Raw genomic sequence first — 71,846 nt, forward strand, 5'->3', positions numbered from 1 at the left:
GTCATTCCATGCCAAGTGTCCCAGACGTGGCTCGCACATCGCAGATTTTGCTGAATCAGGGCTGGGCAAAGATACTTTGAAATTGTATCGCGATACGATACAAGATACTCAGGCAAAAGGTATTGGAGATACAGATACAAGATACTGCCGCACTAATTGTATCCGATACGATACTTGGCAATTGTATCTTAAGATACTTCGATACATTCTCAAATTTGTTATTATAGATCCATACAATGTAGCAGCAAACGCCTATACACAAAGACAGGGCCGTACCCAGGAATTTTTTTCGGGGGGGGTTTGCGTGTAGAACGGCTGCCATTTTTTAAGATTTATACTGGCTTATTTTTGTGAATAAATCAAGTACATCGCTTACTTGTAATAATTCGATGGTACTTTTCAATTATTTGTACCCAAATAAAGAAATTGGTATGTCAACCTCAAATTCTGGTTAAAGCAAGAAATAAGTTTGGACAATAGCACCACCAAAGCCGGGGACACCGCGACCAACGGCTCCTGATGAAGTAACACAATGTAACCACGGTACAAAAACGGTATGTATGTGTTACAAGCTGCCACTCTAGCGTCGCCAGCGCGAAGTCGGCGACGGGAATGGCAGCAGGTTAGGTCGTTCCGTACGTAAGCAGAGACAGTGAAGAGATCAGAGACGTGTGTGGGGAAAAACAAAACTCTAGTGATATTGCAGCACGAGGAATCTAGTACAACACTTAATACCAACTAACAAAATACATATAAAATCAATAAATCAGCTTACAAGAGAGAAGTATTACAAACTACACAAAACTAACCAACAATAAAACTACAGATGAGAAAGTCCGAAGGTATAAGCAGGTGAAGGGATACCTGTGATGACCGGCAGCTTCGAGTCCACGACGATCGGATGCAAGAAGTCAGAGAGAGTTCTGGCACAACTGCGATGTCGGCGGTGTTGCAGCGCTGGTGTTTCCGGTAGGCTAGTGCTTGAAGCCGATCTCGGGCAGGTTGAACTTACTCGAGATTCAAGTACCGATGCCTACGTTACAGACGTTAATTTCGCGTCACAACTAGACGAATGGCTAAGTTTAGGTGGCCAGCCGATACGGAGCCACAACCACTTAAGGGATACTTCTTGATCTCCTTCTACACCATGTTGGTCAGCAACTAGACTGCTTAGCAAGGCGAAATCCTGCGCTTAAATCGACCTCCGTGTCCCCTCATTCTCGTCCTGGGGGAAAAGAGACCTCTACATGGGTCCAATCATGCACGTTTCATTGTTAGAAACTCCACCCTAAAAATATATTGACCGCGTCCCTTTTTAATTAGGAGAGGGTCCTCAACTGAGCGAGAGTGACAACCTGTTGGGGTTCTCTCATACGGCTTGTCCACAAGCAGTTTTGCCCGTGGGAATGGTCAGTTTCCTTGGTTTCAGCCGGTGCGTCTTGCAGTCTACAGCTGGTTCGGGGTGCATCGCGGCCTTTGAAGACCCTGCCGACGCCGCCGTAGGTACAAAGGATCAAACATCGGCGACTAACGTTTCAAGAAGAACACCCCATTCAGTACTTCCCTGCACTAAAGACCAGTCTTTTCATGAGCGAACGGTTCCACCGGTCAGCGGGGGAGTGCGGCGCCCGTTAATTTGCCGTTACGCCGGGTCGCAAAAATGGCAGTCCGTGACAGTATGTATGCAAGCAAACAAACAAGTCGCCCGACATTCCGATCTTCTTGTTACCGTTCGCACATTCTGCTTGCTGGATAGTTTCCTCGTAATTGCGAAAGAATAGAAGGGTTGAAGCTTGGGCTAGCTGGGTTTAGCTTTTAATCGACTCTTGAAACATAGAGGGAAGTTTAAACGAGGAAGTTTTCCTTCTCGGCAACTTGCAAAATTCTGTGAGGACTTGTTCTGGGGTCACTTGAAGTTCTCGATGGATGCTGAGCAGTGCTAGTCCGGTCAATCTGTCGTTGTTCATATGATTTCGAAGGTAGCTCTTCAGCCTTCTCAGTGTGGAAAAAGTCCGTTCCGGGGTCGACGTCGACACGGGTAAAGTCGCCAGGATAGAAAGTAGGCTGTGGATGTTCGGAAAAAAGTCGCGGTTGCACATCTCTAAGGCCTGTAAAGCACAAGCTGGGCGATTCTTTTCTTCGATCTGGCAGCATTTGTTCACCCACAGTGTGAACTCTGCTTCGATGACATTAGCGGAAGGAATGTCGCCAAGGTAAAAACTGCACTGCATCATCAATATCAGAAAGGCTAGCCGATGCGCAGAATTTCGGCAGCAGCATGTTAAGGCCAACCACGACCTTCTTATGGGCATCGAACCGGTCTCTTAATTGATTTTCGAAGTCAGCCAGCAAAGGCAAATACACATTCCTCCGGTAGTACTCTTCGGGAGTAGCAGAAGGTACGTTGCTTCTTTGCATCTGCCTTCCAGTGATGCGTGGTAGGGCCATCTCAACATTTGTGATCTTCAGCAAAGAGAGCGACTTCAGAAAAATCTTATTAAATTCCGTTTCCGCACTAGCCCTTTTTGTGGAAAGAACGTCTATAACATTCTTTACGTGATCGCACGCTTGAGCCAAGTCACAGTCAATTTTTTGAAGAAACTTGCAAAGTGGCAGTGTCAAAGAGAAGAGGTCGCTACAGATCTGAAGCGAAACGACAAACTCGGGCTTCGTAATGGCATTGAGCAGTTGAGAAGCTTTTGATGAAGTATCAGATGACGCGGCCTCTTCTTCCAAATATTCGAGGAATTGTACAATAGGCACGTACAGTTCAAGGAAACGCTGAAGTGCATCGTGACTCTCTACCCACCTTGTTTGGCAAAAGGAGAGAACTGATTTTCTTTTTTCTTGTGTTAAATCTTCTACTTTGTCTCGCAGTTGGTTCGTCCTCTGTGGCGAAGCTCTCACAAACGTACAGGTTGAGGATACAGTTCACAAACAGTTGCGGATGCTGGGGAGTTTGCATGCGTGAAGCAGAGCAAGGTTCAACGAGTGGGCGCTACAATGCACGTACAACGCTTTGGGCGCTGTTTGACGAATGAAGGCTTGAACACCGTTAAGGTGGCCGCTCATTGATGCCGCGCCGTCGTATCCTTGCCCGCAAAGTAGGTTCAGGTCAAAGCCATGACCAGCTAGCCAGCTAGAACTGAAAAACACGAACCTGAGTTGACGTTTTCAACTATCTTTCTTTGTATGATTTTACCACAGAGGGTGATCAACTCATTTTGAATTTTTGGGCTCGTGTACAGCGCATTCGCCGGAGATGTTTCCATGTGAGCTCTCAAGGCGGCATCTCCACATTTTGCTCTCATCCTAAGCAGTGCGCGGAAATTTCCATCATTTTTCAATGGCAGCACTTCAGACATATCTATCGGACCAGAGTCGTCTGTGCCGCGAAGCGGTACTTCTTGCCTGCCACAGAAAAGGATTGTTTCTATTATTGGCAGCAAGTTCTTGCGGTTTTCTTCCGCCTGCTTTTTAAGACCGTGGTCAAGTTGTGTTAAGATGTCATGCTGTGAGCGGGACCGGACTGCTAAAAAGTTCTCCGATAGCGTTGTTGACATGGCGTGATAACTGCTGGATGCGTGGCTCTTAAAGGCGTCCATGGCTTTCTTGTAATTGGTGAACTCCTTAGTTACAAAACAGCCCAAGCGCTGGTGCTCCCCTTTTCCTGCACACTCGCTTGCGAAGACTACGCAATATTTGCATAATGCTCCTTGAAGCTTCTCTGAATAAACAAGCCATGGGTAACGATCTACCCAGTGAGGTTGGAACTTCAGATTCCTTTTCCCTGTGGCTGGATAATCATAGTTAGCCGGAGGGGTCCACGGATTGAGCAGCAGCTTCTCCGTCGTCTCTGGATCATTTACATTATTGCTTTTCGAGACAAACAGTCCCAAGTCCAAAATATTCGCACTCGTCGCACAGAGGGGAGGCGAACCAGAATGTGTAGGTGCCATGCCACTCACCTTCCTTGGGCATTGCCCAGTGGTAAAGGCGTCACTTTGCCCAGCGTTGACTGTAGAACAAAGGTCACTTGGAGTTGCACTGCGGCCACCATCATTTTCCGGCGGCGCATGGGTGTCCTGCTTGTGTTCGTTCTCAGGTGATTCACATAAACCGGTGCATTCTCCTGAGTCGCTACAGAAGTTCCGACGCGCTTGGCTTTCCACCAGTGCTGAGGAGGGCGAAGTTTTATCCTTCGAAGGAGGCGGTTCTTCTCCGTCCGCTTCATCGGTTCGAACTTTCTTGAAGTAAGACGCAAGACTCCTTTGCTTCGTTGTTGCAGAGTGTCTTTTCATTTTGCTGCCGCAATCCTGTGCACGCACACAGAAGTGGCCAGTGGCTCCAAAAAGACGTTTGCGACTGCTTCGACTGCCTGGCGTGAACGGCGGGCGATGTTTTCTTCCTCTCTTATCCACTTTACAGTGGCTAGAATGTAGAAGTGTGATGAACGCGCCGGCTCCCGCGTGGCGCATGTGTTTTCTGAACGCCGCTACAGCTGGTGTGCATGCAGGACCATTATTGTACTCCCGCTGCAGCAAACTGGATTAACGCTACTTAAAGACCTTTTCACAGAAGACTCCATGGGCACTCCATACTCCCCTTAATATACGTGAACCCCCCAAGAATGCACTGCCGAGACATTTGCACTCCCGTGGTACAGTCCAGAAAGCAGGTGTTGCTCCGTTCCTGTGAAAAAGTCACCTTTACACAGACGGCTCCCTGGGCGCCTGCATAATTCTCTCTGGGCTGCGCTAATTAAATAGCCGTGACCCCCCAAAAATGCACTTTGTAGGCTGTGACGTCAGCCTCTGTACTCCCGCGCGCAGCCCAGCTTGGCGGCGTTTTTTCTCTCCTGTGAAAGTTGACCGCTGGTGCCGGATTGTGTGCCGGCTGTATCCTCGCTTTGTGTGCTTTGTAGGGAGGCGCATATACCTTGTGTGTACAGAAGAGGTAGATTTCCTTGCGTGTGGTTAAGGTTGTTCGAAGTTGCTCGGATATGCCAGTCTTTCAGTAGATGTCATCTTCGATGATTCGTTTCGGTGGCGAAGACTACAGTTTGAGAAAAGTTTACCCTGCAGCCTGCGTCCTCGGAATGCGCCGCTGAGTTTTTCCGCTTAGGGGTTTCGTTCCCTGGCAAATTTGCGCACGTCGTGTTGGTGTTGCCGTTGCTGTCGAACTGTTTACCTTCACAGAAGGAGACGCGCTTTTCGTAGGAACCCAAAGCCGACACGTGCGGTCCGCACAGACGGATAACTTCTCCAGCGGCAATGCACAAGGAAAGCATCTGGAATCAATAAAGGAGCTGCTACGGGGTGAAAGACGAAAAAGAAAAGACTCGAAGGAACGCGAGGGCGAAGTGCAAAGCTGTACAAATAGGGCAGGTGCGCGTGCGGGGGAGGGAGCGCTGAGGTGTTCTGGTAGGTTTGAAGAAAGGAAGAAGAGGGAAGCAATGCCAGGAAAGTTGCAGTGTAACTTTGGCAGCTGGGGGTCGCTGTGAAGGCGTGTAAATATTTTAGTATCACCCGAAAAGTTAAAGCATCAAAAAAATTTCGGGGGGGGGGGGGGGGTCAGAACCCCCTCAACCCCCCCCCTAGTTACGGGCCTGCACAAAGATGTCTCCTTGAAAATTTCTGAACTGGGACCTATTTAGTTTCACTTGCATGAAATGTCTGTTAGTATCTCAAAAGTTTTGCCCTTCTTGCTCAAAGTACATTAGTTTCCTTCCAAAAAAACTTATTGGGGCTTGTTTTAGCTTGTTCACAGGACAACTCTTTATACACTTCGCTGAAAGCGGTTCATGCTTGTCATTTTTGTAATTGATGGGAGTCGCTGCTCAGCTTGCCGACCAGCTAGTGGGTTGCCATGTAATCACAATAACGTCAATAAGAAGCCTTCGCACGACGGCGCAAATACCGGTGTGGACTTTTACCTTTTCCGTAAAAGACAGTTTGCACAATACCGTATATCCTGACAGGTGTACAGCAGCAACGACTCTAATAGCGACTTTTTTTCTTCCTGGGGAAGAGGGGGGGAAGGGGGGGAAAGGGGGGAGTGGCGCGGGGAACGCATGGTGTATACGGGGCTTGCGACCGTTCGCTAGCGGCCCGGCCGGCACACATGACCGTCTCCGTTCCATTTGTTTTTGTTTTCTAAATAAGTATGTTAGTGAGCTACACAGACATGACTGGTCTCAAGCATTTCTTTCGTGAGGAACACGTGGTCACCATGTGCTGAAACATAACCGTGGAACAAAAACTCTATATTTCAATCCGCGTCCAGATTTCACTCGTTATGTACATCCGTATCGTTGTTTCTGGAATCCGGACTCAAAATCCCCTTCAGAAATGGCCTATATATGAGATATGTCAAAGGCCTCCTTTCAAATGGCAACGTCATTTTGTTCAAACTCTCTCCGACCCCACCATCTTCACTGTCCCCGGGCCTTTGGAGCTAAATTTCGCGACTGCGGCCCGCCAGCTATAAGCTGAGTTTGAGACCCCTGTTGTATATGTAGATGATGTAAACCTGCAATGAATTTCCATGTTCTACTTAGCTGCTGGCGTAAGGGATTCTTTTTTGGTATACTCACTAACGTGCAATTTTTTATCAATTTTTCTTGAACGAGGGAACATGTGCAACACAGAAATGTCTGAGACGTATGCGTAGCTGCACGAAGCATCGCAGGACACCGCCGCTATTCGCGCTATTGCCGCTTATAGCTCCCTTTACTAAGCGATTAGTAATAAGAAAAATATTTAAGAAGGCCTAAAACCGGAAAACAAATATAAGTAAAATAGAGAGGTGGTTGTTTATCAAACATTCACATTGAATGAGTACAGAAACACGATACAGACGGCGCCCTTAACAGCTATGATCACGAAGTATCGTCAACTTACCTGTTGAGACCAGGCCCGTAGCCAAAAATTTTTTCGGGGGGGGGGGGGGGGGCACATGCTGAAAACCTTGACTATTTGAGAAAAACACCTATTTTCATTATTTATTTTTGGTATAACCACCTACTTCACCAAAATTTCGGGGGGGGGGGAGTGGCCCGGGCCAATCCCCCCCCCTCCCAAGCCCTTAGCCACCCCGCCCCCCCGGCTAAGGGCTTGGTTGAGACAATGTGAAATTCAGTGCCTATGAAAAATTGCCTGAAACAGCTCGTTGGGACGCTCATGAGTAAAACGGAGCATTCAGTAAAACAACGTTTCTCGAATCCCCTTCCTAACATCTTTAAGTTGGCTCTTCCATTTTTATAATGCAAACTCAATTTCGCTATTTTCTTAAGCGGTAAGTACAATATTTTGTACTGTATACTCAAGGCAAGCCCACATAATAATATATTTGTTTTCAAAATTGCCTTGGCAACGTGTAAATGTGTAAACAGTAGTAGAAATAAAGCAGACAGAAGAATAAAGCAGCAATCTTTCTTTGGGAGCGCGTTACAAAAGACATACTGCAGTGACCAGACCGGAAAAACAGTGCAGAGACCTAGGTAATGTATGTGAGGCAAAATTACAGCTAAGAAAGCACTTGTGCCTTGTGTTAATAATCAAATTATTATTTCATAAACTCTTTGAATAAATGCAGATGGAAGTGAAAAATACCGTACGCCAAGATATTTTCTGTTAGGTAAACGCTTGCTCTATTAGATCTAGCATCAGTACCTGTGGTGCTAAAGTTGGTAGAATCTTATTTGCATATAAGTTAATTCATTGCATGCAAGTCAAACTTATATCCTCGAGATCTTTTAAATCGCTAATACGTAAAATCCACGCGACGCAAAGCAACCCCATTCTTGCACGCATCACATTTCGTTACGGATCAAGACGCAAAAGAATCTGCAATAAAGACACTGTAACAACATCAGAATTTGCGCGATAGACGCCGCACGCAGTGGAGTACGCGGCGCAGGACAGTGGCTATGAGCAAGTGTAGCGGCATTGGAGCAACTAAAAGAAAATAAATCGAGAAAACAAAAGGTACGTGGGCTGGGCGTAGACGTCCGCGTGCTTGTCTTCCTGATCTACCCTCACTGGACGACTCTGGCGTAAAAATAACGTCACTGCCCTTAGACTTATTCAGATCGCTTAGTGGCACCAGTACCAGTTTGAGAAGCGGAGTTTGGCCAGCGATTATTGTTTCGCACGGCTGTGTTGCGATAGAAGTATCTTGTATCTTAAAATACACGGTACATTATCGAATGTATCGGAAATACAGATACAGATACTCGTCTTTCGAGACGTATCGCGATACAGATACAAGATACCCAAAGTGTATCTAAGATAGTATCTAAGATACATGTATCTTCGATACTGCCCAGCACTGTTGCTGATAAAATTTGTACCTCTTTCCTGTGCCACATAGAGTATTGTGGCAAAACATTTTTGCTCGAAAAAATTTTTGACGATCATGGCGCCCCCTCGAAGTTCGCTTGTATTTGTTAAACTGTGCCTAATAGAAAAATTAGTATAAAATTTATTTTTGTGTGTTGAGCTTCGAAACCACGGTTGTGCTGTCGCAGAGCTTTTGTTTAGTTGTCCTATTCAGTAATTCCGAAATTTTTGTGTTTCACTACCAGCTACGTAGCTTTACGAAAATACTAAGAAAATATTCAAAGGACTACGAAAATATTCAAAGGACTAGGAAAATATTCAAAGTTCGTGATTTTTTTCTTGAGCTATCTGGAACTCTCCCTAACCAATCTTAATAATAGTATAATTTTCAGGAAAGTGTATATTAGTACAAAAATGTTTAGCAGTAAAATAGACCTCAAATCTTCCCGAAAAAAATTATGAAATTATAGAAAATATGCGATTTGTCGCATGTTTTGCCGTATTTTTCATACTGATTCGGTCCAAGTAAAAATCTCTGTCATGCGGCATTTGATAGTAGACTATATCGTTAAGTAATGAAGAAAGTCTAATCAAATCAATTTTTGTTTTAAGGAAGAAAATAATTTTCGAACTTGGCCTTCCAACGCGCCCTGCATTTCATTTTGTTGCCACTTCGCCGCAAAGCACGTGGTAGCCCTTGCAGACGACACTCGTCACAGGCAGCGGCAAGATAGCGAGATGTATTTCAGTGGCTCGTGAGTGGTCGAAAGTCTTGTCGCGTTGATGTCAGGGCGACGAGTTATGAATTCGCGTTACAATGTGAGCCTGCTTGGCGGGCCCAATGGAAAGTATGGACGCCCGAGAGCAGCCTATGGCGTAGTTGGCACAATGTGCTAGAGGGCTGTCTGCACAACATGTATACCCAGACAAACAAAATGTATACAACGTGCATTACGTATATGGCGACGCTGGCAATGAGCCGCCAACTATTTCCTACTCCCATTTATTATCGATAAAGTGTATTCCTCCTCCACTTGACACATGGGCTGCTATGGAAGTTTCGCTACCAGTTTACATATACCTTGTTTTATGGCGGGGACATGTCACGCGACTAGCTATTACGCGATGTTGAGTGATTTTTTGTCGCGTCACAAAATGTTACGTAATTATTAATCACGTGACAAGGTGTTGCATGGTGTTACGAGATTTTTAGTCATGCGAGTAGTTACATGATGTTACGATTCTAGTTACGTCATGTTACGTAGTTTTTAGTCGCGTGACTGCATGTTACGTGATTTTTGTCATGCGACTAGTTACTACGTGACGCTTCGCACTATAGCGGTGCCAAGCCTGAAGGGAGTGCGGAGTCGGGCGGGCTTCTTTGTTTCTTTTTTATTTTTATAGTTCTTCACATTTCTTTCATCTCTCTGTTTATTCTATGCCTTTTTTGTCTCTATTTATTTACATTTTTTCTCTCTCTCTATGAATTTCTTCGTCTATCTTTCTCCTTTATCTCTACATATCGCTTCCTTTTTCTTCCGATGTCTTTATATATCCCTCTTACTTTCTCTTTGTTTTTTCCCTTTCTCCCTATGCTATGTTTTATTCTCCCCCCCCCCCCCCTCCGTTCCCTTTCCCGCAATCTTGCTATACTATACTACACAAGTCTATGCTATTCTATGCTAGCGTGCATTTAATGTGCATTCGAATATTCATTTTAATAAATACCGTGAAAAAAAAAAAATTGCCGGGTGGTTAGGACGCTCGCCTTCGGAGCGCGGGTACGCGGTTTCGAATACCGCCGCCTCATCCAGATTTTTTTTTCGCCATGATTTTCTTTATATCTCTGTACTCGTTCTCTCCTCTCACAAATCAGGGTTATTAACAGGCCACGCCAGATAAATCAGCGCACGTGTTTTGGGAGCGAAGCAAAACATGGAGAGGACAAATCGGCGCACGTTGTGGGAGCGAAGCAGAACACGAAGAGGACGAAGTGAGCGCGTACTGGTTCGTGATGGTGATAATTATTGTTCGCACTACCCGGTGCAACGAAAAGCTTATAGAGCTCCGCCCTAAAAAGGGACATATTTGGTGCACCTTTCTATCGCATAATAATCGTCATCTCGCTTACTTCAGTCTCCTTTCTTGGAAAGTGTGCACTGTATTTTCTGTTAGGAGTGTCGGGACACGTTGATAGTGAACATGCAAATCGGGACTTTTAGTACTGGGCGCGCGGCAATAACGCAATAAATCAAGGGAAGGCATGTGAAACGGGTTATGATTATTGTTGCGTTACAAGACATGCCAAATATGTTTTTAAGGAGAACAGCAGAACACACAATGCACATCATCTACACCTTGTTGAAGTAGAATCGGTTACCTGTTTCACCAATCCCAACAGGTCACAATCTGCCAAGCTGCAGTATTTTCTTCCAAATCAAAAAGCATTGGGACCTCTCTGGGGTGGGTAAGGCATTGTCAAAATTTTTGCTGTGCAGGATCTCTGTAGTTGTAATCCATAGCTGTGTAGCAGCTGTGCAGTGCATGATGCTTCTGTTAGAAGACCGTAGACTAGGTACTGTTGAAAATTTTGTATTGTGAGGCGACATACTGCGTACCAACCAGGCAGTCCTTACCATTACATGCCGCCTCGAGAGTTCTTCACTCTCTGGCAAGCATATGCAGGTGCTCAACGACTATATTTAACGTGAAGACTGTAATGGGCTTTTAACTGGGCAACCGTACAATATAAGGGTCTCAGTTTATTAGTTATTTACAATCAGATGAAGCAGACAGGCAATAAATTCACAGACATTGTAGGGGGAATCAACCATTCTCGAAATGCGGAAATAGTAAGGAAAAGATTAATTCGGGCAGATGAAAAGACAACTAGCTACAGATGGGAGCCAAGCCCACATCAAGTACATCAAAAAGTAAGTGGTACCTTATCACACGTTTGATGCTGTATTATAAGTATTTCGCTGTACTACACTGTACTTTTATTTACTATGTGGGTGCCATGGCAACGGTCCTCTCATCTACTTTACTGGGAATTTATACAGCGGTTAGTCCTGGGAGTATAAGCTCGTACCTTTCATGCAACGTAATGAGTGCATATCCTAGGATAGCTTCAACATTGAGCAGCATAATTACGGTGAAAGAGACTAGTTGTTCCAGCTCTGCAATTATGTACCAGGAACAATGAATGAGGTAGCAAGTGATTGTTTTCTACCTAAGGCTCCTGCCATATGAGGCAAAGCATATCTGTTTTTCAAAACAGAAAGACATTTAAATTTATACATTGGGCAGAGGTCATGCCCAGGGGCGTAGCCAAGGAGGGGGGCTTCGAACCCCCCCCCATAATTTTTCAGTTTTGCTTGCGTATATGTACACATACACACACAAACACACGCACGAACATACATAATGTATGGTTGAACACCCCCCGAAAAAAATTTCAGGCTACGCCCCTGGTCATGCCTATGACATTTCTGCTGAAATAGATGGAGAAAAAAACTGCAGCCTTAAGGGGGCCCTCCAACACTATCCCCCACTTTTTACTCGGGGGTTGTGTAGACTGAAGAATAGACAGATTAGTGCAGCAAGAACGGCAGCGAAAGGGCCACACAGTCTATCTAGATAAAGTTATTCGGTCTAGCCAATTCAAAGTACAAGAAAAAATGCGTACCATCAACTCAATTTTCGTGGGGTCACATGACCACATTTCACTCGACAGTGACAGTGGTGTCGCTGCTATTGTAACAAACGTGGCGCCTGGCCACTCCGCTTTGTTTACACAGTAAGGCAGTAAGAAATGAGCTACCCTGACTTGTCAGAATTTGAGCGGGCGCTACTGCTTCAAAGTGTGGCTTTGTCCACTGTTCCTTACAGACACTCCGTGTAACTCCTTCCTTTCATTATGAGAAAGAAATTTGTGCAACGACAGGGGCGGTGAAGCACGGTTGCCCCTAGCGTCCAGGGACTGCGCAAAGTTGTTTCATGGGTAGTTCGGTAAGCCACCTGAAGAACTACAAGTGTGCAGTGACATCAATTCTTGCTAGGGTGAAGGCTTGGGCAAGTTGGTTCATTGTGCAAAGAAGGGAAAAAAGTGCTGAACTTTAGACGAAGACAAAGGAAAACAGACAACGTCCGTCTTCCTTTGTTTAAAGGGGCCCTCCAACACTATTCAACCCCCCATTTTTTACTTGCGGGTTGCGTAGACTGATGGCTGGGGATAATTTTAGCATAAGTCTAAGCACTGATATCAAATTATATAGTATTTTAATCATGCGTCGAAGTCGCTACATCGGTGCTGACCGCATCAGCGCGTAGTGGTGCTTGCCAGAACTATTGCGGGCGGGAATGACGAAGATGAGCGCTGGCCTATGATTGGATAAATCTAACATTAGAAGTAATAACAGCGTTGCATTAAAGTTGAGATTACTACTGTGTTTCGTTTTTTCTTTTCTGTGCTTTTTCAATGAACTCCAAATAGCCGCCGTCGCAACAAAAACACTACAACCACAAAGTACGACAGAGGCGCTGGTTGCCATTCCGCCTATGTTTTTTTGTTTTTTTTTTCTTTTTTGCCTGCGCCGGTCGGATGTCCATATGAAATGCTTGTCCCTCTTACTTCTTTTTACGTCTGTACGTTTGCGAGGTGCCTCTTTTCGCATGTGCTGCAGGCTCATGATTGTTGTTGAAACGGTGTAAGTAATCCTCTTCGTTGAATTGTTGTCACTGCACACTTGTAATTCGTCGGGCTGCTTACCGAACAACCCGCGTAGGGGTGACTGTGTTTAACTGCCCATGCCGCTCCACAAATTCCCTTCTCTGAATAAGAGGAGGGAATGACATGGAATGTCGTTGTAAGGAACAGCAGACAAAGCCTCGCTAAAGTGAGCTAGAAGAGGGTAGTGGGCTTGCTGGGGTCCCCTGCTTGACGCCGGGTATGTCACATGTGTGGTGGCGCCACCAGCGACTTAAATGTAGGGCACTGCCTGACGGAGGCGTCTGTGCGCAACTGATGCCATGCTTTTTTGTGCGCTGTTATCATATGCACTGGACGAAAATGTACGCGAATTTCGGCAGTGTAAACGGTGATGCTGATGTCGCTGAGACAATAAAAAATAAAGAAAAAAACTAGCGCGAGCTAGGTGCGTTGGCCTACATGCGCGCCTAAGGCATGGTAACCATCTAGAACACTGTAGCATGGTGTATGCAGCTCTGCTGTTAGCTAGTTATCTGATGTTAAATGAAACACACGGAAGACCGTTAGTACTCGTGCGAGTAAAGCTGCAGAAAACATTCTTTTCTGAAGCTCTGCCGCCGTAACTCGCACGATTAAACTGCATGAAAGGGATGCTGCGCTAATTTGAGATGCAATAAATTGCTCTTACGAGTGAAAGCAGCGATGGCGAACTTTTCAAAGCTTACGCGTTTTGCGGCTATCAATTGTAAACTGGATTCTTTGCATTTCTTGGGCACTACTATCGTCACGCACGCCTTTTACGAGCGTGTGAAATTACTGCCGATGCTGACCTTGACACACACTCGGGAGTTTACCACGAGCTCTTAATGTTATACATTTCACAGCATTTAAAAACTTGGAGCTGCTCATTCTTTCTGCAGATCTCCAGTACCTTGGCTCTGTAATTTGGCCATTTCTGCACTGAATATTCCTATGCAAACACTGTAAAAATCCACAGATAAGAAAAACAGGAAGCCACTCTCCTCAGGTACTGGGTACAAGTACATGAACATTTATTCATCATATATTGGGCACAGTTGCTTGCTTGAACAGTATCGCCAATGGCACGAGAACGTACCTTCTTCTCGCCTTGAACGCTTCCCAATTGCTTTCTTTTTCGGGTCAGTCTTTCTCGTGGTGTCTTCTTTGTCAAATACGACGCCAAGTTAGGCAGGATTGTAGGCACAGCGTCCTCTAGTAGGCAAGGTTTTCCACGCGGTGTGCGTACTTCGTTCCCTTCAATTATATATGCACGTAGTACCGTAGCACATACTTCGGCTCAAAATGAAGTTGACACACGGCAGATGTGTCGTCCAGTGCTTTGTCCGCTCGATGCAAATTCCTTTCCCAGGGCTTCCTCATTGCTTCCTCAGGGCTGCATTTTTCGGAACGCCTAACAAAGACGGCTTCGTGCTGCCCTTAATTAACGTGGACGTAACCTGTCCGACAGCCTGGCGCAAAACAGTGGTTTTGCCGCCACAGAAGCATTTTAACCTCGTGAGACGGTCACTGCTTGTCAGGCCACATAGCTGTTCGCAGAAGGACCTAGCAGATTGAGGATGCAAAGCGCGAAGAGTTCTCAAAAAAACAAAACTCGCACAGACCGACCGCCACTCCAAACAGCCAGCAACTGCCCCAGCGCCAACGCTCTCTACATTTGGTGCGACGGTGGCGCCACGCCGCGGAGGCGCGCCGAAGCACGTTTTTGTGACATTGGCGGCGTCACCGCAATGCATAGCGCCGGCCGGCGAGTGAGCCCACTACCCTATTCTAGATCACTTTAGCCTCGCCAGCCTCGCTTCGAAGCAGTAGCGCCCGTTCAAGGTCTGACAAGTCAGGTTTCAGGAACCACATTTGTTACTATGGCAACGACGTCAACAATACGTTGGAAAGGAGAAGCAACAATGGTGTGCGAGCTTCCCCTACGTAAGAGCTTTCAGCCCATTTCATTGGAGCGCCATCCGACGTCACAGCAGAGTGTGAAATGTAGTCACGTGACCTCGCGAAAATCGAGTTGAGAGCAGGAATTTTTTTCTTGTATTTTGAATTTTTCTAAATTGAATAACTTCGTACTGCGTGCCACCATCCCTGCCGTTCTTGCTGCACTAGTTCGTCCGTACTTCGGTCTACGCAATCCACCAGTAAAAAGTGGGGAGTTGAAGAGTGTTAGAGGGCCCCTTTTGTGTTCGTCCAAAATTCAGCGCTGTTTTTCCCTTTTTTGGACATCAAGTCAATGAAGGGTATTACACCCCTTCAACAACAATCAAGAGGGTACCACACGTGCGCGACAAGGCAGCTTGCAAACACAGAAGCAAGGGGAGGGAAGAGAGAGAAACCTTTTGTATGGACACCCGACCCGCACAAGCAAGAAAGGCAGAGGTGAAATGACAGCCGGCATTTTTGTGCTTTGTAGTTGTAGTGACCTTTTTTTTTCTGTTGCGGCGTCATCTATTTGGGGTTAAATGAAAAAAAAAAAGCACAGAAAAGAAAACGAAACACAATAGTAATCTCAGTCTTACTGCCACACCACGATCACTTCTGACGTTACATTTATCCAATCATAGGCCTGCGCTCTTCTCAGTTATTCCCACCCGCAATAGTTCGAGCGAGCGCCGCTATACATTGATGCAGCGACGCGTGATTACAATAGTAAATAATTTGATATTGGTGCTTAGACCTAAGGCAAAATTATCCCCAGCCATCAGCACACAAATCACAAATAAAAAAATAGGTGCTTCAAAAGGGTTGGAAGGTCCCTTTAAATGAGAAAAGATTGCAAAACAACGAAAAAATTTCCTTCATCACTGAAGTTGCTGTTTTCTGTGCATACCTGTTTTGGCTCCAAGCATCATATCTCTGTGAGGGCAATGAATGAGGCATAACAAGGGTTAAAAGTTATATCACACACTTTCCCCTTCTTTATCATTTAAAGTTCACACATGGTTCCTAGAAAGGAAAGTGTTTATGTCTTGGCTGGCGTGGCTTTGCGATTTCTTTTCGAGACTGGCGTGGCCTTCGGCGTTGGAGACTTCTTCGACCCGGCCTGCGCAAGCAAAGCAAAATTTAAAAGTGTGTATAGTATTGCCGGTAGTGCTGTCAACATGAAAGCTAAAATTTTCAAGACTACAGTACATATATAAAATGAAACAGGAGCTCCAACTTTAACCTACTAGCCAGAACATTGAGAGGAACGAAAGGGGTCTATGTGCTTCTTGTTAACAACTACAATGCGAAGCCAGTGAAAAGATCGTGTTCTCTTCAAGGTTCTCTGTGACTGAAACATTAATCAGTAAATAAGTGTGATGATCATAGGTGCAGGGCCCTACCAATCTTAGAATATAAAATATACTTTAATGTTTCACCTGGTACGTCCAATCTTGCTTCAACACATGTGTTGGTTGCTTATTCAAGAAACACCAACATTTGCATTCTCAACAAATGCTACACTGTAACATACTTGCAAAATGAATGATCTCTGCCACAAAACAAATATGCATACCTGCCAACCTGGCAACATAGAAATTGGTAAAGCCCTGAAAGCGGAAAGGGGCACGACTACAGAGCATTATTTACTTAAAGAATGTTATTTATGCTAATATGTTAAATTGTAAATGAGCTCTAATCTAAAAACCTGGCATTTTACAATAAATTCATGGGTATGTACGCATTATGTGGACTGCGCATTTGGCTGCCACAATTTCAAATAAAAACAACAATCCACTTCCCCTGTGCTTATTTTGTGTTGCTTCACTGTGCTTCATTATATACTGCCTGTTGGCTTCGTGTGGCTCTATGTAGGTACCTAGTGTAGGGGTTCTCAAGCTCTTTCTCCTAGATGAACCCCGTACCTTTCCCAGAGTGCCACAGAACCCCTCTCCTTTTCCTCTTTACACTGATGTGCTTCATACTTCTTCATACCCCTTTGTCTCGTATTGGCGTGTGCCGCGTACTTAGGTACGTTGACGATTATATTGTTTTCTTTCAAGCCTACAGCGATGCTATTTTTACTTGTAATATTGCTTTGATCATAGAGCAGTTCTCTATCGTCGCCAATGGCCTCAAGTTCACTCATGAAATACCTGTCAACAGTAGCCTACAATTCCTGGATTTAAGACTATTATTTGAACGAGGTCACATCTGTTGGATGTACAGTCCAACAACAAGCAAAGCTTTATTGCCACATAACAGCGTGCATTCCAAGCTAACAAAAAGAGGCATTGCGACGCTCTGCTGCCATTCAGCTCTTGAGAAATCATGCCAACATAGGGTTCGAGAAAGCCTTGCCTATCAAGTTGAACGCATGAGCAAGGCTGGCTATCATTCTGAGCTTATCTGGAGTTGCTGTGAACGTATTTTGCAGAATGTGAAAACAGAAGGAAAGGGAAAGCAGCCCAGTGCAGCCAAACAGCCAGTTCACGTAATGCCCTACGTTCACCATTTATCGCACAATGTAAAGAAAGTTGCGAATCGGTTTGGTGTCAAACGGTTTTTACCGCCCCATGCAAATTGGCCAAAGTATGTGCAATGATGCACAAGGAAAAGCGCTCCGTGTGCAACAAACGCCATGCCAAACTCTTCACTGAATGTACTTCAGGTGTGGTATATGAAATACCCTTGACCTGTGGAAGTGTATACATTGGACACACAGGGCGCTGTTTCAATGAGAGGGCGCGAGAGCATAGTTTAGCGGTACCAGTGATGCTACCGAGGACTTCTGATTTGGAGCAATTTTTGGAGCAGCAAAATTTCCGTTTTGGAGCACTTTGGAGCAGCAAAATTTTCATCTTGGAGCACTTTGGAGCAGATAATTTTGCATCTGGGAGCACTCTGGAGCAGCGAACTTTACATCCTGGAGTGCACTACAGAAGCATATTGCAATAACATTCAAGCACCAGAATATTACTATGGGGCTCTTATGAAGGCTAGACATATTTCGATTCATTGCAAATCTCATGGAAAAAATCATCTCAGGAGAAATCCATATTTCACTCGCTAACGAAAAAATAAGGGCTGATGCAGTTGAGTGTTCTGGATTAACCTCTTTGGCGATTATTTTCGACACATGCAAATAAACAGAATACCGGATCAATAAAATTGCACCTTATGAAATGACACTCTAAATACATCTATGTGGTTATCAGCAGACGTGGTAGACAAACGCCGTGATGTACAGCAGTGCCTCAATGTCAAAGAGCCACACTGTCCCTAATGCATTCCCCTAACACAACTTCAAGGCGAAAGCCAGATTCTTTTTCTTCTCGATCGACGGGTTGATCCTCCCCCTCCTTCTCTGCAAGCTTTCTGCACCTCACCTGGTTTTCCGCTAGCTCCACGATCGGCGGACCGATTACGGAAGCAGTGTAAAGCGACGATGTCGTGATGGCGTCATCACGTGACATCACGATATTTGACGCCATGATGACGTCACAAGTTTTGACGATCTATGACGTCGTGATGGCGTCATCACATGATTATTTTTTGCATCAATCGATTGACGCCGCCGACGGTCAACTTTTGTGTTTAATAAAGCATCTGAGGCGTTCGCATTAATATTGCGTATTGAACGTTAACAACCTGGCCTTACATACCAAACTGTCCTCCAACATGTCACCTTTTTGCCATGCGCGAAACAGCTTCGCTTATCATCCACTTCACAGAGTGAAATGGCTCCTCAACTTTTTTCAAATGTTTATCGTGATAACAATTATATGGACACTCTCCGCGGATTTTTGCCGTCGCCATTGCCGTAATTTTCTCTATAAAGACCAAATTAATAACATCACCACGCGCATTCTAGCCGCTGGTAAAAGCTCGTGAGCGCTGGCGACGAACGCGGCTGAAGCGGACATTAAACTAGCCGGCCGTCTGTCTCCGTCGCACGGGGAGCGCATGAGATAACATCTTCCCGCGTGCGGGCCTGCCGTCGATTGCTCATCAAACAGAGAGGAAACGCCCCGCCCGTCTTTCGTAAGGAGCAGGAAAGGACGCCAGGGGAGCGGAGGGGGGGGGAGACCGCATCGTTGGAAGGGCGCAGTCGCTTGCGCGCGCTATCTCGAGGCATCAGGAGATGGCTCGTAAACTTGCTGTGCTCTCAACGCTTACTTCGTGTTTAGAGAACTCAGAGCAAGAAAACGCTTCGGTTCCTGGAGCGGGCGTATTCCCTTAAACCAGTGTTTTGTTGAGTTACGCGAGATCGGATCCAAAAGAGTTAGCTGCTACCCTTACTTCGTTTAACAATGCAATTTGTTGGTATCGCATTCATTGCTTCGCCCTTAAGCGAAACTGAGTTTTTTTAACCGTCAGCTATTGACCCCCGAAAGCGAGGGGCGGACGTGTAACATGGGGTAGCCGCTTCACTGTGGGCCGTCAGCGACGGGCCCGCTATTGACAGCTGCGCATTTGCGGCTGCTCCGACCGGGAGATATGCTTTTATTAATGAGATGACATTTTTAAAAAGCAAGCAAAAATTCGAATTGGAACCCTAGCACGTGAGCTCGAAAGGGCAGGGGCTTTTAGGAGGTATTTATCGCAGAGTGATTACGAACTCGGACGTGCTGGTATAAGCAATTACGAAAAAGCTCTTCCGAATGAAGATCCACGGATAAAGCATATCTGAGGAAAAGTGTGAACGCATTTCCACCGTTCGCGTGCTCTTCCATATAAACACGAAGGAAGGAAAATCCGATATTGTCCCATATATCTTCTGCTAGCGATCCCAGATTTCATTCCGTGATGTCCGGAAACAGAAGTGACAGATATTTTAGCAGCACACATGTAGTTATTACTGAACATTGCTTTCCTTACGTGCCGTGCGACGCTTGAAACGAGCTATCAGCAGCGTTTCTAGAACAGACGACGTCCGCTGAAGAATCGCCGTCGCACTTTCTCACTACCGATAGGCCTAGACGTCACGAGCCTCTGCGGAGAGCGCATTTTGCTGTCGAGTCGACTTGCAGAACAGAAGCTGCGTCAGCACCGTGCATGGCATCGTGGCTTACTCGGGACGCACGCGCGAGCGCTGTTTATTCAGCGGAATAATCCTTGGTCCATGGTTGCGACTTTGGCAGCCCCAAGATCAAGCTGCACATGTTCTGACGCGCCGGCCGTGCGATTGCCGGTGATAGACGCCCCCAAACGCGACTTTGGCGCAGTTTGGCGCAATTTTCGTCGATATTATCAGGATGGCGCAGTAAATACAATTTGGCGCACTTTGGCGCAGTTGGCGCAGGAGTGGAATCACTGCGGTATGCACAAATACCGGGGGGCACCTAGACTTTCATTGCAGGCATTGCGGGTGCATGCCAAGTTTCGAAGACACGGTTTTTTTGTCTAAATCAAGGAACAAGTTGCAAAGGGAAGATGTTGAGGCCTATTTTATTAACAAGAAATCTGACCATTGCATAAGCATGCCTTCTTTGACATTGCTCCAAAAAGAGCTGCAATTTTTAGACGGCTTTGTATGAATGACACACAGTGTCCTGGTTTTTTACTTCCAATTTTTGGTTTTATCGGCCTTGTGGTTCTGTCAATTCTTTGCTTGTTAATTGTTTGACCATATCATGACCATGCTTCAAAGAAAGATAGCCCCAGGGGGGTGTGTTGCTAATCAGTCGCGAAGGGGCGTAAAAGAGAGCACGTGATGAGATTCGTGCATATATAGGTTTACTTTGGCGTTGAGTAATAAAGTTGGTAGTTTGCGCCCGTCCTGTGTACGTCTCTTCTGTTGTTCATACTACAGTCGATCCCGGATATATCGAACTCGGATATATAGAATTATTGGCTATATCGAACAGTTGAGAAATCCCCTTGGATTTCCCATGCAAAAGTATGGGGTTGGTGTGCACGTATATCGAACTCCCGCACAGCGAAACATCCGTTATATCGAACGCTGCCCCGCGCCGAAGCCCAGAAAGTGCATTTTTCCTAACAACTACTATTGATCATTTTTCGGCCACATTCCTATAAGTTCCAATCCCTCGTCGCGCGCAGGTGACGAAATTGCATTGCTCTAGTTCGTTGCGCAGCGCTTGTCAGTTCACCGGTATATTTGACGAGCGGTCCGCAGGTTTTAATGCATGGGCTAGTGTTTTTCAAAGAGGCTGATTGCCGAGGGCACCAAAATGAGAATTCGAAGTGACTTCGCAGTCTTGCTGTAATGTTTGCATTCCCTTCCTGGTCTCTTCGCGCACGATGGCATGCGGGCCCGCAAAGCATGGCCTTCGAGATCGGCAACCTCGTGACGTATTTTTAGTGTTTTTGGTTTTAAAACGCTGCTCTCAGAGGCTACGCCTTTTTTTCGCATTTCTCGCCAAAGTAGCAGCTGCCTTCTGCAAAGCCACAAGTGCCATCGGTATCACCAACATGTCGATGGTGGAGAAATGTTTCTTCGTGCAGCGGCGCAGCGTTGTCTCTTACAGAATGTGTACTGTGTGTACTTCGCGCTTTGTTCTTGTTAAATTGTCATTCGGGAGTCGAACTAAACATTGTCCCGCTCGTAGCGAAAGAAATGATGACCGGTGCTTGGAACGACATCAAGTAAAGCACCGTCACGCACTGTTTCCTTACGGGCCTTGGTGCCAGGTGACGACTTCGGGCGCGTGATGACCGCCGACTACGGCGTACGGTGCGTCAGTGAATTTTGCGACTTAGCGTTTCCGGGCGCCGTATCGGACGGGAGCACGGCGAGTGACTTCATTGGTGCAGATAACGACGTAGCTGTTTCTTACTGCATCGATGCCGAGATCGTAGCTGACGTTGCCGGTGCTGCGGAAATGGACCCGTGCAGTTTGAAGATGCCAGCCGCCGTTGCCACCGCTAAACCCACTACCGCGCTACAGAGCTCGCATCAGCGTTCAGCGTCGATCACCGCTGTTGTGGCGGAAGGTGCTGAATTTACTTATTTGGAAAGCTTCAATAATATTGACGATGACTTATGAATTCACGGCGTGCAAGAAGCAAGACAAGTTGACGGACTTTTCTCATGCGAAATAAAGTGCGCTAACTTGCAAAAGAAGTTCTCGCCTTGTTCTTTAGGATATGTGAGCGAATCGTCATGTTCGCGCTTTTTACGATTTCAGAAAACTGTGTCGAGGCCTGCAGTGCTTTAATTAAAGCCTTACATACGCATATTTCGTATTTCGAATTATCGATATATCGAACTATTTCGCGGTCCCCTTCGAGTTCGATATATCCGGGATCGACTGTATAGAGTTTCCTACAATACTTACTAGAGGGAACTCTGGCGCTAGTGTCTATGGGAGCTGCAACGCTTGATGCTTCAGCCAGCATGGGAATGATGGGTAGTATACAAATTTGTCTAAACTTCGTTCTTTCGGCTCCGTTTGGCTGCATGTCGCCTGCATCCGCTTTGTCGCAAAACAAAGTTCAGCAAAAGTCAGCCGTTCCACTTCACCACTTTAACTTTTTTAGGCTCACCAAATCAAACCTGGTCACTAAGTTCAGAACGGTCTATTCTTTTATCCGAAAAGAACGCCAAAACACAGCAATAACAAAGCCACAAGTACGTTTGAAGCCGCAAGCACAAAGACAAGGCAAAATTGTGTACTACCCATCATTCCCATGGTAGCTGAACGATCGCAGCGCCAGAGTACCCTCTAGTTAATTTTAGGAAACTCTATGCTTCATACAGCCTCAATATGAGGACTAGCACTAATGTAACTGGAAGTGTCACTTTATTGAATCTAATTAACTGTGACTAAATCGTCCCACTCACCTTGGACTTGACATCATGAGGGGTGGACACAACGGGACCCCGACGGCGTGTCTTGGGACTTGGCGAGGTGAGCAGCTTGACCGATTTCTTGGGTGACCTACTGTGTCGGCCAGGCGTCACATCCACCAGGGTTACGGCTGGCTCGACGGGTTTTACCTTCCGCCGCTTCTTTGTGCCGGGTGGCGTCTTGAAGTCGATGCTGTCGTCGCTCGAGTCGACCACAAAGGACGGCAAGCCCGAGTCAGTGACTGCACTAGCTCTGCTCGTGTCCTTGGAATCCAGCGGCTCTAAGAGCTCAGTGGGAACCTGTGCATAACAGTGGGCAGATGCTGTCACTGGCACAAAAGTGTAGGACAATCACAATGAGTCAACTACAGATGTTACATAGTTAGCCATTAATTTTTGTTCTTTTATGTATTTGGCATCCATTATTATAGTTTCCAAGTTGACAAACAGACAAAAATGGAACCAAAACAAGTGCAAGCATTACACTAGTATTACACACACGTGCACACACACATTGCTGCAGGTATGTTATTTACCTCCCCCTTTTCCTGTGAAATACTTTTCGCACAAGACTGATATCGCTGTTGGCTGCCATGGGCAGCTGCTGTGCCTTTTGATGTCAGGACGAGTCTAGCCAAGGCAAAAAGCTCCTCATGATATCGTCCGGTAAGCGCAACGAGTTGCGACGAAACACTTGTTTGCACACAATTGGAAGGGAGAGCTTCACGCCGACATTTTCGACTAGACCATGCGAGGTAAATTGCGTGTCTCTCATACTGCAAGCATGCGTCGAAGTTTGCAAAGTTCGATGCCCCCTCTAACACCGTATAGTAGAGCGGGCATTGCACAGCAGTACATAACCATCACTCACGCACATTTTATTACTACTTCTGCGGGGTCTTTACTTTGTTTTCGTTTCTTTCTCAACAATACGTGGTTACATTTTTCTGCTTGACGTGATGCGCCGACTGGTTCGAGTTCGTGGTATTGGTTTGTGTGCATATCATGCACGTGGACTGACGATCAACAATGTGATTGTGAAACTTCAGAGATTCGGCGCAGCTCTTTCGAATAAACGAAGCTTGAGTGCGAAAACTCGCATTCAGATTTATACTCCGCGTTTGTTTTTGTTGCGTGCTCGTTTAATTAAGATGAAACAGCCTTCTCTAGCTCTCTTACGTTGACCGATCAGCCAGTGGACTTACGATGCGAAGGTAGCTATGCAAAGCGTGCGTTCCCAACCGAGTCGTAGGGTGCGTTCATCATTTAGGAACCTCACATATACGTGCCATTTCGCACCTATGTTTGTGCTATTTCATGTGAAGGTTAATATCTGAGAGTGAAGGTCTTGCGAAGGAAACGTTTACGGTGATACGTTAGTTTTTACATTCGCTTTCTCGTTCATTCATCGATATACATCGTATGTCAGATACATCTACAAGGCGCACTTGCGCAATATGGTTGGCGCGTTTAATCACTCAGCGAAACAATCAACGCCGTCCAAATATATCAACGGTAATTGATGTATGCCTTCTGGCGCAATACTATTGCGAAAGCTTTAGATCCCTCATCGAACGCTAAAACTGACGACCGTCGGCGGTGTCCACCACGAGTGATCCAAAATATCATCCCGCAAAGACGTCACCAAATGACATCATCAGGACGTCACAGATAGCCAAAACTGGTGACGTCACACGATGACATCAGATGACATTGGCGCTTTGCATTGCCTCCATGATTGTTGGGCCAATCACAGAGGCAATGCAAAACCAGGTGAGGTGCAGAAAGCTTTTGGAGGGGTGCGGGGAAAGATCAATGTACGTCAACGGAACAAGAACAAGAAGAGGGCTTTCGCCTTCAAGTCGTTTAGGCGAATGCAGAGGGGACCCTGCGAGTTCTGCCTAGGCGCCTGATGTCCAGGACTAGTTGATCTTGCGTGTGTGGTGACTTCAGGCATGGAGTAAGGAATACTAAGGAGAGGCCCTGACGTCACATTCGTGAAGCCTCCACATCGCAATCACCTGCAGAAAAGGAGCAGCGAAACATTTCGTGATTTCCGTCTTGTCGTTTGCAAGCGCATGCGCGCATCGCGAAACTTTGCAGCCTTTTTTTTTCTGTTTGTTTGTTTTTCGCCGTGCAAGCGGTGTAGTCGATTCACGCATGCTGCTCTTTCTGTGTGTTCTTTAGGAAAGGTACGCAGTGCCCAGCTGTTGCGTATACCCGGTGCAAATCGCGTGCACTGCGGACAGTACCGGGTGTCACTTTTCATGTGTACGAACACAGTTCGCTTCATTGCTGATCACTAATGCATGGTATTTGCGTGCCAAGCTCTCGGATGTGCGCTCTGTTGCTTGTTACACATTCTGTCAACTCAGAACTCACGTGAAGTTTTGTTTTTGGCGTTTGACGCGCCGTACATAACATGCGCTGAAGGCATCGTACGTTTTAGAGACAGTGTCGTTCAACGAAAGGGCAATAAACTTTTGTTGTTATTATCGGACTACGCGATGTACGTATTGTTCGGTGTGCGCTCGCTGCGTGCTTGTGTTGTGTGCGCACTGGAATTACAAACATTACGTGCACGATCACATATACAATACCGTGGTGTCCTCTTTTCGACGTGAAGTTACATCAACTATTGGTTGGCGTTGCGCCGAATAGCTGCGCTCACTCCATATACACGAGCAAAGAACTGCTAATCAGGCAATAGATCGGGAAATCGGGCTACGAGAACAGAAAAGAAAGACCTAACGCCCAGCAGAACGCATAAATCACTGCTAGGTGAGTTCGCATACGGTGATGGAGGGGCTGAATGTTTTTGGTTACGGCACGTACCGGTACTTTCTGTACTGTTGCACAAAAACGCTCCACGAAGAATTTCAGCACGCAGTGCTTGGGCCTGCCACGTACGAACAGCCTGGTAATGTTTTACTACGTGCGAACCGCACAATACGTGCTACGTTTACGCCGGGACTACAAATCTGAGTAGAAGTGAAGCACCGCAGAGAGCACGCCGCGGGGCGTCTGCTGTTTTGTTTTCCCCATACCGGTTTGTTTGCCCCATAAATCTGACGTCACTTCCGCCACACTTTTCACAATGCATTGGGATACGATAGGGCCTCTACTGAGTTTTCCTTCCTTCATGACTTCAGGGACTGCAGTGCGTCTCGTGAGTTGAAATTTACGAATGAAAAGCTACCTTAATAATAAAAAAAGCTACTAATTTTACCAATGAAAGGCAAGCACATGCTCTCTGCACGTATTGTATACCCTACGCAGCACAGAGCTGTCAGGGGCCATCGTTATGCTCGTTTAGATAATTTTAGTATAAGTTATCATACAGCAAAAAGTGCAGTTGATAAATGTGCATAAGCCACTGGAGAGAAGTTTTGTGCTCTAGAAGAAGATACATGAACTCTCCTTGCTGCTCTTTTATGCAAATGTTTTCCATTGCTGTGACTTTCCCAAATTCTATTTGCGAAAAGGAGTAGCCGGGGCTATATAAAAGCGCTAACATCTCCTAAACAAAAATTAATTTAAAAAAATATTAAGAGCTGGACGGCTGGTGCAAATGCTTACAGCGCGCTGCCTGGCAAGAAAGCGCTAAACCCCTCCATCACGTCTGCTGCCACTTTTTTAAGTACCGCCATTTATTGTTTCGACGAGGACGCCCACTTCCGTTTCTGGAGCTTCCGGAAGGAAGTTCTTGAGCCACTTCCTTCCGCTTTTTTCCATCTTGTTTCTGCACACGCATGTGCACACGCGAGAAAGCAAATATTTCATTCTCCGTTTCGCAAGTGTTGTTGTTGTTTTGAGGTTCGTCGTAAACTGCCTGGCACCGAGCAAGTTTTCGCTCAGTGTTTCTGCGTCAAAATGGCATGGGCGGGCAGGGGGCGGGTGTATCAACCGGAAAAGCAGCAGAAACATCATGGTGGCACTTCGACTTCCACTAGGCGGGGAGCCGGTGTAAAGGGAGAGGGGGAGGACGAGTGCGGAAAACGCATGAAGGGGCTTTAGCAAGAGCCATCTCCACGAAGGGCCGACTGCTACGCAGGAGCAAGGTAGGTGGTGCGACGTTTGAAAAGAGAGTGCGAAGGAGAAGAGACCGAGGAGGAATGAGAGCGGTGGAGGAGAGTGTAACTACTTCCGGAAGTTTCAGGGGCTTTACCTTCCATTGGTGATAGAACTTCAGAGCATGCATCTTCTTTGGTTCATCTCTTTTTCCCTCGCTCCAGTTGGAGCCACAAAGGAAGTATAAAGACGCTTTGATGTAAAGGTCAAACTGTTTGAGATACTCAATGTGCACTGCCTTGCTGCCTCAGCGAAGCCCATTTGTAAAGGGTGCAAGAGGCACGATCACGAGAAATAATTGCTTCAGAGTCCCGGTATGAGCCATGTACATGAAATAACACCTAGGCGGCAATAAAACCCGCTTTCAGGAGAGACCTGGTGAAGAGGCAGGAGGCACAAGTGGCCAAAGCAAAGCCAGGCGAGAATCGCCCCCAATTCGCCTTTCTCGCAGTGCCACCGTGCATGCGCCCTTCCCCTGGTGGGAAAGTGGCGAAACGCTGTGGTAGGGTCTCCGCATGCCTTTCAATCTTGGAGGCTTTTGTCCTGGCAAGCCTGGTTGTCCTGGATCACCTTCTCGAAGCTCCGCCCCCCTACTAAAATGACACAGGGCAGCACAGGAAAATTAAAAAGGTGGATTTCCACCTGGCTTCAGTGTGGTTGAGTGCCACCTATTGTCCTACATGTGCTGATGAGAGTTATGGTGTGTCTTGTCTTGTGCCGTGAAGGAGCAGGCCAGCTGACAAAGTTCTTTCTCGATCTGGTCAAGCGAACATACAGAGTGGCCACTACTAGTAAGTTCATGGTCCAAGGGTTCACTGTGGCTTCTTTTTAATTTTTAGCAAAGCTTTTCCCTCTCTCTCTCTTCCACAACTTTCTCATAACGCAGAGGTCATGGGTTCATATCCCACCAGCAGCAAGCCATTTTCTCATCTAATTTCATTTCCTTTTATTCTATAATTACTGTGTTTCAATAAAACACTATAGATAACACATCCAAAGCGTGCCTTTATTCCAATAAAATAAGCCCAAGAATTGTCTACATGACAGAATCGAATACAAAACTGAAATCACATTCATAACGTTGGCCCCAGCCTCCCGTCAGAGTAGTCACCATCAAAAAATGGCAATGGAGCACATTTTTGTTGCGAGTTTGAGAAGGTTCGTTTAAAGTTTGATGGTCCACTGTGACCTGTGTGCATCGTCTGTTCCCAATGAAAACCAAATGGTGATGTGCCACTTTCACTATGAAAGCTCATGTTAAACGAAAGCAATTTTGAACACTGAAGGTAGCTGCGCCATGTCTTTCTTTGCGTGCTCGCGAGGCCTGTGACTGTGAGCAGCACAAAGGGAGATCTTCAGCTGCATGTCGACCAGGACAAGTTTCTACGGGCTGAAAGTGGGAATATGTAGTCCTCCAAGACAAGCTTGAAGACTTTCTTAAGCAACTCCATGTAAATTAAGTTCGTCAAGGTGATGGCCCTTGAATTAGCATCCAGAAGGTATCGTAAAGCCAGCAAAACTGGATAACAGAAGAAATGGAACTGCCAGAAAAATAATGCTTCCATCCTATGAAGGCAAATTGCACCAGTGTCTCTCTTTTTCGTCTGATCGTCAAAACAGGGGCATGCAATTGCTCTATATTAAATATCTGGTAACAATATATTTAGGTGCATTTTTATTTCGAACTGTCAAAAATTGGGTGCCCGTTACATACGACAGCACATTTGACACTAGTAAATATGGTAACTGTGGATGACATGGAAGAATAATGCTGACTGGAGGTTTTCTGCCACATAGCAAAAAAAAGAAAGGGGGGGAAGAAGACGCTTGGAAGTGCAGTTTTTTTAGATACAGTCGACGTCCAATTTCCCGGACGCCCGAAATTCCGGACATGCCTGATTTCCCGGACTCATCTGTGGCACCGTCAAGTTCCCCATACAGTCAATGTATTAAAAAGTCCGAAATTCCGGACGCTTATACAGTAAAAGCTCGTTAATTCGACTCTCGTTAATTCGGAAAATCGGTTAATTCGGACACGTCATCTGGTCCCTGTAAATATACGCATCACTCTATGAGACTGGGTGCTCGTTATTTCGGACAGATTTGACCGTAAATCGGATAATTCGGCGACTTTCGGGCCGCTGGCGAGGCTCGAAAACGAAAAAAGAACAATTCGGAATAGAAGTGAAGCTCGAACGCAGCATCGCCATGGACATCAATTGTCGACTTGGCTTGACTTGAGACTGGTTGAACGCCTTTTCTTCGCGTGTGTTGTTGGCGGTGCCATTTTATTGCTTCGTTCCCGTTGGTGTGCTGCATCGTTGAACGTCGCTTTATCGAGGAACGATTCAGTACGGCTCCTTTAGCTTGATTGTTGCTGGTGCTGACTTTTCGTGTGAACGCACTCTCCGCCGATGGCAACGCCGGCGAAGCGGCCCAAGTACGAGGCGAAGGACTTCACCACCAAAGTAGAAATTTTGCGTGCCCTGAAAAATGGGCTCTGCCGACAAGAAGTTGCTCCTGTGCCATGACGTCGGCAAACAATACGACGTGAGTCTCCTGAGCGCAGTTAGCATTCTTGCGTATGTGTGGCAGAACACGCCTGCGCACGCCACTGCCAACTGTTTCAGGCACAGTGGCTTTGTTGTACCCGACTCCAGCGATGCCGAAGTGTCTCCGGACGACGGTGCCGACGATGGGCAGGATTTCGGAAGTGTTATGCCTGATGCAGTGACACTAGAGGATTATATCGGCATTGATGATGGCGTTGCCACTGCCGGCTGTCTGACTGATGAGCAAATCGTCAAGGAAGTGATGCATGGCAACGAATCCGAGAACGATGAGCCTGAAGAGGAGCAGCCACACCATGAGCCACACGGGCCCCCTCGCACTGTGAAGGAAGTCGCGGAGGCCCTCGTCGTCCTTGAAGAATTTTGTTTTGGCACTGCAGACAGCATGCGAGCTGCTGAGCACCTTGAAGGGCTCAGAAAAATTGTGTCCGCGCGAATTTCTGCTCGAAAACAGACACGCATCCACGATTGCTTTGTAAAGTAAAGGTATGTTGATAAAACTCTTGCATTTATTGTGTTTATTTTGACCATTTGATAATTCGGACATTCGGTTAATTCGGACATATTTTCCGGTCCCTAGAAATCCGAATTAACGAGCTTTTACTGTAGCCTTCGCCATCCGATTTCCCGGACTTTTTACTGTTAACTGCCGACCCAAAGTCACCACCGCCGCCGCCATTTTGGTTGTTTTCATATCCTCGAACCCACCATACTCGCATCGCAGGTGTGGCCAGCAGCACCGCCGCAGCTGCCTTAACCTCAAAACCGCACGTGTCAATCCGTTGCCAGCCGTAGCTTAGCCAAGCCAAACCTCACTGTTTTCGTTCACGTGTTGTTTTGTCAGCTCTGCCAGCTCTGCGGTCGTGTCTGCGGTTGATCGTTTGCTGCTGCGCGCTATCTTCAGTGATCACGTTTCCCGACCTTCAGCATCCACCGAGTTCCTAGCTGTTTCGTGCTGCGCTTTTCGTCGAGCGGATTCGCTGTTTACAGCGATGGCACCGACTGCTCCTTCGTCTTTGTCTGCGCCTTCGAAGCGCACAAAGCCCCCTCGTAGGCTCACGATGGACAAGAAAGCCGCCATCATTGAACAAGTCCAAAGCGGTCGGTCGTATTTTTTTTTTTTTTATAAACGGCTCTTTTCAGAGACACCTAAACGATGCATTGGCTGAATTGCAATGGGAATCTTGTACTCCGGCCGTGACCCTCTCCGTCAGCGAAAAATACCTACCAAAAAGGTGCGTTTTCATGTGCATTCGTTTTTCCGGACTGCCCGATTTTCCGGACCTTTTCGTGGTCCCTTGAGGGTCCGGGAAATCGGATGTCGACTGTATAAGTAATAAAGGGAAGAGACCTCACTTGATCTGGCGAGAGGTGACACACACAGAAAGTAAATTACCAAATGTTGGATCAAAGGAGTCTTCTTCCCTAGAACAGTGTCGGAGTGGAATTCCACGAATAAACCTTCCTAAATCAGCTTGTTACCCATGTCTTATGTTGTGTTTGAAAATGTGTATATTCTCTGTATCACCGTATTCATGTTTTGGCATTATGTTGCCTTTCTTGTACGCATATTAGGGTCATTTCTGCGTTATGTTTGAGGTTTTATATATTGTTTGAACTAACTGTATTGATATTTTTGTAATGTTCTTCCTGTTTGGATGTAAAATGAGTGCCCTTCCTGCAAGGACCGAATTGTGGTCCGCAGTATTTTATAAATAAATAAATAATAATAAATAAGGCCATTTGTTCATAGGTCCACGATCTGGTTAACAGCAAACATGTCATTCAACATGACATTTGCATAACATCCAAAAGGAAGTCATAAGATTTCTCAATTTCTGAGGAGTTGTGTGGAGTACAGTAACTTAGCATGAAGCGCTGAGGTAGGAGGGACACAACTTCACAAACTGTTGCAGCCGCCCTATTTCTACATATACCTTTCGAAGTGGTCCATGGACACGATAACCCAAGAATTTCCAGCAGCTGTGGATGACAGTGAGCTATAAAGGTTAATGCTAACCCTAACAAAAGGTCGCAAACAGCACATCAGGGACCATTGGTCCAGAGGTAAGGCAAAGACCATGCCTGCAACACTGACATTCTGTGTAAAAAATCATCTGCTTTTGGACAAAGTTCACATGCTGTGCCTCAGAGGCAGAATCGACGAATATTTGCACTGCTCCAAAGGTATGTTGCAGAAGGCAATGGCTGCAATGAGTATTAAGGTTAATACACTGGCCGAATAACATGAACAAGAAGAGCACTGGTTTGCTTTTGGCCCAACTGGCAGACAGCCCATATGTCATACTATAGTCCTTCAATGTGTTTCTGGCCTTGAAACTCCACCGTAACACTATGTGAGAGCAAGCTATGTCACTGCTGTTGCCGTGTGGTGGCACTAGGAGCACGGCAGAGGCCAGGAGGCCAGACGAGAGCTGCGCGTTGCGATGGGAGAGCTGGGCGCTCGAGGAATCTGGCGGTACTGACATTCAGTTCTCGTTTCCCAGCGATTAGACTCAGCTACTTGTTGCCTATCCTTCGCACTCATCCATCTGATGCTTGGGAGGCTGGGTTTTGGATTGAGTTCCACCAAGATACCTAACAAAGTTTTCAATCTGCCACAGTTGAACTTCATTACTGCCCCAGCATACGCAGTTTGAACTGCAAGTATTTACTCTATAATAACGCGACCACAATTCGGTATTTGATTGTAATGTGACGGTCAACTTAAGGTAGCAAAAATCTGGAGAAAAACTCACATTACATTCGAGCAAATACAATAGTGAAGCCTGCTGTTCTTTAGATGCCAAAGCCCAAATAATTGAATGAGGGCTTTCATTCATGCCGTTGACACGCTTCTAGAAGGTCTCTTTTTGACAACGTGCTCATAAATTGGTAGCAGAGCTTTGGCGAATCAGAATCGATTCCTTGAGGTAGGCTCCCCCTTTTTTTGCTGTGGCCACATTTTCGCAGCACCAAGAATCTGGCAGTCAAAATGACGTTACAAAAAAAATTACCACTGCCTTGAGCTTGAAAATTTGCACAGAGATAAAAAAAATGCTTGCAGAAACCAAAAATGTCATGTTTAAAAACTGATTTTTCTTTTTGCCATTTTTCAGTCCCAGAGATCAGCCCCTTAATTTTTGCATTTCGCGGCTTTGAGAATGGTGTACAAAGACACAGGGATGGTCTGCATGAGTGACAATGCCTAAAGCTGCTGTGTGCCCGTTAGTACATCTAGCAACACAGGTACAAGCAAAAAGGCGTTTTGTTTGCTGAGGGCACGAGGAACGGTGATGAACGGGAAGAGTGGAAAGGTGCAATACCAAAACAGGAAGCTGGCGTCTTTGCCTTTGATCCTCAACATGTCCGGGTGTGCGAAAAACATTTTGACATCACAGACGTCGTTTGAAGCGACGAGTTCATAGTGAAAGGAGACGCGTCTTCGCAATGCAGCATGGCTAAGCTGCGGCCCGGTACTGTGCCTAGGCTGTTCGAACAACTACCAATGTACTTGAGCAAGCCGAAGCCACCATACCGTGAAGTGAGGATTAAGCCAGTAGGAAAAAGGTGTCGTCTGTGGTCACCTGACGAAGCAGGCAAAGGAATTCTGCACAGTTCAAGCACACTACCATGGCTAGCAAAAAAGGTAGCCTAAATAGCTTGTCATAGCCACGCTGCTCGTTTTACCCATCTGTTTGCTGCTCACAAATGCCTCAGGCATTTACTTAAACTGAGTTTTTCAACATTCTGTAGATGCGACAGTGGACAATGATATGTGCGTAGGCACAGCCTACCAAACACAAGAACTTTGTATGCTTCTTTTTGGAGTTGCAGATTAACGTGAGGGTTTGGGCGAGCTGATACAGTCAAACCTCGATATATCGAACACGGACATATCGAATTATTGCCTATATCGAACGGTTCCTATATCACGTAGGAAATCGTATGCATTTTTAATTTTTTATTTCGAACGAAGTTTGACGTATAATGGATATATCGAACTCGGCCACCCCAAACCACCCGCGCTCCGTTGACAGGCGGCGAGCTTTCCCGCCGCGCTCCGTTGACAGGCGGCGAGCTTTCCCGCAACTCTCGAAAATAGCGGTAGCGCGGTGGGCATTTATGACTGCTGCACACATCGATGGCGCCGAGTGCGCCACTTGAACGTAGCGGCATACGCACGCCGCAGCCTTGCAGCAACGACGCACTGCACTTGTTGCACCAGCTCCTCCTTGATAGTATCGCCAGGCATCCGTCGCATCGGTCGTTGTTGTGCTTGTGTGTTAGGCCTGCCGCGCGTTGTGGTGTGTATAGCGATGGCTGCAGACGCGAAGAAACGGACGACCCTGACTTTTGCAGCAAAACTGGAAGCAATCCAGCGCGTTGAAAATGGTGAGAAGAAGTCGAGCGTCGCGGACGGGTTAGGCATACCAAGGAGCACATTGAGTACTCTGCTCAAAAACAAAGCCGACATAAAGGCCAAGGCCGAGAAGAGTCAGCACTCGGGCGCGCGGCGTGTACGCAAAGCTGCTTTTGAAGATGTTGAGAAGTCTCTCCACAAGTGGTTCATGGATGCAAGGGCCCGAAATATTCCTGTATCGGGGCCGATGTTGCAACAGAAGGCAAAGAACTTTGCATTCATTCTCGGCGTCGAGAATTTCAGTGCGAGTAGCGGTTGGCTACAACGTTTTAAGACTCATTTCAACATTGTCGGGAGAGAGTGAGGACGCCAATGATGAAGAAATTCAGAAGTGGCTTGATCATGAGTGGCCCAAAGTTCTCGCCAAGTATGAGCCGAGCCAAATCTTTAATACTGACGAAACGGGCCTGTTCTGGCAAATGCTTCCGCGGCAAACGCTGGACACTCGCGGGGACAAGTGCCACGGGGGCAAGCAAGGCAAGGCCCGTGTGACGGTCCTATTGGCTGCCAATATGGATGGGAGCACAAAGCTGCGGCCACTTGTAATTGGCAAATTTAAAACCCCGAGGTGCATGCGGAACTGCCCCAATATTCCAGTGACTTATGCCTGGAATAAGAAGTCGTGGATGACGAGGGATATTTTCCTCAAGTGGCTGAAGGCGTGGGATTCGGACCTGGTGCGTCAGGGACTGGAGGTATGCCTTATCGTCGATAACTGCACGGCACACCACACCGATGCCCAGCTGAGCAACATCGAAGTGGTATTTCTGCCGCCCAACACCACTTCGAAGCTCCAACCGTTGGACCAGACTCCGGATGGGCCAAGATCTGAAGATCGATCTTTTGGGCGCCATCCAAATGCTCAAGGTGTCGTGGGAAAACGTCAAGCAGTCGACGATAGCCAACTGCTTTCGGCATGCGGGCTTTGGTGGACGCACTGACGAAGCATCAGTGGAAGAATCCGAGGAAGCTGGGTTGGCATGCGCAGATGAAGAAAGCGAGCTCGCCGAAACGTGGAGCAAGCTGGAGAGCTTTGTTGGTGCGGAGCCGCAAAGCATGTGCATCGAAGACTTTGTTGGAGGTGACGACAGCACTGGTACAACGGCGGAGCTAACGGATGTAGAGATCGTCACCAAAGCTACCGCTGAGCAGCCGAATGAAGACGCTGCCGAGGTGGATCCCGCAAGCGCTGATGGTGCCCCGCTCCCGACATCAGCTGAGGTCGTAGCCGCTTTGGCCCTTGCGCGCCGCCACTGCAGCACGATTGAAGGCACCGGCCTTTCACTTGTGGATCGCCTGGACTATGTTGAGGACGCAGTCGTCAAACACGCCATTGCCAACAAAAAGCAGGCTACTCTTTTTCAGTATTTTAAGCCAACACAATAAATACTTTGTTTGAATCTTCAAGTGAGTATTTACTGCACCACGATTGGTTCGTTGGTTGTTTTCCACAAGTTCTTGACGCATTTTTTACATGATTTTTTATATCCAATTCTGGATATATCGAACTATTTTGCGATCGCCGTGCCGTTCGATATATCGAGGTTCGACTGTAATTCATCGTGAAGAAAAATTTTAACAGCGTGGAAAAAACACAAACGGACAAAGGGAGGCGACATGGACTGGCTCGTGAACACATGTGCTTATTTTCTCGAGATAAGTGATGTGAAAGGAGGCTCCGTTTTAGTTAATCATGCCTCCGTGGTGCAGCCTTCATTACACAATTTCTTGCATCACGCAGTGCAATAAGTGTATAGTCACTCCTAGCAATACACGCTGCTACCATATATTGCCTATTATAAGTCGACTCCGATTATAAGTCGACCCCCAACTTGCAACAACTTCTAGACAAAAAAAAGTTGATTCCGAACACAGCCTCAAGCTGTGGCCATAGCTCACCAATAAGTTTTTCAGAAGAGGGAGTGATGCAAAGAAACATTTGCCCGTGAAACATTGCTTACGACTTGTCCAGGGGCGTAGCCAGAAATTTTTTTCGGGGGGGGGGGGGGGGGGGGGTTCAACCATACTTTATGTATGTTCGTGCGTGCGTTTGTATGTGCGCGTGTATATATATGCAAGCAAAACTGAAAATTTCGGGGGGGGGGGGGTCGAACCCCCCCCCCCCCCCCCCGAAATTGGCTACGCCCCTGGACTTGTCGTCGCTTGAGAGAAGGATGCAGTCACGGTCATTGCCATTGTGTCAACCACTGCTGCTGCTCGCCATCGGAAGGGGTGCCGGTGGTACTCAGATGCCGCACGTGGAAAACGCCGCGTGGACCAGGTCGGTTGGCAGTCCATACAAGGCATCGTTGACCCATTGCACCACTTCACTCAAAGAAGCATGCTTCAGCTTCCCTGTCAGTGTCTTAGGGTTTTCTTGTTAGAGCCATTCATTGTAGAACGCACACATTCGGTCTTTGAACGGCTTATTGAGCACCACGTCAAGTGACTGGAGGATAGGCGTCAGTCCACACAGAATGATAACCAGCTCACATCCAGAGTCCGCTACCGCTTTCTGCACTCGATCTGTGATGTGGCCACGGAAGGAGTCCAGGATGAGCATGCTGCAGGGCTTCAGCAGTGCACCCAGGTGCCTGTACCACACGAGACGAAACCATTCGAGGACAGTTTCATCGTTAAAGAAAGCCTTTCTGTTCACCTGCATGATAACTTTCGGCGGAAATGTTTCTTTCTTTGGCATCGTTTCCCTTTTGAACAAAAGAAATGGGGGTAGCTTGTGCCCGACAGCCGTACAGCACAACATGACAGTGAAACAGTTGTGCGTGTTGCCCGTTGTCAGCAGGCGAACCAGGCCCTCCCCTTTTCCGGACACGGTCCTCTTGCTAGGCATGTCAAACCATACAGGAGTCTGGTCAGCATTGCCGACTTGACCTGGCAGGAATGAATGCTTTGCCTTCAGGTCACTCACGTAGCGAAGAAACACGCACTGTTTTTCTTTGTAGGCTTCAGGTAACCTTTGGCATACAGTTGTGCGTCATCTTAGGCTCAGGCCGTTCCGTTTCATGAAGTTCGTGACCCATATCTTGGATGCTTTGAACTCTGTTCGTGGGATACACATATCCTTCATGATAGTACGTGCTTCTGCTTCAATATCATCGTAGCAAACACTCAAACTTACTTCTCTGGCCGTGAACCCAATCTCGAACCGCCTCCTCAACGGCAGGGTATCGTTCAGACTTTGGTCCACGAAAGGAATGGCGTGTAGCAGTGCATGCGAAGATCTTGGTCCTCTGTTTTCTCCATTCCATCATACACGTTTCCAACACATCGAACTTGCACCCTGCTGCAATACTGCTTTCCGAATCTGCGTAGAGGATCGCTTGCTGCTTGAAAGCAGCGCTGTACTGCCAGTGTAGCGGTGGCCGCAAATCGCCCACACCACCGTTTGCAAGCGAAGCGAAATGCAGAAATGGCGAACAGGCGTGAGTGCAAAGAGACGCGAAGACACTTGTGAGCGCATGTGACCAGTAATGTGGTTTAGTTCCGCGTGAAGTGTTGTCAGCCCACACAGCGCTGCCAGCTTTTCCATGGAATGCCCATGGTTTGCCAACAAATCGTTTCTAGAAATTGCACGAAAACAAAACTGCAGGGCGTATTGCAAGATAAATTCCTCTGTTTTCCATAGAGCATTGTTAGCCCTCTATCAAAGATTAGAAATACTGCTTTCGAGACCTTGTTTCCCAAGCAGTTCACATTAATGCCGTGCAGCGGTGATTTTTAAACGCGCTCCGTAGTTTCATGCGGTTTCACTATAGTTTCGTGATCGTCGTGGCAGATCGCAAAAATGTCTGGCTCTGGAAGCGGCGCACGCGTTGTAAGATAGCGGTTCCCACAACTCCGCTGCCTCTGCGGCTGATGTTATTGATGCGTCGAAGAGCAGTGAATCCGAGGGCGACGACCTTTCGTCGCCTCATAGGTACCAGAACTTGCTTGGGGCTTCAAGGTAGCCAGTGGCTCAAGTAATGAAACTTAATTTGGTCTTGTTACCACACACTAACATTAGCTGGAGGTCCCAACGGTCAATTAAATTGTTGGGGTTTAATGTCCCAATACCACGATATGGTTATGAGGGACGCTGTAGCGGAGGGCTCCAGAAATTTAGATCACCTGGGGTTCTATAAAGTGCACCTAAATCTAAGTAGGCGGGCCTCAAGCATGTTCGCCTCCATCAAAAATGTGGCCGATGTGGCCGGGATTCGATCCCGCGACGGGTCCCCAGCAGTCAAGGAAACGGGCAACATTGAAAGTGAGAACAAGGTTACACTGTTGTGCTGAAACCCCTCACATAGTGTTTGAGGAACACATATAGATTGATAATAACCACCTGAACACAACTAGCAGACAACTAAAATGTGATGTGGCATGATGGGGAGGCAGTTGGAGTAAAACATTTCTAAGCAAAGGCTGATATCCCTCAAGTGGCTCACTGCTTTTGATATGCGATGCCTAAACAAAACCTCACCAGTGAAGAGGCTTTCCAGGAGGCACTATGTACCATGAGCAATCAAAAAGAGGCACACTCGATTGTTCAGACAGACATGCGACACCATCATTCATCCGAGGGACATAATATACAACAACCTAAGCTTCAGATGCCTTGCAGAATAGGCTTCCAAAGCATCGCTTAGTGGCGCTGCTGCTCTTGACAGGCAGCGCCATCTCTGGCAGAAAAATAGAAACTGGGAACATGCGACGAGCGTTCTCCATTCTCAACGCCGCACCGCCACTCGCTTCCGCGCATGTGCAGAGCTCTCCCGGTACATTCGCGTCGCCTCACAATGTACTGCCTGCAGCGCGGCTTCAAAAAGATCTCCGAGCTGGACAGGCACTTCCAAAAAGCAAACTTGATAAACGGAGAAAGACTCGTCAATTACATTTAAGGTGAAGAGCAGACAATCGACGACAACGACGTCCGACTCAACGCGAAATGCATTTTCAAAGTCGCGATAACACCCTGTAGGACGTATACCTCAATGTATGACTCATTCTGTCATGTTGAAGATACGTAATGGTCCATATGCACTGCGAAATGAAGCCGTGCAAGCTATCGATGTTGTGCGTTGTGAAGTATGAAGCATATGATTGCTGTTTTGATATGGCATGCTTGTAGTAGCAACCACGTACTTTCGTGAACAAACGTTTGCGGCGTGCGAAAAAAAGAAATTACACGGTCATAATACTAGAAAAGCCTGAGAACGTTAGAGTCAAGTCCTCCGTGCCGCTGGAGCATCACCCGCTGATTTAGATGCGAGGCAGCTAGCTGAGCTTTAACCACTGCGAAGAAATTGAACTGCTTGCCTCATTTTTTTCGGCTCTCGCGTCATGCTTGCACTCTCTCTTAATGAGAATATCGACTTTACAGGCGTATAAAACCTGCTGCACGAATATGTCCATACCGGCGTGATAAAGCAGCCTTCCCGAAGCGTAAATTGCAGGCGCCAAACTTTTGACAATGTGCCGAGTTCAGCTGAATTCAACCCACCGCGCAAAGCTAACCGCAGTATAACGCTAGTGTGAACATTCGACAACGACGGGTAGGTCTCACGAACACGGGGAATCAAAACACAAAGTTGTTTCACCTACAACCGTAACTGGACTTTCACAATGCGAGAAGACAGCGAGTAGTCATTAGTGTAGTTGCTGCGTGCATGCGCTGCGTTACGTACTGATACAGGTAGTCAAACGAACGAAAGTAGTGAACTGAGACAGCCAAAACAGAAGGCGAGACAGTGCTATCAACAAGGACATACTTGATTCTCCTTACAGCGGCGATCCACGCTTGTCACCTTTATTTCTCTTGCGACATACCCGGGAACCGATAAAGTTTCACACGTGAATTGCGTGCCTTGGTGTTGTCTGCACTGTTGTGGCAGCCCACGACACAGCAATACTTCGAGCCTCGCTTCCGCAGGGTCACTTCTGCCAATGCGGAAATGCAGCTTTGCACAGCAAGCCTCTCGGTTCAGCATACCAAGCTACCGACACGGCACCCCAGTTCCCCGCACCGACTGAGGAACGCATGTGCGAGCGTGTTCCCGCTGCCGACAAATAGGCTGAGTCGGCCACGCATGCTCCCAGTTTCACCAGAGCTTCTCTCCAGAGCCGCAACGCGGCGCTGTCGTTGCGCCGTAAACTCGAGCTTGGGTTCCCTATACCATGCGACAATTCAAACTATGCCTACCCAAGCGCATGTTAATCTGGACAGAGATGAGTAGAAAGAGGAATGTTTACTGTGATCAAGGCATCTTCAACATCTCCTTAATACTCAAAGTAACAGAACCCAATTGGTTCATTAGTAGCTGAGCATGCCTGAACCACAAGACAAGTGAAGGGAATCGGAGGGGCGGGAGGATCGCTTACCTCAGGGACGAAGTCACAGCGTACTCCCATCTTGCGCAGCTGGGCCTTTGTTCGTTCCAGCGTGGCCAAGCGGCGATGGGCACTGCGCTTCTCCGACTCGGCCGTGCGGCGGCGGTTGTGGACGGTGCGCACCACCTCCTTGCGCAGTGGGAAAGGGTAGCGGAAGTGCCTGAACAGACCCTCGTGCACGTGCTCCCTAGGTATCACGCTGCCTGCGCCAGCAGCCAAACATCAATCGCTGTTCCTCCAAAGAGCTACGCCTAAATTACAGCAGACTCTTGTTAAACAGAACCCGAAGGGACCAGGAAAACGTGTTCCTTTTAACACGAGTTCTGTTTACTGAGAGATGAACAGGAGTGTTGAATTCCAAGTATGAAACCAACCATATTAAAGGAAGTGGTTACATCTAAGCAGCAGTTCCGTTTAAGAGATTTCCATCTGCTGAGAGCCTACTCTAGTTTGTAATGTAATGTAGTTTGTAATGTTTGTAATGTAAAGCTGTGTTTGAGAGACTCAAACATCACTGTATGCGGCAAAGCAATGTTGAGTATCTCTCTTAAAGGGGCCCTGCAACATTCTTCTAAGTAATCATTGAATTACTTCATTATAGGAGTTCACTGCCTTACGAATCAACTGCCGCAAAATTTTTTTTTTTTTTACAATCCGTCACGTACGAGCAGAGTTACAGGTATTTGTCACACACTTTAAGCGCTTTATCTCTCCTTTCGTACATGTGAGTGCACTAAAAGTTACGCAAAGGGAGATGAAAAGGGGGCAAGAAGCTACGTTTGTTCGTCAGCGCACATCATGACCTTCAGCGCTTTGTTTTCCTTTCTTTCTTTTTTTTGACCACACAACTCACTTTCAGCGCCATCACAAGCACACACGTGAGAACGTCGCGACATCCCGCAGCAACCATGGTAACTATGCAGCTCACACTGCTGGAATAAGTCAATGGCCCTGGACTTTGTGTTTATGATGCGGTCGGTTTGGATTATGGCATCATTTGTCGAGAGAAGAGCAGGCGATGTGTAGCTGACTTTGAGAATCAACTGTAAATTCCAGGCCGCGTGTTTCACTATAATGTTTGGCTCCCATGTTCTCAGGAGCCTCGACTACCAATCGACAGTGTTTTCTATCATGCTCAAAGAGTGTTGCAGGGCCCCTTTAAAACTCACTATAAAAATAAACAAGAATTTCACTTAGTACTTTTAAGAACTATTTTAATCCTTTGAGGTTGATTGCTAAAACAGTAAGTGAACAAAATTCCACTTTTTTTAGAGTTTTGAGCTAAACATTGTTGCGTCATCAGCTACTTTAAAGCATTTTCACGTTTTTGAGCCATTCTGGCACTGTAAAAGTTCAACAAAACTTGCCATGTTCAGTTATTAGCTCCTTGAGGATACAATGCAGTCCATTCTTACTCATAGAAAACTTGCTAAGTGAGCATAGGCATCAACAAAATCAACAACATGACAGCGAGCTGGCGTAGAAACTTCAACAAAGTGCTGCCATTTAACTTTCCTTTCTGCGTCTCTTGTAATTCATCCAGCCTTGACCGTGTCATTTGTTTTCTGTTGTTGTACAATGCCAACTTCTGATAACGACAATACTACAATTAAACCTAATTTCCCATTTCATGTGCTAACACAAGTAGTTCTTGAACACTTTATTACATGGTTCCTTCAAATGGCAAGATTTCGATGGAGCTCAGCCATGCGAGAAAAGAAGGTCAATAACCTGACTCAGTAGTTTTAAATATTATCTTTCTTTTCTTCTTTTCCTTTTGTTTTGTAGTATTTCTTTGAAGAGATCAGAGAACGAAACGCTCGAGACAAATTCTTAATCAATCTACTCATTTTTGAAAGGTTTGCGGAGGAATCCAAAAAGCACGCACTTTTTTATAGGTGCACCTACCAGTGCGAGGACGTGTCAACAAACGCACGGCAATATGAATCAGCTAATAGGACACAAAATAGACATGTTCAGATGAGCTCAATTCTTACACTACGCTACCAGAACTGCAAACAATTCAGTGTTGCTAATAGCAGCAGCTTGGAGTGCTGAAAAGGATATGGAAGATTCACTTCAAGCTGCTTTATTCAAGATCTAGTGAACGTAGTTGTCGAAGGATCACTACAACAAAAACAAAAATGTCAATTTCTCACTGCAGCTCTGCAGTTGATATAGAAGAAGAACTATATAAGGCATTGAGGTAAGAGGTCATGAGCTCAATGGGTGGAGCCCCAAGTCCAAAGCTCCACTGGCTGCTGCCGCCTGAATGACATCCCAGAAGCGCAAGATGTACCTCCTGTTCAGAGCTGGCAAGCTGTGCCTCCCATTGCTCGAAAGTGTTAAAGAGATTAAACTGACCTACAAAGGCATCCAAATTTGGTAGTCTGTTTAGGCATCCCCACAAAATGTGATAGAGCGATGGCGAGCTGCCACACCATGGAGAGGCGTAACCACAGAGGGTCGGAAAAATTTTGTTTAATCTCTGTAAGCTCAGAAAGACCCCCGTTTGAATCCTACGGAGGCCTGTGGTGTCCTCCCCATCATTATTGTGGGGGGCACTGTATTTTTGTAGTGTGCCTCGCTGGTGAGCGAGAATTTCACGAGGGGCTCTTATGGATGGGTCACTGTCCTCCTAATATGTTTCATTTTGGAAAGTTGAGAGGACTGAAAGTGTGGTCAAGGCTCTGCTCGGTTCGTGAGCCCCCGAGCAAGAGCATCCGCACTCTCGTTTCCCTCCAGGCCTGTGCGTCCAAGACACATGATCAGCTAGTATTTGTTTTTCAATATCCCACCTAGGAATTTACTTACTTTTATCGGGAGGCGGCCTTGTAAAAAGAAACAACATGCTTCCTGCAAGTCAGAGATAATCAACGTCTGTGGCTCCTCCCTCCGGTATTGCTATTTAATCGCCAGGGCAATGGCAAAGCATTCCGCCTTGGCGATAGAGGACGTGTACAGGGAGGCACATGTCATCAATCTGTTCTTGCGAACATAAATATAAGCAAAAAACACCAAAAGGAGACAGTAAAATGGCTCCGTAAAACATGAAAAAACAAAGCAAATGTTTTGTATGCGGACACCTCCAGATATAACTTTAAACAGTCCGTTGAAACAGCACTTAGCTGCAGTTCATATAGGTTTATCAATTTTCTTTGGCAATCTGCTTTAGACGTCAGGCACCATAAGCTAAATCTAACGCTAGGCTTTCCCTGTGCATTATAAATAAATAAATATAAATAAATAAATGATGTGTAATTACAATGAGCAGAATCTTCATTCAAAATACCCTAAAATAATTTACTCACATTTCATTATTTTGTTGAAGAAGAGATAACCATCCATGGTGTCAGCAACAATCTTGGCAACATCTTCGGACAGGAACTCGATAAATGCATAGCCACGGCTACCGCCAGTCTGCAAATGATAATACATGCAAGTGAGCAGGCACAAGGGTGTTTGAAAAAAAAACTTGGAGGACACTTCAGCATCACCTTCAAGAGTACAACGCGATAGCGTAATCGGCCCCGTGCGCATCGCCTTCTAAATCACTAGCCTGAGTTCGGTTCTCGTGGCATGCCTCAACCGCGCCATAAGGAAACGAATGACTGTGCGCATAACATTGGCCTTTTCAAACTATCCTAGAATGCCTACTGTAAGTACAGTTGTTAAGTGCTGACTACGCCATAATTCTTCCTTTTGCAAATCAGCGGAGGGCCCACTACGCGTCTATAAGGCAACACGCGAACCTACACAGCTCCTAACTTTGTTGATGCTTTTACAGCTGATGATGATTAAATATGTCTGAGCGCTTTGTAATGGGTGGGCCTCTAAAACTCCCACTCGTTGCGCAGTTCACGTGTTTTGATGCCTGGCACGATTCTACGCCTATGCCACACAATATAACACGCGTTAAGGAGACTCCTGCCACTAGATCAGATTCATATAGTGTTTTTTATTTTGTAAGTTGTTTGCCAGGTAAAAGAGCCATTAAAGAGGAAATGAAGAGTTGATAGCGCACATGCCGTCGTGTGTTCCTTCCTCCTCCTGTGCTATTATGTTCACACTGTTGTCACTGTCATAGATCACCAACTTGCCCAGCAAGCTTCACTACAGTATCTTCCGGTTCGCAGTTAACTTACAGTGATTACTAAGCTGCCCTGTCAATTATGGGTTATATGGAGAATGCGTAAACATACAGAATTTCAGGTACGTATCGAACAGTTTGCTTGCTATCCCATTTGGGAATTCACTATACAATAGGCCTTTCATTCAAGTGCTACAACTGCCTACAGCACTTGTAGTCTACAGGGAGAAAGCTTCATACTGATGGAGACTTATCCGATTGGGCATTGTGCAAGAGAATTGCAGCAGTTGTGCAGACGATTCAGTCCTTTAACATACAAAAAGAACGCGCAACTTAAACACAATATTTCCCGGCCATTCAGTAAGTATGCTTCATCTGAAGGAGCCTAGGAATTCACTGTTGTTTCACTAATATCAGCATGACTGCATTCATTCAAAACAGTGTACCGTGCATTAGTAATACCCACAGTTCTTTCAAACTCTGCACTTTACTACAGGGAAATGGGAGGTGCTGTTCCTTTTCTACTGTACCCATCAACGTACACCAGCTTTGACAACACTTTCCTTTGAATCACTAAAATTGAATGCTGAGCATATCAAAATGAAAGCGTTTATTAATGTGGTGAATTTATCAGGCGCTCGGGAATACAGCACTACCCTTCTGACATCAGGCGGTACATCGAATCACCGTTTATACTGCATTTTTGCTGAATATTATGTTTTACGATATGCTGCGGGTGATTAACCACCCACGCTACGGCCAAGCTATCTGTATGTTCAGCACTGAAGCATGCAAAACTAGGCACCTGCGATGCCGCTCACGTAGTGGGTACAGCCTCCTCCTTGAAGGAGAAGTGTATACTGACCACACACATCGAAGCGTGAATTCGAGCTGGTAACAGACGTGTGTATGCACTGCATTTCAAAAGAGGTGACGAGTTACGCCAAAGTGTAAAAAAAAAAAATACTGCAGCAACAAACCGTGTTAAGACTACAGCAACGGATTGAAATAATAAAAAAAAGAAGCTTTCACACATACCTTCCCACTTCTTGACAGCCTTAGGTTTGTCACTGTGCCGAACTGTGAGAAGTACTTCTTCATTTCTTCTTCGTAGAAACCGTGCGGGATGTGTCTGACATAGACGACGCCACGTCTCTGCTCCTTCTGCGGCTCCTGTTGGGTCTAACAAGACAGAGAAGACACGAAATTACACGTCACATTCACACCATTCACACGATTCATCAGATGTCATGCGGCTGCGGCATCAGAATAACGCAGTTAAAAATTAACTCGTGATTTACAAGCTACTGACCATCTCTAGAATCACGTGTTTACTGCGCGTTAACAAAACTAAACCGCTGCTGGAGGGACCGTTATAAACGTAACGCGGCTGTCAAAGTCGTAAATCCGTAACGTGTATCGTCCGCTATAGGAATACTTGCCTTTCTATTCTCCTTTTTCTTCGCAATCATTTTTTTCTTAGCCATCTCTTGCACGAAACACGCACACCACGCTGCAAGAGAGTACGCTGCCAAACAACGAATAAAAGGAAATGGCTGCAATGGTTGCCAGACGGGTATCCTGTTTCCACTAGTTACCATAGCGTTGCAAACAAATGGTTGTTGCAAAGTTGTTGCAAGCATGCAGTTTCGTACTATGGTTGCAAGCGTTTTCTGAGAAGGCAGCAACTCTAAAATAGAGGTAAATATTATTTGTGTTTGTAAAAGGAAAACGCAGACCACAATTAACCCCCCCCACACACACACACACACACACAACCACACTTTAAGCTCCCGCAGAAGCTTTGTTCACAATGAAGTGTAAAAGTCAGGTACGTAGGGTACGCCTCGCTTGCTCATGAAGTGTTTTTTTTTATTGGGATCGGGATTCCATTGAACCTTGGATTTTTTTCTTTTGTTTGTGTTGTAGTCAATTTATGAAGCGGGAAACACGTCATGGTCGACATCACTGATCTCCACTAGGTTTGCTGGATGGCGCTTCGAGCTCTCCGGCGCACGGTCACCGGAAGTTAGAGCACTCGTCCCGGAAGTTCGGCAAATGGCCGCCGTGCAAGCGTAGCTGCTGCAACGTTTGGGCCAGTGTCGTTCGCATTTCGCCAAAAATGCCTGCTTGTTGTGCCGTAAACTGTACAAGCAGACCAGAGAAGTCGTCTGGGAAGACGTTCCACTTGTAAGTATTACATTTTGTACGACATACGTGATACGCAGCGAAACGTTCATGTATCAGTGTCGGCTGATCTGTGCCTCGTGTTTCGCAGATTTCCTCGCTCTAAGCCGGGTTTGTACCAGCGCTGGGTCGCAAACCTAAAAAGGGACAAGTGGACACCATCTCCAGGCAGCAGACTCTGTAGTGACCACTTTACAGACGCCTGTTTTGATCGAACGGGCGCACGGACTCGGCTACAGCCAGACGCTGTCCCCACGTTGTTCTCCTTCCCAAAGCATCTGCAAAAGGTACGATAGGCCGCACCATTTCGGTATAGCGGCTGTATATATATATATATATATATATATAACTGTTCGGCCATCGTACTTCGCTCGTTTAGTATGCATATAACTTGCCTTGCTTTGAATGCTACGTTGTTTAGATACTTAACTAGCGCACATGTGCGCGACCTACTTTTTAGTGTGCTTGCAAACCCCTTGTGCAAATGTCATGCTAAAAGGTAACGCGGCCTGCAAGCAAATGTTCATGGAGTTTGTGACAAACTGTATCAGTGGAGGAGGCGTTTCGCGTAGTGATACTTGAAAAAAAAAAGTACTGTAAACAAAAAATTGTAATCGGCAAGACAACGCCATGACTCACGTTACCAAGTGTGTGGCCTTGCCATTCGAATTACCCAAATTTTTTTCTTTAAATTTTTTCAAATGCTGATACACGTGTTAAGTCTCTTATTGGTATGTACAATAACTACCTAAGATGCTAATGTTATAACGAATTAACTGCTATATCGTTTATGTACGTGCTCCAGCATAATTCTACTTACATTAATTTGCACTCGCATTAGGAACTCAGCATAATATATTTGAATGAAACATGCCTATTTCAGAGGACCACTGAGAGGAAACCTCCTAAACAGAGAACTCCTGTTTTGGATGCGACCCCATCGGACCAGCCTGACTACAGCCCTCCAGCCGCAACACAAGAGAGCTCATTCTACGCAAGTTGCCTTTTTATATTATGCTGCCCTATAGTGCAGCCACTCAGTCTGGTGTTACTTGCATATCAATACTCCAATGTTCTTTGGTGAGGCAACTTTCTAGCAATCTTCCAGTAACTAACGCCAGGCTGTTACCCAATTGGAACCACTACATTGCCAGCCATGCAAACCTATATGCACACACACACAAACACACATACACACACAATGTACTGCGTCCACAGTAGATGTACGTATGTACGTCTTAAATAATTGACTCCGTTCTCAGCCGATCATAACCTGAGCTGCGGTTGATATTGCTAGGTTATTTCAGTGTAAAAAAATTCAGTAACGTTATTTTATGCACTATACGATACAGCATTTAGGACTTCTCACTTACTGATAGGGACCACGAGATATGGCTCCAACAGCACTCGATGAGGCCTAATATTTCAAAAAATCCAAGAGAAGACTGGAATTTTTCTGGTGCAAAGAAAAAATCTTTTGGAAAAAGTTAATTGAGAAACCCCAGCATTGGACACTTGGTTGGTCATTTTCTGCATTAAACGCTGTGAACTGTGAAAAACGTTTGCTTGATTACGATGCGTATGTGCCAGCAAAAAGACGCTCATGTTTAAACATGCACGGCGTTTCCAAGGTATGGCTCTTTCACCCGTGTTAACTTGTAATGTTTTGTTTTCAGATCACCGAACACAACTATGCAGTCCTTGACACGCCAAAAACATTGAAGAGAAAGCTGGATGCTTGCACCGATTCAGCAGCTACAGTGAAGAAAAAGCTGAAGCTCAGCCTTGAACGAGAACGTCGGCTCAGGAGGAAGGTCGGGACATTTAATGAAATAATTGATGACATCAAACAGAAGCAGCTCGTTTCAGAAGATGCTTCTTCAATGCTTGAACGATGCTTCAGTGGGGTTCCCTTGGAAGTTACACAACGTTTGCTCAAGCAAACAGCCAGTGAAAGTGATAAGTCATCTGCCAAGCTAAGCCGAGAAAAATATTCCCCTGCACTGCGCATGTTTGCGCTCACACTGCAGTTTTACTCGACAAAGGCGTATAACTATGTCAGAGAGACCTTTGAGTGTGCCTTGCCACATCCATCAACTATAACTAAATGGTATAGTTCCATTAATGGAGAACCTGGATTCACCGGTGAAGCGCTGAATGCCATTCGTGCAAAAGCCGAAGAGGCTAAGGCGAACAACAAACACCTTCGCTGCAACCTTGTTGTTGATGAAATGGCTATCAGAAAGCACCTGGAATGGGATGGAAAGAAATTTCGAGGCTATGTTGACATCGGCAACGAAGTGGATGATGATAGTAATGCTGTTGCATCTGAAGCCTTTGTTTTCATGCTCGTATCTCTGGACTCACACTGGAAGGTGCCTTGTGGATACTTTTTGATCAATGGTCTTTCAGGAAAAGAACGCGCTAACATAGTGAAGCTTTGCCTGACTAAGTTGCACGAGACAGGAGTGCACGTAACATCACTGACATGTGATGGCCTCCGTTGCAACTTCAAAATGTTCAAAGACCTGGGGGCTTCAGTTGAAGATGCGTCAGCGATGTCTACATCGTTTCCTCACCCTGTGACGCAGGAAAAAGTTTACTGCCTTTTAGATGTGTGCCACATGATGAAGTTAGTAAGAAATGCTCTTTCTTCCCTTGGGTGCCTCAGGGATGCATCAGGTGCATTTGTGAACTGGCACTACATTGTCCAGCTACAAGAACTTCAAGAAAAAGAAGGCCTGCATGCTGCAACAAAATTGCGTGCTGCACATATTCAGTGGCAGAAACAGAAGATGAAGGTTAACCTAGCTGTCCAGACATTGAGCTCAAGTGTGGCGGACGCCATAGATTTTTGCCGTGAGGACTTAAAACTTTCACATTTCAAAGATTCAGAAGGAACTGTAAAATTTATTCGTTTGTTTGACAAACTGTTTGATTTCTTGAATTCACGGAACCCTGTGGCCAAGGGTTTTAAAGCTCCACTGCGACCCAGCAGCTCAAGTATCTGGATGAAGTTCTTTGACGAAGCCAAGCAGTACATTAGGGGGCTCACCGATGCATCAGGTATTTGCATCTTCAAGACACCCAGAAAAACCCCATTTCTGGGATTCCTGGTCACTATTGAAAGTGTTCTAGGCCTAGCATCTACCCTCCTCCTCACGGACGCTGCACCGCTCCGTTACTTGTTGACCTACAAGCTTTCGCAGGACCACATCGAACTGTTCTTTGCCGCTGTGCGTGCTAAAGGCGGCTGGAACAACAATCCCACCGTCTCTCAATTTGTCGCTGCGTATAAGCGACTTGTCACGCACAACCAGGTTAAAGGCGGTCAAGGGAACTGTTCATCTCTTGATAAGACATCCATCTTGTATGTTAGCAGTCAGTTTTGTACCAATGACGAGCTGGACATGGCCACTGCAAAGCGAAGTGGCACAGAAGACCTCATGCAAGGCATAGACCTGCCCGACGAAAGCGAACTAGATGCCTTAGTCGAAGATCTCCCTGCACTGTCTCCCTACCTAGGAAATGTTGTTGGCTACATTGCAGGGTTTGTGTGCCGAATGGTAAAGCGCAAAATTCCTTGTTTAGCATGTCACTCGGCCACGATCGCAGAGACATGTGGTTCAGCACTCTTGAACAGAAAAAAACCGGGGAGGCCTTTTTAAGCCATCGTCATCTACCACCTACATCTGCCAGTTGACCGAAAAAGCAATTCGATTGCAGGAGAAGGTTCACGCTGGGGGACTTCCAAAGAAGAACGCAGCTGACATTGTGACGGTCAGGGTCATGACCGAACTTTCAGGAGTATCGACGATGAACAAGCTCTATCCAGAGCTGCATGACCATATGTTTGAATCCGCAGTTGAATCAAATCACTTAGTGCGGCTTGTGAAATGTGTGATTGGGTGCTACGTGAAAATCAGGATGCACCATGCAGCCAAACAAGCTACTGCAAAGATCACAGGGCCCAACATCCGCAAGCAATTAACAAAGTTAATTATTTTCAACCACCAGTAAAGTGCCATGACAGTAGGACTGATTTTCTTTAAATTTTACTTTTCGCCAATAGTGTGTTGACAGTGCCTATTGTATCATAGCCTTTCGATATTTCCAGTGCAATAAAAACCTGAACTGTGCCTGTGTACATTCATATCTTTTTTTAATTTCAGTGACGAGGCCGCAGGCATAGTTAACTAGAATCGCATGTCTGTGGTTAGTAACAAGGATACAAACGTAAAATAATCACAGATCCTTTGGTATAATCACAGGCCTCATTATCTGGCTGGAACACATTTTCTCGTACGGTCACCTTTGTCATTCACTACAGCATTTGCTAAAATTGTCGATAAAAGCTGTAACCACTTGGCGAATCAAAGAAAATGTCAGTTTCCAATAGGCACCAATGTGCACACTGGGTTATTGTCCCTCAAATGTAGCAACGTATGTGTTCATCAAGCCATAAATTTTTCCACTATAGCAAGACTCGCCGTGGTGGCTCTGTGGCTACGGTGCTCGGCTGCCGCCCCGAAATGCGCGGTTTCGATCCCGGCCTCGGCGGTCGCATTCTATGGAAGCGAAATGCTAGAGGTCCGTGTACTGTGCGATGTCAGTGCATGTGAGGGAACCCCAGGTGGTCGAACTTATTCGGACCCTTCTCTAAGCGTGATTCCTTATCGCAATTTCGGCTCGTAGCACCCCAGAAATTATTAATCATCCCGCAAAACTTACCCTGGGTAACACTTTCACTACGCCCTGGTTACGAATATTTTTGCTTACAGTACTGCGAAGGGTTCTAATGTATTCGCTTTTTAAGTTATAACAGGATTAAGCAGCGCAGTCACTGCAGGTTATTTTTATTCTCAGCATGCAGCAGCCCCATAACCGAAACTTCTGTGCCGGTCGGCTTCTTTCGCGTTGATATCGAACTCGCTTACCGTCTTTTCGTGAGCGCTGGTTGATTATCGGCTAAGTGATCTAACGGCTGTTAATTTATTGTAAGACGTGCACATTTACACTGGTCGTAGTGTCCGCTCGCCGGCGTGAATCCCATTCGAGCTGCGCCTTGTCCGATAAAACCAAGACACAAGGGAGCTTTTCCTTCCTTTTCTCTGCTAAATTCTGCTTCATATTCGCGTTGCATGTTTCTTTAGCATAGTATTTGTGGTCTGGAAGAAAATTACGTCTTCAAAAATGCAATGAAGTGTGAACTACAAGCCAAAACGAACGCTAATCGGCGGCTGAGAAGTGCAGCAGACGACCCACTTCCGGGACGAGCCCTTAAACTTCCGGTAGCCGTGCGCGCGCCCGGCCGTGACAGCGGCGAAGCGCCATCCAATCTTTCGGCGAGACAACAAATGGTTCTGGTTTCGTTTTGAAAGCGCACACATGTTGCGCACTAGCTTCTGCATTTCAGTTCTTTTTTGCGGTGCATTCACGGGAGGCTCAGCTATCATGAGTAAGCATATGATACTGCGATATTAGCAATGTTAGGATGATGGTGCAGAGTTTCCTTCAGAAAAAACCTGCTCTCTTGTGAATGGAACATGTGTGTGCTGGCAAAAAGGTCGTGTTGTGAGCGCATGCGATTCGCAATTATTGCGCATCGTAGCGACCAGAAAACCGATCTCTTGGAAGAGTTAAACCACTGAAATGAAGAGCGGCATTTCTGAAAAAGCCCGAAGATTAGGCAAAACCATGTAGCACTTCGCTCCCATATGGTACCATATGGGAGCGAAGTGCTACATGGGAACGAAGTGGTTCCGACAGAGCCGCACCAAGCTTGGCCGCACTGCGGCTCTGTCGGAAAGCTCTGGAGTGCATGCGCGGCCGACTCAGCCCCTTTCACGGTAGCGCACGTGCGCACGCGTTCTTCTGTCGGTGCGGGTAACTGGGGGGCCGTCAGCTCGGCATATGAACCGAGAGGCTTGCTGTGCGAATTCGCACAGCAAGCTTCTGCCATCGCCGAAATGCGCAGCTTAAAGGGGCCCTGCAACACTTTTCGAGCATGCTCAAAAAGCGCTGCCAATCGGTAGTCGAGGCTCCCGAGAACACGCGAGCCAAATATTATAGCGATGCGCACGGCCTGGAATTTACAATAAATTCTCAAACTCAGCTGAAAATCGCTCCCTCTTCTCTCGACAAACGATGTATTAGTCGGCAAAATATGACGCGATTGTCGGCAGCTCCACCATTGGCTGATGTTATAATCACAATAACACCCTCATTATTACTTTCGTTGTTAATTTTGAGTTCAATAAGCAGATAATATGTATGTTTATATTATGTTATCGCGTTAAAAACACCGAACAAACATTAATATTAGCACTTCCGGTCTCACCGACAGCTCGTCTGCTCGTAGTTGCGTGGTTCCGTTTTCTTCGCCATGCGCAGTGCCGAAAACGTGAATATTTCTGTGCTTTTGACCATCGCCGGTTGCCGTTGAGAGTGGCAGCCGTTCGAGTGTTGCCTCGTCAGCTGAGAACTGCATCGTCGGCACGTTCTCACGACCGACCGAGGCACGGGCGCAGCGTGTCTCCGATAACAATGCTGGCGTCCGGTAATGGCGGCGCTTCGGGGTCGTCTGCCAGTGCCGTCTTACGAGGCGGTGTATCGGAGTATGGGCCGAAACCGATCTCAGCTGTCATTCGTTCCAAACGAGCGCGCAGGTTTGCTTCCATGGTTGGCAGAGCGATGAAAACACTACGGCGTTCGAGGTGCACACCCAACATTACCAAACCGACGCGCAGTTTTCAAGCACGCGCGATACACAGAGCGATCGACTCCGCTCGACGAGAACGACGCAAGCCGACCGGAAGTGGCGGCACAGACCACGTGGTTGCGCCCAGACGTCAGAGAAAAAAAAATGAAGAAAAAAACTCCGCCGGCGCTCTTGGGCGGAGCCTCGCTCCTCTGCGCTCCCTCCGTCGACTCGCTGCCTAGATTTCCGCGCGCTCGCGGCGTTGAGTTGAGGGAGAAAGCTGCGGAACGTGATCTCCATAATTTGGTAACACCACTTAGACCTGACGGATTCGAAAAATTTTTGCGGCATATGACTCGTGAAGAGTCATACGTCAATAATGAGACTATTCCAATATAACTAAGAAAGGTGTTGCAGGGCCCCTTTAAGCTGCGCATTTCGGCGATGGCAGAAGCGACCCCGCGGAAGCGCAAGCGAGGTTCGAAGTATTCCGATTTAGTGGCCTGCCACAACAGTGCAGACAACACCAAGGCACACGATTCACGTGTGAAACTGTATCGGTACCCGGGCGTGTCGCACGAGAAATAAAGGCAGCAGCGTGGATAGCTGACAGCGCTGTCTCGCCTTCTATTTTGGCTGTCTGAGTTAATCGCTTTCGTTCGTTTCGACTGCCTGAATCGGTAAGTAACGCGGCGCATGCACGCAGTGACTACAGTAATCATTACTCGCTGTCTTCTCGCATTGTGAAAGTCCAGTTACGGTTGTAGATAAAGCAACTTTGTGTTTTGATTCCCCGTGTTCGCGAGACCTACCCGTCGTTGTTGAACGTTCACACTCGCGTTATACCGTTAGCGTTGCGCGGTTGGTTGAATTCAACTGAACTCGGCACATTGTCAGAAGTTCGGCGCCTGCAATTCACGCGTCGGGAAGGCTGCTTTGTCACGTCGGAACGGACGTCTGCGCATTTTCAGCAAGCTTTGACATCGTTCTGCAGGTTTGCTTTGTTTTTGTCACTTTATTAGGGTGATATATATCTAAGCTGCTAAATATAACTGGCACCTAATACATGCTTTGCAATTGCAACCTTGAAGTAACAACTTTCTGACGTTGTGCGATCTTAGCCGCGTTCGCGCAGCAGGTTTTATACACCTGTCAAGTCGATATCATAAAAAGAGACTGCAAGCATGACGCGAGAGCCGAAAAAACGAGGCGAGCAGTTCATCTTGCTTCAAAGCTCAGCTAGCTGCCTCGCGTCTTAATCGGCGGGCGATTCTCCAGCGGCACGGAGGATTTGACTCTAACCTAATTCTCAGGAAACAGTGCCATGGCCGTATAATATTTTTTTTTTCGCACGCCGCAAACGTTTGTTCACGAAAGTACATGGCTGCTACTGTAAGCATGCCATATCAAAACAACAATCATGATTCGTAGTCCACACCGCAGAATATCGATAGCGTGTGTACGGCTTCATTTCAGAGTGCATGTGGACCATTATTCATCTTTAACATGACAGAATGAGACTTACCTCGAGGTATACGTCCTACACGGTGTAATCGCGACATGGGAAATGCATTTCGCTTCGATTCGGGCGTCGTTGTCGTCGATCGTCTGTTCTTCACCGTTAACGTGATTGACGAGCCTTTCTCCTTTAATCAAGTTCGCTTATCGGAAGTGCCAGTCAAGCTTGAAGATCCTTTTGAAGCCGCACTGCAAGCGGTGCATTGTGAGGCACCGCAAGTGCACCGCGAGAGCTCTGCACGTGCACAGAAGCGAGCGGCAACACGTTGGAGAGAACGGAAAACGCGCGCTGCTTACACCCCAGTTTGCTATTAGGGGCGAAGCTCCTTAACGCGGCACCCGTTCGTCCCTCGTAGTCGTAGTATAGTGCGTAACCAGTCGTAACGCTAGTACCAGATCTTGACCTCCAAGGTGGTGCCGGTGGGAGATTTTTCCTGTGCGTTGTTGAACAATAAAAAATTTGCAGCGTGCGCGTTAACTAAAAGCCGAATTCTTCTGTCTCTCATTCCCCATTAGCAGCCATTGGCATGTTCCAGTAGGAAACGTTAGTAGAAGTAGAAGTGTAAGTGTTAGCTAAAAGCCGACTTCTTCTGTCTCTCACTCCCATTAGCAGCCATTGTTTACCTCCAAGGTAGTGCCTGGTGAGATTTCTCCTTTTGTTCAAAACGCCGTTGATTGATGAAATAAACCAACAAAAGACGCCAGATGTTTTCTAAAAGCAAAAATTGGGGGACGCTTCAACTTCTCTTTTAAGAGTTGAACGCGATAGCAATATCCTGCCCCTAGTGCGCACTTCGAACACTACGAGTGTTTAACAGAATGCGCGCAATAAGGTGTGTGCCTTACGTAATGGGTAGCATGCTTTAAACCAGGAGCAATTATGCGCAAGAACCTTTTTCGAAGCTGCGATGCACCCACTACGTGGTCTTAAGGGAATACGCGCAGTAATGTGTGTGCCTTTTGTAATGGGCGGCTGTCTTTAAACCGCCAAGTCGTTATGATATTGACGTGTTGTGACACCGGATGGCAATGTACGCTTGTACCACGCAATATTACTGCCATATTACATCTCGTACTGTGACACCTGTATACAGGACGCGTATTTTTGAGAAGCATCAAACTTATTTTCAGTGCAGCACCAAGCAGAGGCGTGGCTGTGTGGTAGAACACCTGCTTGCCACGCAGACGGCCTGGGTTCGATTCTCACTCGGACCAAAGCAGTTTGGTCACAATCGGGACGTGTACTACACTGACACTTGCAGAATAGCCAAAGACAAATACACTATTGTAGCCACAAGTCAAAAAAGCACGATCACAGCTACCGTACGAACCACCTCAGTTAGCACAGCAGAGTCAACAGCAATAGCATTGGCCATACGAGATGCCGAATACAAGACGCAAGACGCCCTAGTCATCTCGGACTCGCAGTCAGCATGTCGTCAATACACGACCGGAGCTGTATCAAAAATTACTGCGAAAATCTTAGGAACACACATGCAACAATATCACGCTATCATTTGGTGTCCTGCACATGCGGGGCTAGAGGGTAACGAGAGGGCAGACGGTATAGCTCGCGGAATCAGAGTCCGGGCACCGATCGAGACTCTCGACGAACCTACAGTCCCCCCACGCGACATCCTGGAGGCACAAAGGAAAGAAAGGCAAAAATTCAGCCCACCACACCCCAAACTCGATATCGGGCAGGCCAGGGACTGGCGCCGGTTACAAACTAACACGTACCCCAATCTGTTAATTCTCAACAAAATCCACCCAACGCAGTACCCGGACACATGTCCTTGGTGCAGGGAGCGGCCATCTCTCACCCACATAACGTGGACGTGTACGCTCAGGCCACCCGAAATCAATTCGCCCTTATTGGGGAGAAACCCATTCGAGAGGCAGTGGGAGGTCTGGCTTGCGAGCAATGATCGGGAGAGCCAAGTAGCTCTACTCGATCAGGCCCAGCGAGCCGCAAAGGCCAGTGGGGCCCTGGACTAGGGGACCCACCCACCTTCGCCCTAATTCCCTTCAGTTCAATAAAGTTTGTACTACTACTACTAAAACGAAAGAACGCCAGATGTTTCTAAAGCAAAACGAAAAGACGCCAGCTGCTTAACGAAAGACGCCAGATGTTTTCTAAAGCAATGGTTTTCTAAACAATGAAATTTCACAGCGTACATGTAAAATTAAAGTGAGCTGCAAGTCGTCATAACTCATCGAACCTTTAGTATACGCGCCCGATCTCACGTCGGTGCTGATGTACTGGGCAGAATTCACGGAAGATTCACGGTTTACCGATGAACCTCCGCAGCTTCGCCCACTCATCATCATTCACTCCGTGGATATGCTGTGATTTTTTTTCTGCCAGAGATGGCGCTGCCTGTCAAGAGCAGCAGCCCTGCTAAGCGTTGCTTGGGAAGCCTTAATAAAGCATACTTAACGTCGTGTGTGTCAATTTATTTCAAGTGCTCCCTTTCCCGGTGGTCGAGGACGAAACGCTTGTCGAGCCACGACTCGACGTCTCGATAATAGTACGTAGTCCAGCGGATGTGCTCGCGCGCGTTCTGGATCATGCGCAGCACCTTCTCCTCTTCACTGGGTAGTACGTCTCGGGTACGCTCGTAGATTTCGCGAAGCTGCGTGAACAAAGCTTTGCTTTCACATCCCCTCTCGTTTGCCGATCATCTACACTTCCACCAACGATACAAGTGCGCATGATACGTGCTAGAAGCGTGTGATCAGTCTAAGCAGAAGTGTATGTGATAGAGTAATTAGTCGAAAAGAAAGTAAAAAAAAAGCATTCATTCTGATGGAACTTGGCTCTATGATAAAAATTAACGTACACGAGGGGTCAAAAGTTCCCGGGCCACTATCCCATGTGTTCCTATGGCAGCGTGGCCTGGGAACTTTTGACCACAACTGTACATCTGCATACTCAGTTCAGAAGACGTACAGGTCAATTACATGTTTATTAACGGGAGAACAGTGCCCCATCTGGCATATTTTAGTCATGGTGTTTTTTATGTACGAATTGATAAACGACATTCGTGCCAGCGGTCAAACCATGTACCTCTGAGCGAGTACGCATGATATAGATATGCGGGTTATCTCAATGCTTTTATCCTCGACTTATTTAAAGCTGCGCTAGAGCCTAACGGCGCTGTAGATGCAGCGCAAAGGGCACCAATGTGGCCTCCGTGACGTCACCTAATTGTGTCGCCAAATCACCATATCTCCTTCTAGAGAAAATCCCAGCGTAACAGTATCGAGTTATCTTGAAGCGTTGAGCAGGAATGGCTCAAACGTCTCTTAACCAACCTTTTCGAGCTCGCTTTCATGTCGGATGTTGTCCACGACCGTCTGCAGGATGGAATCGAAAAGGCCTTGGAGCGTGCCGAACCTGCGAAGCGGTGGCGTGTTGAAAGGTCAGCGTGGAAACTGGAGCTCAATGAGACATCGCCAACAACAAAGCACAACGAAATATTCCTGGCCGTACATGTCCAGAAACCAAGTCTTGACATTTAAGCCGATTTGTTTCAACGCAAGTAGACAAAAATATATGAATAAGAAGTGCTACCCATAGGAATAGGATGTGAACTGGGCTAGTTGGAATTAATTCTTGGTGGAAGGTGTAAAATAGCGCTAATACAAGGTTCTTGCGCTGTTTTACACTCTCCATTATGTCTTACATGTTGTCTCATGGAACCTATTTACAACTTACACTTCTATGAAGACTTGATGTACCCATGCTCGAAGAACATGCTCGAAGACTGACTTTTCATCAGGGTGAATTTTCATCGCATGCGCCCTTACATAATGCCCCTATCTTGTCCTTCCCCTCAAGAAACAACTGTTCCAAAACCAAATCATGCCCAGTCATCACGTTTTTCCCGGAGCCCAGTTGCGCCATCATACCGGTTGAACATGGTGTCCTGGTGATCGGTCACGAAACGGATAACGCTCTTGCTTCCCGATATGCTTGTGCTCGAGATAGCGTTGAGCAGGTTCGCCGCCTTCTGCGTTGTCTCCACGCCTGAATTCTTGTTCACCAACTGTAGCAGCAGTCTGTGATGAAAAAAGAAATAAGCTAACTGTAACACAGCGCAAGCACGTCGGTAAGCTGGCAATCACGAGAAAATCACTTCCATCGTTTTTGTGCCATATGTGCGTTAATATAGTGCCAGTATGTGGATTTTCAATAGTTGGCGGCAGTATAACGCGCAGTTATTCTGTAACTCGTAGAATGAATTTCGCCCGCGATCACAGTGTAGTAACCGCAAGGAGTTTGACTTTGCCGCAGAAAGACATACGAAATACGTTCCATGTAGTTATGGCCTATACAGCAAGTGACGGCAAATGATTTGTAATATAGAACAACGGCGGCGAACTCTTCATGGGAACTTCGATCTTCACACTTCTCATTCATTCATTCATTCAGCACTGATTGTCCAACCTCTCCAGGAGCTTAAGGTCGGTGGTACAGGACAGCGCCTTGAGCAGCACCACGCGCTCCTGGGTGTTGGCCGACAACTCGTAGTGCTTCCAAAGGAAGTTGAAATCCTCTTCGTTTCCATGCTTGATGGCCTGGCAGAACACGATGGGACGGTACGAGTGCGGCACCCTGCGCATTAATGAGAGAACGTCGGTTCGGTGGCGCAGAATCCTTGGTCAGGACTGCGACGACATCGTGCGCACATTCTGCGTGCAGGCGAGGGTTACGATATTGAGGGATAGTGGTGATCCTAATGGGCAAAAGGTAGTTCCTGTTATCCTAACGCGCGCTTTTGGAAAAAAAAATTGTAGTGTCATTGTGTTCACGAACGCCTATAAAAGAGGGTGTTGCTTTGAGGAAGTCTATAACAGGTGGTGCCGTGGTCAGCTCTATTACCACGGGTAATGTGAGCCACTACGTGAAATAACGCGTTACATGCGGTCATAGATAGATAGATAGATAGATAGATAGATAGATAGATAGATAGATAGATAGATAGATAGATAGATAGATAGATAGATAGATAGATAGATAGATAGATAGATAGATAGATAGATAGATAGATAGATAGATAGATAGATAGATAGATAGATAGATAGATAGATAGATAGATAGATTAGTCGATCGATCAAATTGACTGGTGGTTACGAATGTATACGTACATGTGATAAGCGGCGTCATAGTTGGTCTTGAGGTTGTTGAACATCCTCCGACAGAACGAGACACACGGATTATGCTCGTAGTCGCAGCTGAGCGTCAGGACAGAGCTTCGCAGTATTCTGGAGTGAAGAGGACGCATTGTACGCAAATTCTTACTTCAAGAACATTAAATAAATAATATTTCTCACAAAATATGAGAAATATTTTGTGAGAAATACGAAAACGACATGCATTGTTCCATTCTAATTTGATTTTCTTTGATCAGACTGCAACGACTGCGTAGTAATGAACGGGAAATGCCGTATTTTTTTTATCGCGACAACCTAACGGTCACAATACTATTAGACAAGCGACAAATACTGTGTAAATATTGCATCCGTTTAAGAACACATAATCATTGTTGGGGAATTACGTCTCAAAACCACGATATGATTATGAGAAACGGCATAAAAAAGGGCTCCGGAAATTTTGGCAACCTGCTGTTCAACGAGCACCCAAAATCTAAGTACACGGGCCTCTAGCATTTCGCCTCCATGAAAATGCGGTCTCTGGGGCCGGGATTCCATCCCGCGACCTTCGGGTCAGCAGTCGTGCACCGTAACCACTGTAGACCACAGTGGCGGCCCCCTTTGAGAAGACAAGTTTTGCCTATCCCTCGCCTGATGGTAAACACAGGTGCTCACTTTAGACTTACGATATCTGCATCGATTCGTCCTTGCTCTCCTCGGACATAAGGCGTTCGTACTGGTTCGAGAGTAGGTGGTTCACGAACCTCTGAAAAAGGAGAATGAAACACTGAATAAGAACAGGACCGTAACATGCGGCAAGGGTCGAAAAGTTTACGGGATGTGGGATATAAGAAATACTTCTTCGTAGTTTTTCGCCAGCCTGAGTCAAATAGCAGAGTGTCAAATGTGGTGTACGTGTCATTTACAGACCTAAAGAAAAAAAGAAGGGTTTCACTATCTAATTACCACATACTAACTTCTGGTCACATATGCTGCAACCGTGTTACGTTGGTTTGCAAGTAAAATACGCGAGAGAAAATGGGTGGCATAGGACGGTGGACAACATCAGCAACGTGGAAAAGTTCCGACTTGTCACTGCAAAATGTTATGTTCATGTTTTCAAGCCGAGATTATTATTATTATTATTATTATTATTATTATTATTATTATTATTATTATTATTATTGTTGTTGTTGTTGTTGTTGTTGTTGTTGTTGTAGTTGTTGTCGTCGTCGTCGTCGTCGTCGGTGGTGGTGGTTGTGGGGTTGTTGATGATGATAGTGGAAATGCCCATGATTTATGTAGCGACGCGTTTTCAAACGAATGCATGGGCGCTTTGACAACGAGTACGTTTGGGCACGTGCACGCATTGACAGTGCGGGGTACGAGAAAAAAACAAACCTTCCATTTTTTGTAGATCTTGGTGTGCCTAAGCACCGGGTCCAGCTTCTGGAAGTTTGTGAGCGCCGCGTTCCAGGGCACGTGATGACGCTCCTTGGGCAGGTACTCGAGAACGTCGAACGCCACGTCGTACTGCAGCTGGCCGCCTCTGCAGGCGCACGCCGTTGCTCTTATAGCACTTGTTTTACGGCAGCGGTTGTACGTATAGTAGAGGGCGCGTTCGCGAGGTCCCTGCCGCCGTGCTTTCTATAAGCTATTCTACGGATCGGTTTCGGTGCCACCATATTGGGCGGTTAACTCTGCCGTTATGTATCATTAACAACTAATCTAACAGTGCTACGGTAAACGCATAGGCATGAAAACAGTTGGCTTGGGACGTTCTTTCATTCATGATATTGTTGATCTCGCGTCACGACTTACAGAAATAAGAAAACATTCATTTGACAGCCCAAGGTGGCAGCGCCCATATGTGTCGAAAGTAAAAGCGTCTATATATAGATCTGCTTTGACTGAATGACAAGGTGCCGAATTCACGATGCTATTCCTTCGTAAACACTCTATGATGGTCGACAACCTTACGCTGGACGACATGTTCAGCGTCGGGATTACAGATGAAATTGGCTCTTGCGAAAAGTTCTAGACGTAAGAGCCTTTGGTGAGCCAACGTTAACAACTGTTGAGTGAAACGACTGAGTTTCGAAAGCGGAAACATAAATAATGATTATGAGGACCTACCGGGCAAGGTCGAGGGCATCGTCGATGAGCTGAGCCCGGTTGAACTCGTGAATTACCTGAGAGACGGGACAGCAGAAGCAATGCACACTCAATACACTCGTAGCTAAAGCACGTGACTTAACGAAACACATGTATGAGATACATATATCGACCTTTAAGCGAGCTACAACAGAACTGTCTCGTGTTTAAAGGTGATATGCGCCAGTGACGGACAATTCTGAGATCTTCGCAGAACAATAAATACAAAATGAGCAACTTCAGTTAAACGTAACAATTCTTACATAAAACCGCGCCCCCATGAGAAAACTTCTTTGTTTCACTTGGTAAAGCTTCGGGCGCGTAATCCGAAGGTTCCAGGTTCGGTCCCTGCCGACGACAAGTTGTCTTTTCGTCCACTAATTTCTTCACAGTTATATGATAATTACTACAATACAGCTAAAAGACTACAAGTAACGTCCCTTAATTATACGTTCCTTGGTTCCCATTCTCTGTTGGTTTTATTAAAGGGGCCCTGCAACACTTTTTCAGCATGGTCACAAAACGCTGCCGGTTGGTAGTCGAGACTTTGTAAATTAATTTACAATTAATTTTCAAAGTCAGCTAGAAATCGTTCCTTGTTCTTTCTACAAATGATGTGATATGCCCAAATGACCGCGCCATGTACCCAAATTTACGGCCATTGGCCGATTTGAGCGTCGTCAGCTGCTTATAGTTACCGAGGCTGCCCCGTGCCAGCGCGCGCGCTCGCTATCATAGTTAAGACGCGCATTTGAAGGAGATACAAAAAAGTGCTCAAGGTCATGACGCGCGCGTGACGTAGCTTCTTTAACCCGTGCCATCCCTCCCTGCTTAGCTTCCAGCGCGCTCGTCGGGACGAGAGAGAGAGAGAGAGAGCAATTACAGCGTGCGACAAATCTCTGTAACTGCGCTCGTAATAGACGCATTCTAAAAAAAAATTTTGCGGCGATCTTTTCGTGAGGCAATTTAATGAAGCCATTCGATGGTTACTTGGAAAAGTGTTCCAGGGCCTTTTTAAGGTTGTGTCTAACAAAGAGAAACGAGCCCTTGAATTGTCTTCTTTCGTTTGTTTCGATTAAGCACTTGGGGCAGCGCCAGTACAGATGTCAACTGTCGACTAGCTTTTACGTGGCCTTTTACGTGTCCCAGAATCTTTTGTTGCATCTGGTCTTTAAACAATTTAACATTGCCTCTTTCACATTTTGGTAGTTATGAAACGTGGGTGCGAAAATCGAAATTTGAATCGTTTGTAGCCTGTAATTAGGAGGCAAAATAGTGCTACGGACGCCAGACAACAAGAAACGCGATGAGCTCATGCCAGTGGCTGGTGAGCACTAAAACCCGAGGACACTCACCTTGTGGTCAGTCTCCAGCTGACCGACGAGCAACAACCAGTTGGTCCTGTCGTAGTTGACCTTGTAGTAGTAGGTCTCCTGAGCGTTGAGCAGCAGCCAATGATTCTTGCTCGGCGCTCCAAAAAGCTGGGCTGCGGACGAGCAACAATACATCAGCGCGACATAACAAAAATGGTGCAATAATGCGACTTTCAGCTTCGGCGTTTCTTTATTGACTGATGACTAGCTTATCAAACGTGTAGAGGATGCTTAAGCTCAATACGCTATAAACTTGCATTTATAGGCTTTTTCAACTCTGATTCTTTAACCATAACAATAAGACTAGCAGATAGAGGGGGCGTTCTCCTCAGTAGCAAAGGGTTGAATCAGCCCAGGAAGTTATACGCTCAGCACCGGACTATATTGGGCTTACATCGGACAACATGGGCAAAACTAATGCCCCCGCTGACATTGCTACCTGAGCAGCGCTTGTCTAAAGATGAGTACATATCGCTGCATGAACAATCATATGCAAAGACAAAAATCACTCACAGGTCCTGGTATTGAACCAATGTTTTGGGGCTGTCGCTGTGAAGTCCGGCTTGTCCTCTGTGACGATCGAGATTGGGATGTGCCATATGGTGCTGTCGAAGGTATTGAACGGAAATATTTTAAAGTGAATTAAAGTGAACGTGAAACGACTTTCATGAGCTTTCCCCCCCTGTTACCTGAGCACTGGTGCGACTGCAGAGAAAATTAAGCTTTAAACATTTGTCATACGTTTTCCTATCTGATCTCTTCGTTTTCGCATACTCCTATGCTCCTTTAATTCGGTCGAAAATGTGAAATAGGAACTGAAACGTGAACCCCTAAACGAAGTAACCTAGCATGTGACTGGCCGCTGTATTGCTTGGTTCCTTCGAAAAAAAAAAATGCCGTTCTCGTGTAGGCCTTGGTGTATATATAGTTCTAAATCCTGCTCCACTACCGTGAAACTCGAAAGTGCGTAGGACGGGCAACCCAGCGATTCCCTTGGCGCTTGCCACTGCGTCGGTAGCCTCGGCGATTGTGTGCTTGACGAGGCGGTGGCACTCTCTTGCGGGGCACGGGTATCAGCCGCATGTTTGAGAAGCGTTTTTCGCGATTTTAGGTAAATTATTGCGATTAATCTTTGGTTATTTCTGCAGTTTATATTATTTTAGACCTTGTTTATTTTGCACTGGTTTTGAGCATTGTTACCCTTGTTTTAGGCCAGTATTGACCACTGCATGACCATGCAACATGAGACGGTGGGTGAACGACAAACCGGGACACTGTGTTAGACACTGCGTTTATACCACCACTGTTTCCAAATTTTAACAACGTAAAACTGCAAAATTGTACGTATTGATATCACTGGCCTTGGGGGGCGGGGGGGGGGGGAGAGGGAGCAGAGTATAAAAAAATTCAGAAGGGAGAAGGCTTGGATGTGTTGGCAAGAACACAAGACAAGGTCAAGACAGGACAAACGCTTGTCCTTTCTTGACCCTTGTCCTGTGCTCGTTTTTCGCGCTATGCCTTCTGCAGTACTTTGAGAAAGTGGTCATCTCTATGGCTGATGTACAGCCTTTTCTGCCATGTAGATGGACCCACAGATATGGTTTTGAAGAAGTGGTCTACAAAGCCTAACTGATTTTAACGCATCGTTCTGTCGTTGCTTTGAGCATCTGGTAGTGATGGACGTTCAGAGAGGAAGCACTTGCTTTTCGACGGGTCCGCTGCCGAAGATGAAGCGCTTCTGGTAGAGCGAGAAAGTGTTCGTCTCGTAGGAGCGGTTCACGAACACCACAGGAAAGCCTGGGTTGTACGTCCACTCGCGCATCACGGTGGTCAAGTTCACCGTCACCCGGTCGTACATGGCCTTCTGAGCCTGTCAACATGTCGGAAGGAAAGAATCCGGCAGGGAGTGTTTTCTTAAGTAAAATCTTACGCGCGTTTCACGCTACTGTTGATACTGACAGAAAAAAAAAAAAAAGCCGTTAACAATGGCGTACATTATTTCACACTCACTGTGTGTATTTCCTTGTATAAATGCTGAGGATGAATGGACTGGTAGCTGTACTTTTTGAACAGCTCCTGCAAGGCAATTGGTCGAGGCGGGGTGATTAAATGAAGTCTCAACGTACAGAAGAGACTGTTTTGCATATGCAAATGTACAGACACTGTCTGCGCGTTTTCAAATATATCTCACTATGAAACGAACGATTCATTGTTATCCCGTGCAGCACAATTACAATAATAATAAAAAATGACAGCGTCGAACAGCTGACAATCAAAGTAGGGGCTCGTAAACTAGCATATAATTTCCTCTAAACAAATGCTTGTCAAGTGCAATTGAAGAATGTTGATAACATTTGTTCTTTACTATCGGAATGACAGCACGTACGTTCTAGAGCAGCAGACAAAAGTAGTTTCACGCTTTCTTACCGTCAAAGCCAGCCGGAACAAGTTGCTCGGAACCATATGCGCCATCATGCGGACAAGAGCTCCGCCCTAAGGAATGACAGAGATATGGTACTTCTTACTAATATGCTCTGTCTATAAACAATTATCGTCTTTCTTATTCTTGCAGCCCTTGTGGTTTATAGCCTACTTGGAAACTCGTTCGTACATAGCTTATCGACGCCAGTCAAAACAAATGTTAGGCTATCATTAAATATTGACATGAATATTGATAATGAGACGACTTCGAGGAAGCGCTTCAACATGCTTTCGTTGACGGTCTTAAGAAATATTGTTGAGGCTTGTGCGCCAACGTGGTAGTTAGTTCAGCATATTCTATCAATAGATGTCGTTAAATTACACGATGTAAACAAGCAAAAAGAGCACCCAGTGACCTCATTCGATTTACTTGATATCAGGCGCGCTTTTTTTCTTTTTTCTTTTTTGCGAGACACTTTATATGCCATCGTTAAAAGTGACGCTATGGCTTGCTGAACGAAAAAAGGGGCGTTTTAAGGGCTCATTGTTCTTTGTTAGGCACAATATTAATTAGAAATAACAGACAGGAAAGCCAAGGAAAGCATAGGGGAATTTCTTTTGTAGTAATTATATGATGTAAATATGAAGAAAGTAAAGTGGATGAAAAGTGGACGAAAGGATGACTTCAGTCATCTATTCGTCCATTTTACTTTCTTCATATTTACATCATAATTACTACAAAGAACTTCCCCTACACTTTGCTTGGCTTTCCTGTCTATTAGTTTCAATTAGTGCTATGGCTTGCTGCAATACGATAATAAAACCGCGCGGTCTTCCTGGAAAATGTTTCCAAAATAAAATGGCCTTTAGGAATGGCATATATCAGTTCAGGAATATCATACCAATTCAGGAGAAATACTCGGGAAAGAAAGTCAGGTTAGCAACAAGCAACCGCAACGGCCTCGCAATAGTTGAGCTATAACACGGCAGAAAAAGGCGAGACATTCATGCTTATACAAAAATAGCGCACAGTGGACCAAGACACTTCGCTAATTAAGGAAACGTTCGCTACAGAGAGAGTGCGCCTTAAAAAAAAAACGTAAGAGTATAATTAGTTGTAAAAGACTGCCGATAGCGCAGTCTAAGCCGGCTAGACGAACGTGTCGCACTGCAGGATTTCGAACACATGCGCAGATCGTCAGCAAGGTTACTTTGTGTAGCTCCGTACGGTCTAGCACAATATTACACTCTAAGCAAAAATTGAGTAATTCTGCCACACAACTATAATCGTCATTTGGTTCTCTCGCGTTTTCTTTCTTCAAAACCTGGCTCTCGCCACTTTCCTATCAGGAAGGCTATAGCACGCCGATAGTGACCGGGAAGTGCCGGGACCGCGGTGATATCGCAAGGTAGGTACGCGAGGTAGATGGCGATTGTATTTGTGTGGCAGGAATACTCCTCAAATACTCGATTTCTTCTTAATGTATACCGTCGGTTACATGAGCAGAACGATTATCAGATCTCTTAATGTATGGTGAGTGTGGATATAGAGCAGCAGGGACACAGGACATTCACCTTAGATAATGTGACGACATTGATGTGCCTCCGAATGTCTGCAGGTGTGTTCAGAGGCCTGGACACTGCCGCGGACGAGTTGAACCCATCCGCCTCCATGGCAAGGTGAGCGTCGGACTCCAGTACTGTAAAGCCCTGCGTACGATTCGCGTTGTAAACAATGTAAGAGTGACCTCAACTCCTTGAACATATGCTGCGTACATTTCTTTACTTTCATCGTCCTTTTGTAACATTTTTTACAGGTTCCCTTCCTTTAACCCAGGGCGAAGCAAAACCAAGCACCCCACATTTTTTTTCTCCCCGCCCCGATTGAGTTTAAAGGAATCATGAACCACTTTTCCAAGTAATGATCTAACGACTTCAGTATCGGAGTTTACTGCCTCCCGAACTGCGGCCGAGAGCCTTCCTCTTCTGCGAAATAAAGGTTCAATTCATTCATTCATACGTTTGCTCAACCCCCTTGTACTCGTAGCTCGCACAATCTTAATCTTTTGTCACTTAGATCTAGAACTGATTTGCACAAATATAGCTACTTTCCTTCAACAATTGAAAATTGTAATACATTGCTCGGAACTGTTCGCGCTTTGCCAATAACCGATTTTCTGCCTGCAACTGACATGTGATGTCGCCACTCCTGCCATAGCCCATGATGGGCTGTAGTATGTAGAAATAAATAAAAACAAATAAGTAAATATCAGTCTGGTGGGCAAGTCATGTAACTTGCATCAGCAGTATCGAATCAATTGTAGTTGTATTAGACGGAGTCCAAATGAGCTAAGTGTGCAAGCGCTAATGTGTTGCCGGTCTTGACGAGGTGCAGCTGGAAGCCCTAACGTTATTGTTGCCTACCACGTCCGTCTGGGGGTCCGCCCTGTTAGCTGCAGTATAGGTGATGTAGCGAGAGATGCCCTCCTTGAGCCACATGTCGTCCCACCAGGCCATGGTGACCAGGTTGCCCATCCACTGCCAAGGGCGAATACCGAAAGTGATGTAAGTACTGAATATCGCTTGGTAAGGCAGAGAGAGAGAGAGAGAGAGAACTATAATAAAGGTCAAATGAAGACCCTAAACGCGCTCGTCCGCCATCCACGCCCGCCAGTGAGTTGGAGGGTGGTTTAAAATAACGAGGACAATGTGCTCCGCGAATATGCGCTCATTACCTGCTGCGCAATCTTGTTGGCGATAACCCGTAGTGAATCGACCTTCATCTGAAAAGGTGTATCGTCGCTGCGGAAGGTCAGGTAGACGTCCTGGAAGGTGATGAGACCCCACTGGTCCATGGCCGGCGCAGGCAGAATCGGGGCGGCCACGAAGTCTGCAAGAAAACGGCGCTTGCAACCACAAAGGCGAATGTGTCTGGTAGCGCTTACTTAAAAAGATACTTAGGAGAAAAACGATTTTGTTTCGTATTAGTAAATTACTCTTTCACAATACCGAAATCACCACGCCTTCCGCGAGAAGACGCTTTGTAAGCGATAAAACGCGCAGAAAAGGTGTGCGGGTGGCGACGCCACCTTGACGTTCCCGCACTAATCGCCATGACGTCATAGATTTCGACAATGAGTACTTGTACCTATGTAGTTTTTAATCGGTAAATATGAAGTAAATTATCCGCTGAGGGGGCCAAGCTTAGCATACCAAGTTTCAGAGCGCCTGCCCCTTTCTAACGAGCCTCAGTTAACAAAGCCGAAAGATATTCTCGCTCACGAGTGGGGCACACGACAGAGATATGGCGCCCCTCACAAATTCTTAGATAGCGAGGAATGCCACAGGCCTTAAAAAGATACAAGTGAACGTGCATACAAATCTATCGCGATTGCATAGAATCCATCCCATACGCTGTGCCAAGACGTCTGTCCGTGGTACGGCGGCAGGCCAACGCTTTCCACATCTGATGGGGGTGTGAACCAGTAGGTTTGGATGAATTTCTAAACCATAGCATAGACCTTAAAAAGTAGCGGTGGGAGGCTCATCTCGCCAGCTCAGACCAGGAAACGCAATTCGCGCTACTACCGCCGGGTGGCAGAAGCCAGTGGAGCCCTGGACATATAGGGGCACCACCGAATTAGCTCTTGAATTCCCCTTTACCCTCTTTCCTGAAATAAAGTTCCCTCTTCTTCCCAAAAATTTTATAACCATTGGTGTTTTGCGTCTCAAAACCATTTCAAATATCTTCGCTGAGCCAGTGTAGCCGAAATACATATACGAAACGTTTTGAAATCCGTGATGCCAGTTGCTCATATTTCGGCGCGAAGTTTAGAAATGAAACTTCGACCTTGATTTTCTCTTCTGTTAATGAGCCTATGATGGTGAAATTAACGACAATTGAGCCTTAGAGCATAATTTATCAGTCCAAACTGATTTATTATTTCATTTTAGTGTCCCTTAAAAGCTCATGATTGTGATGCAGTAATGATTGATCGAAACTGTACGAATGACTGAGAAGCCTGGAGCGAAGTTTTTACTAGGGCGCCCGCCTTTGCCAGAGCCTTGACAAAGGAAGATATATCTCCTTGTCGAAACGTTGCTTCTGCACCTGAAGCAGTTCTTGCTCGCTCATTGTAGTTTCCTCCTTTCAGCGATCTCTTTCCTTTTTCTAGATTACATTCTTGGATAGTCTGAAGTAGTTTCAGTGCGTCCCCTTTATTGCGAAATCGGATGCTTTATAAACCACAATTTATGGTAAACTACCATATACGTAAAAGTAGGGTGAAGCTAGAAGGCTAACTTGTTGGTTAGTTCAAATTAGCTTACTGTTTGCTCAGATGGCAGAATTACCGCCCCGGCAGCGTTGGCCCTGTGTTTGATTGGCGGACTAGAAAAATTTGTGCAGATGCGAAGCCATTTGAGAAACAAATTTGGGCTTGCACTTTTAAGCCCAAATTGACATGCTCTTAAGTGTATGACAGTTTTCTTTTCTTGCATAACCACTTTAACGTTTCCGCGAAGAAAACCTGAACTGCTACGTTCACAAACAGGCGAACTCGCTATGTAATCCTACATCAAGAGAATATATGTTCGTCCGAACCCGCCGCCGCATAGCTGCCAATACTTAATCTCTCGAGACCGTTGCATAGGTTCGCTGACTGCTCGTGCCTACCGAGTTTGGGGATGGGATAGTTGAGGCTGAAGGTTTCCTGACAGTACTGTAGTATCTTGGGCGCCACCTGGAGAGCATAGTCTGCGTCGCGCACCTGCTGCGGGGTCCCGTGCACCTTGATCTGTGGAAAGCAGAACCGTATACGTCACCAGAATGCGAACCGTTCCGTCGTTACCCCTTGTACCATCATAGTGCGCATGCTGCGCTACTAAGAGAACTGAAGCCTCACTTGAGAAATAGCGAAGTTACATAAAATTCAGCAAATCAGTTCTGCGGAATCCCGCAAGATGGCGGAAGGGCTAAGAAGGGGAAATTGACAACTACATGTTTGTAGCACTAAGCCACAATGACGAATTTTCGGCAACTAAGAAGGTTAACTTCTGAAAAATCCCTATGAAATTCCTGGTGGCTTAGTGCTACAAACAGGTGATTGTCAATATCCCTTCCTTACATAGAATTCACCATTAAAGTATTCATATGCTGATTTCAAGAAGAATGTTCCAATTCACAGAACTGTCGTTAGCTGGGCCATGGTTGGCATGAATCCATCGCAAACAACAGCGCAAAAAAAAAAGAAAGAAAAACCGAGACGAGACGACGCACAAAGAAAGTAGTGACGACAACCAGCGCTGACTTTAACTAAGGTTTTTAATGAGAAAAACGCAGATATATACATAAAGCGCATAGCTCTACTGTGCGTGCGCAAAAAAAATAATAATTCGCCTAACCTAGTCCGCGCCATATTTGAAGACGCACTCGTGGCACATCCATGGCTCTTAATTTAAGCGATAACACCATATATAATAGAGGTCGGAAACCGAACACGTGCGTGGAAAAGCTCGCGACGGTAGTAATTCCACTCGAGATGTTAAAAGTCCTAAATTTGTAGTAAAACCTAAAGAAAAAGTTCATTAAACGACATATGCTCAATACAGATCTAAATAAGACTAAATAGTTCGTTGACTGACGTTCAAAGATGTGCTGCCCTGCTGCATCAATTTTGATGGTGGTTTGATCGCACTGCAGTTCAGGAAACTAGTTTTCGCATACCTTGCTAGAGAGCTCAAAATTGTGCTTGCCACCCCAGTGGTGTCTATAAAGATTCTAAATTTCGTAAAAGTAACAGCCATAAATATTGCAAAATGAGTGCATTGCTTGATAATGTAAGAAACATTTCCCTCTACTTGAAGTGCCATATATTTTTTTTTTCGTACCTCTAAAATGAAGCATCGTACCTCAAGCATGATGCGAGCAGCAGAAAACATGCGTTTTGAACAGACAGC

General features: G+C 46.2%; 2 protein-coding genes across 2 annotated transcripts in view; both read right to left on the minus strand.

Annotated features, from left to right (window-relative positions):
• Positions 1-15,869: 15,869 nt before the first annotated feature.
• On the minus strand, positions 15,870-45,909 carry LOC119393600 (uncharacterized). The gene is made up of 6 exons (XM_037660708.2): positions 45,818-45,909; positions 45,414-45,557; positions 43,597-43,705; positions 40,277-40,488; positions 22,826-23,131; positions 15,870-16,135 (listed from the first exon to the last, which is right to left on the minus strand). The coding sequence occupies exons 1-6, from the start codon at positions 45,860-45,862 to the stop codon at positions 16,055-16,057; spliced, it is 897 nt and encodes a 298-aa protein (XP_037516636.1). The 5' UTR covers positions 45,863-45,909; the 3' UTR covers positions 15,870-16,054.
• An 11,316-nt stretch (positions 45,910-57,225) lies between these two features.
• The window catches only part of LOC119394648 (aminopeptidase N), a 22,388-nt gene continuing 7,767 nt past the window's right edge, over positions 57,226-71,846 (minus strand). Inside the window, exons 6-22 of the mRNA XM_049415929.1 lie at positions 70,564-70,684; positions 68,624-68,778; positions 68,313-68,426; positions 67,464-67,598; positions 65,895-65,960; positions 65,478-65,543; positions 65,171-65,337; positions 63,981-64,129; positions 63,450-63,580; positions 62,077-62,132; positions 61,342-61,489; positions 60,627-60,706; positions 59,935-60,051; positions 59,234-59,401; positions 58,696-58,845; positions 58,099-58,180; positions 57,226-57,416 (exon numbers count right to left, since the gene is read on the minus strand). Of these exons, the coding sequence (XP_049271886.1) occupies positions 57,237-57,416; positions 58,099-58,180; positions 58,696-58,845; positions 59,234-59,401; positions 59,935-60,051; positions 60,627-60,706; positions 61,342-61,489; positions 62,077-62,132; positions 63,450-63,580; positions 63,981-64,129; positions 65,171-65,337; positions 65,478-65,543; positions 65,895-65,960; positions 67,464-67,598; positions 68,313-68,426; positions 68,624-68,778; positions 70,564-70,684 (2,085 nt within the window). The 3' untranslated portion in view covers positions 57,226-57,236. The remainder of the gene's footprint in view (positions 57,417-58,098; positions 58,181-58,695; positions 58,846-59,233; positions 59,402-59,934; positions 60,052-60,626; positions 60,707-61,341; positions 61,490-62,076; positions 62,133-63,449; positions 63,581-63,980; positions 64,130-65,170; positions 65,338-65,477; positions 65,544-65,894; positions 65,961-67,463; positions 67,599-68,312; positions 68,427-68,623; positions 68,779-70,563; positions 70,685-71,846) is intronic.

The sequence above is a fragment of the Rhipicephalus sanguineus genome, chromosome 5 (assembly GCF_013339695.2).
Source record: "Rhipicephalus sanguineus isolate Rsan-2018 chromosome 5, BIME_Rsan_1.4, whole genome shotgun sequence".
In the NCBI taxonomy this organism is placed as follows: domain Eukaryota; kingdom Metazoa; phylum Arthropoda; class Arachnida; order Ixodida; family Ixodidae; genus Rhipicephalus; species Rhipicephalus sanguineus.

Excerpts from the sequence above, each read along its gene's own strand:
- LOC119393600 (XM_037660708.2), bottom strand. The coding sequence starts at position 45,862 with ATGGCTAAGAAAAAAATGATTGCGAAGAAAAAGGAGAATAGAAAG. Across the intron at positions 45,558-45,817 it reads AGAAAAAGGAGAATAGAAAG|ACCCAACAGGAGCCGCAGAA; the intron begins GCAAGTATTCCT and ends CTGTCTTGTTAG. Across the intron at positions 16,136-22,825 it reads CTCATGATGTCAAGTCCAAG|GCCGGGTCGAAGAAGTCTCC; the intron begins GTGAGTGGGACG and ends TTGCTTGCGCAG.